General features: G+C 38.4%; 1 protein-coding gene across 1 annotated transcript; it reads right to left on the bottom strand.

The window, feature by feature from the left end:
* Window positions 1–27,682: 27,682 nt before the first annotated feature.
* LOC129357051 (cytochrome P450 26B1) lies at window positions 27,683–58,396 on the bottom strand. Its single transcript, XM_055026574.1, has 7 exons — window positions 57,695–58,396; window positions 40,201–40,425; window positions 33,121–33,239; window positions 32,462–32,618; window positions 32,032–32,187; window positions 29,221–29,505; window positions 27,683–28,797 (listed from the first exon to the last, which is right to left on the bottom strand). Exons 1-7 carry the CDS (start codon window positions 57,896–57,898, stop codon window positions 28,405–28,407), a joined length of 1,539 nt encoding a protein of 512 aa, XP_054882549.1. The 5' UTR covers window positions 57,899–58,396; the 3' UTR covers window positions 27,683–28,404.
* Window positions 58,397–72,089: the final 13,693 nt, after the last annotated feature.

Below are 72,089 nucleotides of genomic sequence, written 5' to 3'. Positions count from 1 at the left end.
AATCCACTTCTTCTTTCTTTGGTCTGTTTTGTCACAACTGTAGATTTATGTAATGTGGCTCTGATAGAAATCTACATTTTTTATTAAGTTTCACAAAAAGTTTTCTTCTGTTGTGATCATGTGATCGTGGTATTTCAACTTCTCTATTTTGTTAAATTTTATACTATATACCACATCGGTAGGCACACTTCTGCTTATCCACCTTTAGCATTTTGCTAACTTTGCTAACCTTTAGCAAACTTAGCTTCCCCTAGGTCAGTGTCAAACCTAATCTCATTTCAGGCCAGAATCAAAGTTAAGAGGGCTTGTAAAGGGTCAATTGTGGCTGAATGTGTTGATAAAATTAACTGTTAATAAACTGTTAAAATATTAATAATTTCTGAGTTTGATGGGAACTTCCTGAAATTAAATAATGTTAAGCACCTTTTCACCTTGAGATACCTAGAGATAAAACTACTGATTTGACTAATGAAATAATATTTAAAATCACTACCATAGATGTGAAGATTTTATTTCCAGAGTCTAGAGGGCCACATAAAAACTTCTGGCGGGCCAGATTTGGCCCGAGGGCCTCGGGTTCCACATGTGCTCCAAATGAATTTTTCTGGAAAAATACTAACATGCTAATTCACTTGGCAGCTTAGTTAAATAAAGTTCAACATTTTTGTTGAACTTTTAATTATTGACTCCAGAAATTCTTCAAGTAGTTAGACGTTTATGCTTTTATTTTGAAATGGGTGCAGCAGTTCCTCTCCTCTCTTTTGTTGTCCAAGAAACTTTACTGAGCAAATGAACACATCCTGTCATGTTGGATGAACATGGTTGAATTTCCATCAAACTTACTGTTAGCATCTGCTTTAGCGTTAGCGGAACTAAAGTTTATGATTAGCTTTGTGGTTAGCACAGCTAGCTTTTTAGTTAGCAGTAAAAAAGTTTATTTTAATAAAGAATTTTAATGTCAATAATTTTGAAGTAGCTTGGTACTTTAGAAAATTTGCATAAAAATACTTTACATTTAGTTAAAAAAAATAATAAATTCTGAATTTCCATAACTTTTATATATTTATGTACTTCTGATTTGAGATAAAGTTGTTCCAGTTGTAGAGAGACATGCAATGAGCTACAATGTTTTGGTAACTGGACAAATCAGCCCATAAAAGAGTGAAATGCTTTCAGAAAACATAAAATCTAATGAATTCAAAGGATTATGTAGGAGTAGCTGTAGACTTGTGGAGCTTCAAACGAGAAAATCAAATGAAGTTTGAATCTTCCAATTTGTTTGGATGTGTTGGATAATATAAGCTGAGACCGGAGGTTTGTTAATTTATTTGACGATCTCAAAGGTTTTCTGGTTGGATTCCATAAAAATAAGCTCCAGTGTATTTTTCTGTTGTTAGGTCATGTTTTTCCGCGGCTCCGTTCCGCCTCGCAGGCCCTCCTACTGAATACTTGTAATTTTGTGGCAGGCTCTGGCACGAGAAGCATTGAAGTGGAAGTTTAAACAGAGAAAGACACAGTATTAGATATCTGCAGCAGAAGGCATCTGCCCAAAAACATCAGCGTCGGCCTTCAGGATCCCACAAGAGATGCGTCCAGACAGGCGGGGAACCGAGCTGCGTCCCTTTCCAGGTATTAGCCAAGCCAGAGGTCAAAGGGAATCCTCAGCCAGATGCTGCGGTTTTGAACGAAGCTACATCCTGGAATTGAATCCGGTGATTCTTACTATGACGAAGCTCAGATTTACATTGAGGGTAGAAAAAGTATTTCTTTTGTAAACCACCTGCGTTCAGCCACAAGTTTGACCAACATTTTGTGAATTTTATTTTTTTACTTCATCATCCCCCACAGGCGAAGTTTCACTGTGAGACGTTTGGTGGCCGGTGGTAATTTCCTCTGCCTGCTCATTCTGACCTGGAGACAGACATCTTTTGTTGTCTTCACTGGAAACCATGAAGGACAAAAATATCTGGAAAGGAAGCAGAAAAGAAGTGGTTTTTGGACCAGGCTATATCCTGGAACACTATATTGCTATATTAGCTGTGAAGGGACCCCAGAGAACCTCATATCTCCAGGTCAGAAAAAAAAAACTTTAATGCGTTGACTAGTGGTTGGACGCTGGTTCCTAACTGCCACTTTGATTTGTCCATAAGACAAGATTTTGATAATAATTACTGCTGGAGATAAGGCATCAAGATTTCACAGCTGATTGCCGATTGTGATTTCCTCCCCAGTGCTTTGCTTGGCCGCTTGCTTGTTGACAAAAGGAGAAACCTTGGAGGCCTGGTGAACCAATCTGCCTGAGTTGTGCCTTTCTTCCAGGAATTAATAAGCTTTAAAACTCCCACTGACCTGTTGACAAGTTCAGATCTTGACTGGGTTTATTCAGAAAACCGCTCCCATTACGGCATCTGTTCAAACCCCAAACTGCGCTGGAAGACAAAGACTGGGGATGTTCTAATCTGAATTAATGGACTGGACCATTTCAAATGATTGGTGTTGACGGAACTCGGCTCTCAATCAAAAGTCACATGGTTTTGAAATCTAAGCTTACACTCGTCGGCCATTTTGGAAGGTAAATCCTGTTTGGCTTGGGAAGATTTTCCCCTTCCAAAAATTTTAAGGATGCAGAGATTATCATGATGGCTCTAAATATAATCTTAGGAGATATTCCTGCCGTGTGTTAAGGGTGATCTGGTCCGACTGGAAGGGCGTCTGGACCGCTATGAGATAAAAATTGTGAATATTCAACATGTGTTTGGGACATGTGGGCCAAAGCCTGTTGAATCTGACAGAAACTTGGAGGACAGGAAGTTTTTTTCCTCAGTTAAAAATAGGCTACAAATTGTCACCACTGCATCAAAGCCGACAAGTATTTTACACATGTATTTTACGGGCTACGTATTCAACCGTTTTTATGAACAAGCGATGCTGTGAGAGCTCTGGTGGAACCTGCTGTGTGTATTGAGTTGACCCAGAATGGACAGAATGGATCAGTGACAGTCATGGACTGTGGTAAACGTGGTGACACACATATATAAAGTTGTATGTCATCAGCTTACACTTTGTGGTTCTCCATAATCTGAGTTTGTGGGATCATGTAGATTCAGAATAAACATGGCCCGAGGACACAGACTTGAGGTACCCCACATCTGACCTTTCTTGTTTATGTCAGAGATTAGAGGTTACTTGTGACAACAAAAACGGGCAGAACACATCAAACTGGATTGTAGAAGTATAAAACCAGATCAAGTGATACTTGATCTGGTTATAAACTGGAAACTGAGACAAAAATGTAACATATAAGTTGTTTATTGGGTCAATCTTTCAGCTCCAGTATTCAGAGAGAACGATCAAAATTTGGTGTAAAACAGCACAAAAGCAGGCATTATATAATCTAATAAAATCTTAATCAGATTACTGATTAGAATAATGGGATATGTAATTCCTATAGGATCTTTAAATGACGTTTCAGTAGCCGTGCGTTTTATCAGGGTCAACGATGTTCAGCAAAGATCATCTAAAGTCGAACCAATGAAAACTTCAAAGATGGATTTGTGGTCTGGTCCGCTCCGCCGTTACAGATCTGTGCTGGATTCCAGGTATTAGCCCTGCAGCACACCGGAGGGAGCAGTGCGGGTTTGGATCGGGTAAAATCAGAACACGATCCATCAACACCAGCCGCAAAGAAGCCCAGAGAGCTGCATGGTTGAAACAGAAGGTAATTTGAGGTGACCGCCGTTTCCACCATGAGGAAGCTGAATGGCCGCCAACATCTGTCATTTACTGAATTCATAAAATTCTGTATTAACAAAACATAATCCTCCCGAAAATCCCCAAAGCACAAAGCAGAACTCAAGCATTTGAGAGTAGATCTAGTAATAAAGCTGTTTACTACTGTAAAGCTGTGCAGTGACACACAAAAGAACACTGTGTATTTACAAATCTCCCAGATTTATTAATGTACAGTTGGTTAAATTGTTTTTATTTTTTGTTACAGAATCGCTGTCGCAAGTGAATTTCTGTCATGACGCAACTTTTAAAACTACAAGACAACTTTGAAGGGACTGAACGACACTGTTTAAATGGAGAAGATTATGGAGCCAAATTGGGGCCATAAATTTTGTTCAAAAAGGTTTTGACAATTTAAAACTGCAAAGCAATTTTATTGCTGGAAATAAAAAGATTTAAAACTGAAAAAAGTTCACTTTTTAGATTTGATGTTTTATTTGTTTCAAATTAGATTTTTTTTTTCCCTTTTAATTTCGATTTTTTTAAGCAAATCTGGGTATCATCAGCATACGGCAGTTATAAGACGACTGATTACGCCAAATGAAGCGTTAAGGAAAAACAAACACTGTTTATGTAAATTTCATGGGTTTTCTTAAAACAAAATTCAAAAGATTTTAATGGATCTTAATCATGACTGCTTAAGTTCTAAAATCTTTTTTATTATTCAACCAGTGATGCACCAATAAACTGGTCTCTGATCCTAATCAGACAATTTTTGAGGTTCATTATTGACACCTTGTGGCTTGTAGTTTACAAAACAAACCTGCAATTATCAAAAGGTCAATCCAACAGAAACTGTGTGGTTTATTTTACAGTTTTGTTTTTGCTGCTCCGACTCGTCGGCTTGGCTTGGTGTGAGCGTGAAATCTGCTGCCGCTCGTTGTTGTTCCTGTGTTTTATGATTTATGACCTGTATTTTTATCGTTGTGTCATTAAATCCAACAATGCTGGTGTCTACACACATCTGTTAATGAAATGACTGCATGTGTCAGCGGGGGGATGCGGGCCCTCCTTGTTATCACAGAGAGTAATATTTGTTCTATAGGATGACCTCAGTTTGTTTTGGACGCTGTTATGTCGGTAAACCCGGTGATTGTTGCTAACCATGTCTGCTTTGTCTGCCGGTTTGTCAATATGAACCAGACAGAGGTATGAAGAGGAGAGCACATGTGTTTGTTAAATTCTGCACATGAATCTGTTATTGTTCTGTATCAGGATGCACAACAATAACTTACACCCAACAGTGAAAGGTAAAGAATTTCCATTCGTGGTGGTATGCTAAGTTTCACTGGAGATTCTGTGGAAATCATTATGCAGTTTTAAAAGTATGTCTTGTCATTTTTTACATCAAATCATGTTTAATTGAACTCTGGTTCGTTTGCACAGAAAATTTGGTTTTTGGTAAGGTGTGAATCTGAAGTTGTTTTCACACCTGAAGCTCTGGTAGATTTGGTAGATTTGGGAACAAAATTTGTTACATTTTCAGCTGCTGTAATTTTCTTTCACGCTGCACTGTGAAATTATCAAAACCTTTTGAAAAACCTGTAACCCTCCTCACCTTTGGGGGCGCTGCACCAATAACCACTGAAGGAAACAACATGAAAACCTCCCAAGAGACACTTGTCGCCTTCCCACCACAATTGTGAAGTCTGGTTCGCCTACAAATCGCAGTTTCGATTCGCTTAAAGTGAAATCTGGTGTGGTTTCAATTTACATGTGAATGCCAAGTGATCTGGAGACTGTTCCAGAAGCAGGAAGAGGGCTATGGCGCATGGCATTCTGGGTAATACAACAAAGATAAATGCAGTATGCTCGTGCTAGCTTGAGAAATTACTTTTGTTTTTTCACAAACTACAAAACAGTGATTTTACAACTGCTAAAACCTGATGGAAGTTCCGTTCGTGTCTTCTCCAGAGGATTTTGTATCATTTCCTTCAGTGGTCCTTGGTGCAGCGCCCCCGCAGGCGAGGAGGGGAACAGGTTTTTCAAAGGGTTTGGATCATTTGACACAATGCAGTGCGAAAGCGAACCACACCAGCAGAACATGTAACAAATGTTGCAATTTTGGTCCCAAATAGAATCAAATCTACCAGAACTTCAGGGTGAAAACAACCTTAGATTTACTGAAATGAAATTATAATTACAAAGCAGATTTTCAGCCTATATCCAACTTGTTTATTACAATCTGAACGGTCCGATTACAATATTTTCATTTGTCCTTCATATATGGTGCTAAATCAGATATGTATCTGATAATTTTCTGATTGATAACGTCAGACTTTTGTCAATGACATGAGACATGCATCATAATTCTGCCAATTGCATCTCATACAAATTTGATTATTTAAGTCTGATTTTAATTAAATGTGTTAACAATATTCACACTATTTTTGTTTTCTTTTTTTTCATAACATTTTTGCAACATTTCTAGTTAGTTTGAAATTCATCTGTTAATTGCATGGAAACAAAGCTAAACGTTGTCACTGATTGTCTTACTTAAATAGAAAACTTTTGAAACTACTTAATGCACTGATTGGATTAATTGGAATGGATGTGCGATTGGACAGAAATTAGATTTTTTTGTAGAGACTCGAGTCGACATGTGAATTTGCGCTTTATGAACAAACTAAATTAAGAAGTAGTTGTTGGTTTTGCTGTCACATCTTTAAGTCTCAAATTCCTTGTTTTCACAAAGCCCAGCAGCTTTCGCGTCTTTTGTTCAGGGTCCAAAACGGATTGGAAGAAAAAAGTAAAAATGAAGTTAAAGGGCTTTTATCACCTCATAAACTCCTGATTTTCAAATCTGGCGCTGGTGTCCGTGTGTGTTGTGTCTGTATGGGATGTGGGTCGTCTTTGCTAAATATCATGGCAGAGTGTGAGTGTGATAAAAACATCTCTTAGCAGAGCTATGAGATTTTTAACACATACTCAACATCCTAATCCATCTGTTACACACAGATATCGACACACACAGACCCGGGTTTGACTTTCTCAAATTTCTTTTGCCCAAACGGTGGCACAAATGTATTCACACACACGGCCAGAGTCAGACGCACACACACACAGCTGGCCCTTCGTCACTTAAGCACAAATTGTATTATGCAGAATCCACTTCCAAAAATTAAATATTCACATGTGCACATGCGCCCACAAGCAAACCACAGAATGATAATTTGAAAAATACAAAACCAGAAAAATCTTCTCTGCAAGGGATTGATATTTTTTTCATCTTTAATCCTCTTTGTTTCATTTTTCTTTTTGTTTTCTTTTTTCCCTCAGCAGTGGTAATTAAAAGCACCTGAATCGACTTCTCTCCTCTCCTCTGCGTCTCCTAAATCACGTCGTCACAACAAGGCATAGGTCCGTACGCTCTGAAACAATGCTGCAGCTCTCTGCGCAGCAGCAGTTTTTCATTTGGAGAGGATGATGAGAAAAGTGTTTAATTCTGGGTTCTGTCCTTGGTTTCGGGCCTGTTTTGTGTAGCAGGCTTTGGGGCTCAGTGAGGTAACTTCAGGTTTAACTCTGGGTTTATATTAGCCTTTCATCAGCTCTTACTTGGAAATGTACAAAGTAAGTGTATTCGTATGCTAAACTACATAACTGTGTGCTGTGGTGGTGCAGGGTGAAACGCACCACCTCCCACATAGGGAGACCTTAGTCCTCGACGCGGCCGTCACAGGTTCGATTCCCGGCCTGCTGACCTTTGCCGCATATCTTCTCTCACTGTCATTTAACGATCAAATAAAGGCCACTACTGCCAATAAAACCTTTAAAAAAACTACAAATAGAAAAGTGTATTATGTTCTATAGTGTTTATTTTTCTTAAATTTGAAAGTTTTGTTTTATTTATGTCGCTTCCTGGAGTATTCTGACCAGTTGGTTGTTATTTGTTTGTTTTCATCCAGGAAATGCAGTGATTGGATGAAAACAATCCGCTGTCATTCGCTGGTGTTGTGGCTCATTTGCATATGCTGGAAGTTATGGTGCTCCGTACATAAACAAACAAATGCTCAACACCATCAATTATTGTTTACATAGATACATATTTATGCCCCATTGGCTGCTGCTCCATGGGGCATAACTGTAACCCAGTGTCACACTAACTACATCAACCTAACAGTCACTGAGAGCCAAGCTAACCACCACAAAAAGTAGCTAATTAGCTGAGAAAAGCTAACTGCTCAAAATAAAACTAATCTGTTACTCAATTTTATCAAATACAAACAGGTTTTTGTAATTAGTCGGCTTCCTACTTGCTTCATGTTTATGTTTGCTGTATACATAAACAAACAAATGTGTTGGAAGGATTTATTCAAATGGAATCTAAAGAACCAGATAAAAAGAAATCTTGTGTTTCAACATTTAGCTGAAACTCAATTTGGATAGAAATAAGCCGCCGTCAGAAACATGTGCAGCAAAACAAAGCTGCAGAATGTAAATAATCATATATATTCTCCCATGGCTTAATGAATACAATCTGCTGACTTCTTTCCCAATATAAATTCATACTATGTTGATATTTGCTGACTCAAATTTCATAAAGGGTTATATAACTGCATATTGTGTTGTTTAGCATCTGCAAACCTTTGGCTGTCCTTCTGAGTCACGCTGGGGAATCCAAGTCACCGGAGGCAGTGATGGAAAGAGTGTTATATCACAACTACAGCAGAAACAACCTTGTTTATTCTGCGTCTCCTTGAAAAGTTGACGTTTCAGCTCTGTGACGAAGGGTTTTCTCAGGACGCACCAAAATGATGCCGGGGCCCGCTTTTGGCACGCGTTGCGGCTCTGGATGCTTTGACCCCCAGAGAGCTCCAGTCAGGCAGTGACAAACGAGGTTTTGATTGAATTCATCAACAATGTGGGATCTGGATGAAAGATGGCGAGATGGAAGTATGAGAACAGCGGAGGGGAAAGTGAAAAGTGAACGGGGGGAGCGCAACCTTTGAGGTAACTGGAAACCGAAAGTCGGTAAGCAGAACAGGAACATTAAATTCGCCACTAAAGGGGGAAAAATAAAAAAAAAACAAATTTTCCTACTTATCTAGTTCATGCTAATTTATGATCCCAGCATGACTCACTGATGTCTTATCCCTTAATGATTCACATCTGTGGTGTGATCATGTCTCTGACCTCGTCGTGACCGTTCCCGTGTGTTGGTGATGCCTTTTGTTTCCAACTGTTCCTGCTTTCATTTCACCATGTTGCGACTGTTCTCCAGCCAACGTCGGGATTGATTCCGTTCAGGAAAGTTTTACTCTGTCATATGGACATGAGTCCAGTGTTTTCGTCAGTGATTTAGTGCCGGGTTTCATTTGGATTGGTGTCATCAGCTGCCTAAATAAGAAGCAGTTTTTACAGCCCAGAAAATTTGGGTCAAACAAAACTGAAGTTATCATTGGACCCAATGCAGGGATGAACTCTGACCTGAACCTTCAGAGTCACATGAAGGCAATTACCAAGTCAGAACATTTCCAGGATTAAAGGACTGATGTTCCAACAAGATCTAGTGAAACTCATCCAAGCATTCATCTTTAGCCACCAGATTACTAACCAGACTAGTAATCTGCTTTGTCACAACACTGTGAAATGTGTTGACTGGAATCAATGCCTACTTTTTCTCCGTCTTGAGAAGGAAGCTTATTTTAGCTGATTTTATCTATAATCTTGCTGTTTCAGTTTTGACCCAGACCATAAAGGTCAAGGTTGGAACATAGACAAGCTGATAATCCAAGATCTTTTCTTTCTGACAATTTTTAGTTCCTCCATTGATCTGCTCTCGTGAGGATTCATGAAAAATGATCAGATTCATGCATTTGTTCAAGTTAATGTGGAATTATGAGTTTAATGCAATTTTTTATTTATTTTTATTTTCTTTTGCAAAAATGGTGAAAAACGTTGGGTTTAAGAGACTGATTGAATAACGTCATTGGTGTTTGTGGGGACCAACTTTTCACGACCGCGGTTTGAAAAAACAGACATCGTAATAATTCGGCTCATAAAACCAAAATATCAAAAGAGACTCACCTGCGGGGGCATGTTGCCGCTAACAGTTGGTTTTTTTTGCCTTACACTGCCCCTACAGTCTAGAAGGATATAGACTACAGCAGGGACGAGCCACAGAGTGAAAATGCTTCTAAGTTGTTAGTCTGATTGTGTCCATCTATTTACATGCACCAAGCCAAGTTCAACTCCCACCTGCAGGGTTAGAGATTAGGGTTAACCACAAAATCTGTCTTAAAGTAACGCAAGACATCCTCCTCTTCCTGGCTGCACTTTTAGACACCATCTAAGAAGATCACCTTATTGGAAACAAGCTTGACTTTGTGTGGAGGATGTGTGGAGCTCTTGCTTTGGATACACAAGGACCAGATAGCCCTAAAAGCTTTCCTGGCAACCCCAACAAAACGCCACACGGGACACGAACGTAAGCCTTCTCCAGACCAACAAACACATGTGGACTAAACAATCTCACTCCTGTGACCCTGTCAGCAGTTCACAAATGTGTCGTTCCACAGTCGAAATGAAAGCCTTTTTGCACCTGATCATCTTGAAGTTTAGCAGTCGGGGCGTCCTTTCCAACAACTGAAGTGTGATCCTTCAACAGTCAGGAGAAACTTGAAGTCTATTTGTCAAATAAAACCCTGAGTTCATTTGGTTGGCTCCACCTCTTCTCTGACAGTTACAAACGGAGTACCACAGGGCTCAGTTCTCTGTCCACTTTTATTTTTTATTTACATAACTTGTGTGATGTTTTGTCAAATACTTAGTAATTTACTCCTTTTCTTCTTCTTCTCTTTACAGTTTGCTTTGAATGTATGTCAAACTCGTTTGCATTCTCTGAAGTTGGCTCTGAATAACAGAACCAATGGATTTCTTGGACCCTTGAAGACTATCAGAGATATTGCTTATCACTTCTCTTGGTGCACAAATTGAGTTTGTCAGTAATTTTCAATATCTTGATTTTATTTTGGATAAAGACCTTTCTTTCAAAAAGCACATAGTAAATTTGTTATGAACACTGAGAATGAAGTTTGGGTTTTATCAATGGATCCTAGAAGAACGTTGGTAGCTGCTGGACTATGGAGATGTTATATAAATGCTTCATCCAGACGTCTTCAATCCTTGGATGCTGTCTATCCTTATGCCTTAAGGTTTGTAACAGCCACATCTGTCTGCCACTCCACAGGTGTTGCCCCAACCCTCCATGCACCATTAAGGAAACATGTCAACCACAAACACATGCTGCCTCCCCTACCACGAGATCCAACTCATTACCAGGTGCTGATCCATTGGTAGCTCTGGCCGTCTCTTCAGCAAAACGCCGCAGGCTTCATTCAGGTCATTGACCCGTTAGTCCAAGGTGGCCTGATACACTAATGAGCCACCTTGTGCCTGAACATGATGTCCGTCGTAAAAAAAAGTCAAACCTGCTGGAACAAGATAGTTGTTTAAGCTCCTATATGAGCTTTTTTATGTAAAGAAAAAGTATTTTAGTTTGTATTTCCCTCATAGCAGATTCGTTTTACTTATCCATCGTGTCTCATTTCCTGCCTCACTTATGACATTCCCATCAGATTGCTGCATGGATCCAATCGAGCCAGAGGAGTGATCCAGACTCAATGCACAGGTTCAGTTAATACAGCTAGAAACCAGCGATCAGGTCTGAAATCTGGGCCATGAACTCTTTAAATCATCGGTCAAGATTTCCCAACGCCATGTGTTTCAGACTCTGTTATTCCTACATGGAATCCATATTTTCTGGATTAGTTTCTATTGTTTACTCTAACGCTGTTAGCTAGCATGACAAATCTCGGTTGTTTATTTCTCCAATCCAGTGTCCCATCACCGATCTGTTTCATTTCCAGGGCAACCAGACGTTTGAAGTTTTTCTCCCAACATCCTCTTCTAGCTGTTCAGCTACACGCGTGCAAATAAAGAGGCTTTGTTAGAAAATAAAAGTTTCCTGCAGCTAAAATGGAAACCTTTATGGGATTATACATGTTGGCTGGAAGTCCTGCTTTCATCTACACATGAAAGCAAAGAAATGAGGATCTGGCACTTGTGGGAGGTAGCTGAAACCATGTTTTACTGATCTTTTGAACATTTCCAAATCCTAGTACAATTTGTCTCGCAGTAGACCATTTGATGAGTCAATCATAGATTAACCACAAATGGATTTCCATCTCTTTTAAGGGTGTAATTTCTTCCCCATTCCTTAGAAAGCATCGACGAAGATGTCAAGAACGTCCATCCCTGTTAGAACCACTGACCACAAGAGGTTAGTTTCTGGATGGCAAGCAGGACTTATTTTGGGGTTTTTTGCTTCTTATTAAGAGAAGAGAATTAAAAATTCAGTTTGAAGAATGACTTTTTCTAATCTGACATTTCTTTGTGAGATTTTGAGACATTAGAAGATTGGTTTGCTGGAGTTTGGTCTGATGACAGAAAGACGACTATTATAAAAATAACATTTCAGACTCAAAGCTTTCATCGTCGTCTTTCTGTCTTCAGTAGAGCTACATGCTTTCTAATGTAGGCAAGTGTTTCAGGATGATCCTCAATCCTGGAAATACAACTTCGCTGATGTAGGCCAAAAATGTTGGGGTTTTTGCTCATTTTTGGCTTCTTCTTCACAAGAAAAGTTCCTATAAATAAGTTGGCCAGTGGTACAAGTATGACTTTTTTTGGGGATAGCCCATGAACTTTCATTAAAGCTGTAATATTACCCTGCTATAATCCATCACAGAACCAGTTTTGATGTGTTTGGAATCATTGTCTTGCTGGAACACCCAACGGTAATGAAGTTTGACTCAAAGATGATGGCGTCCCAAAGACCTTGCACCAACATTTTTTTTTTGGATGAAATGAATAGAGAGAACACAAAGAAATAATTTTAGAAACTCAAGAAAAGAACAATGACAATACTGGGAAACAATGAGCGGAAATAATGAATAACTTAAACTGGAAATAATTAAGAAACAAACACAAAACAACTTCACCACAGGCTGATTCAGCTATGACTTTGGGAACCATCAACTCTTCCTCTGTAATAGTTTATATTCTGCCTTGGCCACTTATGCTTTAATGGAGCGAATCGCTTTAAGAGAGTTCTATGAGCTACACAAAACATGCTCACATTGTTTGCACAAAATCATTCTTAGCTGATTAAATATTAAACTACCTATTCTGAGCTCTTTTCAATATTAGCTGTTTTTAGACACCTTGTCACTTTAAATCTGAACAAGCTGCTGGCCACGCCCCCCAACTCAATGTTTACACTCTAACAAGAAAACAGATGCACAACTCTATAGCTGTACATCTTTGAAAAGCAGAAGTGGAGCCTCCTGCAAAACTTAATAAAACTGCTTCATCCATCCAAATACCAAATAGCAGTAAGTGGTTTCTGGATGAGAAGTCAACAACAAAACAGTTGCTGATCCAACGTGATGAAGCTCAGCATGGGATGCTGGGTAATGGGGTTGGTCTTCACTGATGTTTGCTAGGTTACGCTGCAGTGCCTGGCAAGTGTGACTCAACAACAGCTGGTTGTTTTTTTTTAAGCAGTTGAGACTTAAATCTAAAAATGTTAAAAAATAAAACAAAAAAAAACTGCTAGATTTCGAATGGTTGCTAGGTGACGGGCGGAACTCTGCTAGGGTTGCTAGGTGACGGGCAGAACTCTGCTGGGGTTGCTCGGTAACGAATAATAATTCGACTATTGGGAGGTTTTTGAAACGACTCACTTTCCAGATAACAAAAAGTACTGAATTATAGCCAAACAACACACTGCAGGTTTTATTAAGCCCTTTGGTATTTTTAGAAGCAGCTGAGACTAATGACAGAATTAAAACAATTTACAACCAAAATGGAAATTAAAATTTTGCAACTAGAAAACAAACGTTTCTCCCCACAAAGTTTTGGCCTTTTGGATTCATTTTTGTTTCAGAAAGTAAAAGAGCAATTTCTATCTTGTCCTGTTTCCAAACTCTTCAAAATAAATATGATTTAACTTTTTTAAATTATTGCATAAATATGAGAATAAAAATGGAACAGAAAAGGTTCCCAGACTCCGGTGATACTCGATGCCGTTCGTCCTGCTCAGCCGTGTCTGTTTTCTTGTTTTCTCAGCTTCTTGTTGGTGGGACTCTTGGCAAGCTTTCCTGCGCATCAGATTTGTTTCAGGTCGTCTCCAAACTCTCCGCATTATGTCACATCATTCACAGGGATGCGCGGAGGCTCAAAGGAAACTGGAAACGGGCCACTGGATCTGGTCGGCAACGAGTTGGCGCCTGTTAAAAGCAGCACGTCTGAAGGCACCTTAAGAGTGACGAATCATGCTGGCGTCTTGTCTCTGCAGCGCTGCCGCTACAGAGACATTGGGTTTGAACTCTGGGGCTACAATGATGAAACACTGAGACGTTTCAAGACTAAAACAGGACACATACAAGAAAACCATCTTTAATGATCTCTCCAGTCGGTCTTAAAAGTGTATCTTCTGCTGATAAAAAGCCTGATGTTTCTAATGCAGAAAATAGAGCAGGAAGTTATTTCCATCTTTAATGTAGCATATTTCCTGCACAACTCAACTGAAAAACACTGGATGGCACATTTTCTCTAATGCGATAATAGTGGAGCATAATTGATACAGCAATAAATGTCTGGAGAGGAAACTTCTTGACTGACAGAAGAATAAATAGATTTTGACAACCTCACATGTTTAATATTGTTAAAATCAAACGTTATCAGCTCTTTAGCTAACATATATTTTTATAACAATTAAAGGTGACATCATTGCTTGGTTTTGTGATAAAATGACTCTAAGTGTCTGGAAAACACACAATACTGTCCATTTAAAAGCCGAACCCCAGGAACCAAATAACAATTATAATACCAAATTAAAGTGTCAGATATAATTTGAACTTAAGTTAAAGCTTTAGCATGCTTTTGCTAAATAGTGTTGATGTTGCGCTAAACTATGATTCGTTCTCTGCTTGGTTTTTATATTATGTTCCTTTACATAGTTTGCTGGATGTTTACCTCGAAAAGGTTTCACTTCAGCTGCAGCCTGAACAAACAGCCCATCGTCCTCCGGATGCATCTTCTCCTCCTTCAGCCTTTAATTTCATCTCTGATTGCTGTGGAAAAACTCTGAGCAGCTCAAAGATGCTGCGACTCTTTGAAACGGACCGCAGTCATGTCTGTCTCTGTGCTGGGACTCAGAAACAAATGGAACGTACATTGTTTTCAAACCAGCCGCTTCCCACAAACATGGCCCCCTCTGAGCGCGCTGTGTGTGTGTGTGTGTGTGTGTGTGTGTGTGTGTGTGTGTGTGTGTGTGTGTGTGTGTGTGTGTGCGCGTGTGCGTGTGCGTGTGTGTGTGTGTTGTTGTTTCCCATCAAAATAGAGGCATGGCATGAAACTGGGATCGTTGGGAAGGCTGATTGGAATCTTCACTGTAAAAAAAACAAGACAACAATTGCTTAGTCAACTTGAGTTTCCTTGTTGCTTCAACTTAGTTAAGTTGCATCAACTTTAACTGTCAACTTCAAAACACTTAAAACTTGTTGGTTCAACTTCAGTTAAGTTGACTCAACTGTCTTTACCAAATACATTAAACTTAAAATGATTAGTGAAGAGAATTTTGTAGAATCAAGTTTTTAAATACATCAAGTTGACTTCAAATCAAATCATTTCTAAGTTAAGTAAACTTTAACTTTTAATATAAACTATTATTATTAAATTTTCAAAATTCTCCCAAACAAAAACAAAAATTTCTAAACTAAACATATTTTAGTTTTTCTGCAGGAAAAATAACAAAAAGAAGTGTAATTATATTAGGGCCTAGTTTTTTATTAGTTTAGTTTTATTTCATTGTGACTTTTTAAAATCTCTTCAGTCTTTTTTTAATTAGTCTTGCTAGTTTTTACTAGTTAAATATTGTTTAGTTTTATTTCAGTTTTTATGAATTATTGTAGCAGTTTTATTTTTTCTGTAATTATTTTTTATTGCAGAATTTAAAGTAATTAAACTTTCACACTGTGGTAAAAAAAATATACTCAACAATTGCTGCCATTTTGTGGACCAGAATAAATGGATTATTGCTTATTGACGTAAACAATAATATAAAATAAATAATGTTGTTCGGCTGCTGACCACAAGCCAAGATTGCTAGAAATGTGACCAACAAAATAGAAACAACTGTTGACCTAAAACTTTTGGAAAACGTCTGTTTTTCTTTCAGTAAGGCAACAGTCTTTTATGTTTTGGATCTTTAATGATAACAGATTTTATAAAAATGTTTATTTTTGGTTAATAAAACAATATATTTTTTTAATTTAGTGAATCTTCTGGCCTGTCAGGAGCTTAAATCGCCGTTTTTGCCCCTGGGGTAAAAATGTTCCCTCTTTAAGTTTTGATGTTTTTGTTTCTGCTTCAGTCAGAAGCAGCCGTTTCCCCCCGCCGGTTCACTGACAGCTGCAGCAGCAGTTTGATCGGTTTCTTTGGCTCATTTTGTGTTTTAAAACCTGGATCCAGACTCTCCCGTCCTGCATCCAATATGTTTATGTTATTATTGTTTATCTGCGTTGATAAGTCAAAGCTCAGAGTATTTATTTGTTGATTTGGCTCAGAGCGTGATGCTGATGTGGTTTTGGTTTCAGCGTGAGCCAACATCAACTGCAGCGCTGACATGCCAAAGGAAAGCGAGCGGCTCCGTTTCTGAACGGATACGAAAACTGAAATAATGAAGCAGCAGATGAGGATAAATGTTCCCGTTATCCTCTGCTGAGGGATTTCTGCCCGGTGGCGTGAAGTTGGTGTTCAGCACCCTGGACAGCGGCTCACACTGCCTGGAAGTTTCTCAGTTTTTACCTTCAGATTTAAACATCTGACCTGAAATCACAAAACCGATCAATTAACCATCTGGAAGCTTAAATTCTGCAGTCTGTCCAGTTCATGTTGAGTTTCCAAACGGTTTGGGCCAAAAAAGAATCGCAAGCCAAAACCTCAACTCAGAACCGCACAGCATTCTGGGAGATGTAGGCAGAAGAAACATTTTAGCCGCTTATCTAACGCTGTTGCAATTACTCAATTAATTGCATCATAAATTCTATCGTTTAATATTTTTTTGAAGGACAATTTTGTTCACAAAAACATCATAATCCATTTTATTCATGGCTTTGATTGTGTTTTATTGTGAATATTTAAAATGTCTTCCAGTTCCAGTTTAAAAATGATTGACCAAATATAGAAATGAACCACAACCATTAATGATATATTATTAATCTCTAAAAATTATTCCTTAACTTAATTGTTAAGTAATATTAGAGATTAATCATTTTTTTATAAATGGTTCATGGTTCATTTTTACTGAATAGTTATTACTGAAAAAAAAACAATATTATTGATTATCCCAAGAATTTATATGAATATTTATTGTCCAGCAATATTAGTTTTTCATGACAGGCTAAACCTCTCGCTGCTAGCTAAGCTACAGGTTGGTGGAATCGACTGACTCACTCACTCTTTGGTTGCTCAGCAACTCACACATTCTATGGTTGCCCAGCAACGCGCTCATTCCTGGTTGCCTAGCAACGCGCTCATTCTGGTTGCCCAGCAACGACCTGCTAAATAACTGCCACAGGTGCAGTTCAACGTTCCACCGCTGTCCCTCAAAACTGCTTCAGAATAATCAGTGATGAATTTTGTGACCTTTTACTGTGACCTTTTACTGTGACCTTTCACTGTGACCTTTTACTTGTAAACGTTAAACTTTTGTTTATGAAAGAAAACCTAAAAACCCCTTTTCGTGTTTTGGTATCACAAGGATTTGCTGACGATTATCTCCCAAAAATGATTGTTAAACTAAAATGTTGTTTATTGTAAAGCAGGGAGAAAAAAATACAAAAATGTTACGTGTTTCATAAAAGTAAAATAAAATAAAGACATGGCCCGCAAAACAGAATGTATCCTTTAATATATATATATATATATATATATATATATATATATATATATATATATATATATATGAGAGTTTACAATGATTTACATATAATTTTCCCTGAAAATATCTATTTGTTTAACTAAAATGCTGCATATATTCATAGTTGAGCATGTTAAAAAAATCCCCCTCATCTTTTACCATCAATATTTTTCTGCTTTTGTTGTTAAAAGTCCAAATGGCCTCAAAGCCAGAGTCTGCCTGTGTTTCTGCGTCGTGCTGGGTTGTGGCCCGTCGGCTCCCCGGCTCTTCAGAGCACATTGTGACTTTCGTCTTTCTTCTGGTAATAAACAACAGCCCCGCTCTTTGTTGTTGCTTCTTTACTTCGTTTCTCTCTCCCCCTATCACTTCTTCCCTCTCTTTTCCGTCGTAATTAGCTCCCCTCCAGTCCGACTTCAAACCCTGCGGTTGGAGCAGCGCATACCGCAGCGGGGAAGACGAGTGGAGAGGGAAAGAAAGAAGGCATTGTTTCTCCGTAAAGGCAGATAAGAGCCCAATAACCGGAGGGCAAGTGGAGTCAAAATAGTCCCTGTGAGTGCGTGATGGCGGCGATAAAGAAACAGTTTTCCCTCAACAATTTAGATGCTAATGGGTTGATAGGGGAGGCTGAATGGCAGAGCCAAGACTCAAACCTTTTGGATTTCTGTTGGTTTTCTTCCAGTTCTTTCTTCCCAGATATTTACCGTTGTTTTCAAACTGTTTTAACCCATTTGGGTTTCATTCTTTCGATCTAATCCATGTAGAAATTCACCCCAAAACCAGCTACGAACTTCCTCAACAAGCTTCTGGAAGGTGGATGGAAAGGCCTGGGCGAACATTTTCACGCCTGCTGGTCCGGTAGAGTCGGTTCAACTGGGAATTCAAGTTGTAATATTTTCATCTGGTGTGGTTTGTTTTCACACTGCACTGTGTCAAATAAACCAAAAGAATCTGAAAAATTTGTTGACCTCCTCACCTGTGGGGGCGCTGCTCCATAAAAACCTCTGAAGTTGACACTGAACGCAACTTCCTTCTTCACGGAAAATGGAGTAACCTCAGATTTTAATGGAAGTAAAAAAATTGTTTTGTCTTTGTTAAAAGAAACTGAACCATTTCTCCCGCTAGTGCTAGACAAGCATGTTTGCTTTGGTTGTATTTACCCAGAATACCCTGCACTGTAGTCCACTTCCTGCTTTTGTAGCAGTCTCTGGTCCACTTGCGTTCACATATGCATTTTAGTTCACAGATCAAGAAACTAAAATGAAAAGATTGATATCCTGCACCTACTTCCTGAGCTAATATTGCCATCTGAAAAAATGCACCAAAAACAACCAATCAGAGCCAGGAGGCGGGTTTTAGGGCTGTCAATCATCCTCATGAATTAAAAATTATTAGCTAAATTAGAACAACCTTTTATCTACAGGCATTATCGGCCATGCTTAGCGCAACAGGCTATGCTAGCTACAGCATAGCAAAGAACAAATGGATGGAAGGATGATTGGCAGCGCTAAGACCCGCCTCCTGGCTCTGATTTGTTGTTTCTAACCGCACTAGAAAACGGCAGAGGAGTTAAATTTTCACAGATTTCTGTCTCATAACAAACTGTCACAACATGGTGACAGTTTCATCAAATATGTCACAAATATTTTTTGCGTACTGCGATTTTAAGGCCAGAATTTTAACATGTTAATTTTGATTAACTAAAGTAACGGCATTAATTTCATTTCTTTCTTTTCACACACGGTTTACAAAGTCCTCACTTCTCAGAAGAAAACAGCCAATGCTGCAGAAATTATGGATGTCAGAAACACATTATTAACATATTTTTTGGGAATATCATGTCCTCCAAAAATACTGGGATGATATAAACAACGCGGTTAACCATATCTTTTGCATCTAGATTTCAAAACGGGGCTTCAAACCCATAAAGTGTAGTAAATAGATGGTTATCTTTAGGATATAATTGTAGCGGCTGGAAAAAAGGCAATTAGAAAAAATGGATGGTACTGAAAGAACCTTATTTTTCAAACACTGGAATAAATGGAAAAATATGTCAAAATCTGCTGGAAATAATTTAGAAAGTTGATACAAATTGAACACAGATAAAACGTTTAATTCTAGTTTGTACTTTCTTACAAAGATTCATTGGCTCAGTCTGCTGTAATGTTGATTCCAACGTTACATAAATACCATTTATGTCTTTCTTTCTGGCGACCATTTTGTTTTTATACCATAATAATAATTTATAACCGCCTCTATCTTCTTTCAGCTTTAAGCTAACGACCTCCTAGGACATTTACTATCCACTTCCTGGTATTGATCAGCGTCTCTGAGCTCCCTGTTGATCAATACTTGGCTTCAGTTTCCACTAATCGATCAGCCTCATTGATTATTAACAAAGTTCCTGTGGATCAGATTCTCAGTGAGACACAAAACACACTGAAAAGTATTTGTGAGAAAGATTAAATTTCTTCTAATGGGATGAAATGAATCTGCTGCATCTGTCAAATGAAGCACGGAGTCCAAAGTGAGGCTCGGGCCATTTGTGGCCCCTGAACTCGTTTTCTGTGGCCCTCATAAAAGAACTTAAGACCTTTTTATTTCTTTATTTTTATTTCTTTACTGAAAATGTTAGGAACGAGACAAAATGTTTACACTTCAGTTACAATGGGGTTTTTTTTATTTATTTATTGTTTAAAGTTAATAGTAACCTTTAACGAAAACGTTACGTTTCTTTCAATAAAAACCTTTTTTTTTTGGTGTTGGTTCTTCATAATTTATGGATAATTTTCTCCCAAAAATGACTATATTTGTTTAGCTAATAAAATGCTGTATTTGTTTATTATTGAGCAAGTTGGTAAAGTGGCAATATTATTACTTTATTTTGATAATATTATGACTTTATTTTTGCATTATTTCAACATTATTCAGGTACAAATTTATTCTTGTAATATAACTTTATTTTTATGTAACATTATTACTTTCTTCTAGTAATTGTATTGTTTATATTTTCTTAATGTGGCCCTAATACTTTGAAAACCACTGATGAAAAGTATTTTTAGTCAGTATGTTTCAGAATATGCATTGATTAGTGCCAATAATTGTAATTTTGCCCCTTTTTTAAAATGAAAAAACAACAATTTGGTGCAGTTGTCACATCTTCAGAGTTAGATGGCGCTGTTGGACACTTGGAGGATAAAATACCTGCTGGATAACGACCTGTTGGCTTTCATGTTGGGTCGTGTCTGCTTCACATGAAAGCTGGATTTTCTTCAAAGAGCCAGTAGAAATATATTATTTATACGTTTCCCAGCTGCCATGTTGTACACCAGAGCGAGTTCTGCTGTTTCTGTGGCCCGGTTTGATTTCTAATGAGCGTTTTCTGCTGTCAGACACTCAGAGTCCAGGTTTGGGTTTGGGAACTTGGACTCAGTGAAGTTTGGCGACTCGGTTTTGAGGCGTTCAGGTCCTCATAAGAGTAGAAATCCAAGCTGAAATCTGTGTCTGTGCTTGTTCTCTGAACTCGGCGTGACTCCTGCACCTGCTGCGCCTAAACGCATCATCCAAGTTCACCTGAAGTTCATAAACTTGCACTATCGAACGCACACCTGCGGTGATTCCCACAGTTGATTCTTGATTCTTATCGCCGCTGCGTCGATCTTGTACGTTTCCTCTCTGCTCGTCTTCCTCCTCTCTGCTTCCTTCTTCTTCTCTAGTTTTTGTTTACTTTTGACAGTCGATTCCCCGTGAGTCACGCTGCGTTTCTTTTCTCGCTCTTGAATAAAATTCAAGTGAACAACAGTCATTTTTGTGAAATGAATCTTGAGTCAGAGTGAAAGTAGCAGATTAATGTGGTGATTTCTGTCCTAACGGACGGGTATTTCCTCCTCGAACTGCTCTTTCACCTCAAACTATTCATCATTCAGCACTCAAATATGCTTTTTTGGAGTTTAATGCAACTGTTTATGCAGTTGAAAGGTTTCCAGTATGAAACGGAAATCTATTTTTACCACAAATTTTATTGCAATTTATTAGAATTTGATGTCTCAGAGTGAATTATTTGTGAGCTGGAAGGAAAAATATTCATTGTTTCGTCACTTTGAACAAATAAAATGGTGAAAAATATCTGAAAAGTGTGGCATGCATTTGTCTTCAGCCGCCTCCATCAGCCAGGTTTTTGAATAACATTTCTGCTTTTATTCCACATTTTTCCTGAATTGTTTTTTAATTTTTATTAATCCACATTATGTCTCATCTGCACAACTCTTGGAACAATTACTGCACAATAGTTTTATATTAAAATCTTTAACAAAATATTAGTTAATCTTGTATTTTTTATTTATATGTGTATATATACACTTTTTGATGCCACAGATTTTTGCTTTCGGACCATTTTCTGTTCCGCTTGGTGTTCACATGTGCTCCCCTCCAATCAGCTCCTTCAGACTAGCCAGCAGAAATTAGCAAACACCTGGTGGAACATTTTCTGAGCTTGTTACATCAGATATGTCTCAGTGTTATGATGGTAAAAAGAGGAGCTTCAGAAAGAGCAGGAGTGTTTTAAAGAGGCAGAGGTCCAATTTCAAAGCGCTAAAGTACAAAGTCTAATTTCTTTTAAGTTATATTTTATAGAAATAACTTTTATGTAACAACTGAAAGTAATGTAGCTGATTGTTCTATGAAATGACACTGTGCCTGGAAAATACATAATACTACTACTTTTAAAAAAGTTTTTGAGTTACATGTGACTGCTCTGTAAGCAAAGTGCCAGCATGTTTGGTCAGCTGGTTTTACAGCTATATGTGTTATATAATGGCTGCTGGAAAATACAAGTGTTTTTTGTGTTGATTTACCTTCGAGAAATCACTTGCTGAACTCTTTTTGGTTGTGCAGCAGGGTTAGGGGTTTTCAAAGTTCTAAAATAGACTGACCAGACTAAAATCTTATTATATAGGAATTATTTTGTGCAATAAAAGTAGACAACATGTTTTGTGTAGACCACAGACCTATCCTATCCCAGCCTGTTCAAGGAAGTACAATAGTTCACGGTTAAGGAGAATCTTCACTAGAAACAGAAAATCTCAGAAGTGGGAGAAATGACCGATCAACCGGTTGCAGTTTTCATTCTTGGGAATTTCCTCAGCAAAAAGGAATAAAATTGAAACTGCAAATCAGGATGACTGGAAACAGTTTGACGGGACTGAGAGGGCAGCGATCCAAGCGATCTCACTTCACTTCCTCATCAGTTCTGCCACTGCATCAGCAGGTAAATGTTTACTTTGGACGTTTGTTCGCCTGCAGGGTTTGTAGATGTTTGCTGCCAGTCAGAGCTGCTGGCTCGCCGTTTGACAGCTCGTCTTTGAGGGGAAATCCCATGGAAATGCCACGCCTCGCGCATACCACAATACCTGCCAGTATACTAACAGCCTCAGCGGCCGAGCCTAGAAATATTTCTACAAGCTCGAGCATGCAGAGGCAGAAGCACAGGGGGAGATCACAAATTAATATTTAATCTATTTCTGCAGGATATTATCCTACTGATTGTATGTCAATCGTTCACACTTTTCCTTCGACAGAATCGTGAGTCAAACCAGTCTTTAAGGCGACAAAGAAAAAAGGCTTTCTCTTCTTTAAATCAACAATTTTCAGCTGCTTCCTGTCGAAGCTACGCAGAAAGTGAAACTTATTGATTTCACCTTCCTTTGGTGTCACTCCTTCAGCCCTTACAGGCGGTTTCCCCGAGGCTTTTTGTTCGCTGGTGAAACTGCATTTCAGCAATTCCACGTCTTCCAAGGCAATGAGCTTAAAGCTAAAGTACCTAAACCTACTAACTGTCTGCAGGGTCAAAACCAGGTTTTGACCCTGCAGCACTCTGCCATTTTCACACCCATCAATCATTCGGGTTGCTTAATATGCCCAATAACTCTGAACAAACAACTTTTAAGCCAACAAATCGGCATGATGACAGGAGAGCTCATAAATCCTGGGACGTGTTTATTAAACCACAACTATGTTTTATTCATTTAATTTAAATTCTTATTGCCATCACATTTCCTTTTAAGATCCAGTAAAAATGGCTGATTTTACATTCATTAATGATAAGGATCTTTTTATATATTTTACATTAAAAAATAAGTTGTTTTACATATTTTTTAAAATTGTATAAGACAGAAAATAAATCAAGCTCATCTGCTTTTTCCCATCGCTAACTAGAAACAACCAATCAGAGCAAGGAGGAGGGTCTTAGCGCTGTCAATCACTCTTGTGTTATTTCCTTGCCAATTGCTACTCTACACCACAACATAGCATGCTGCGAATGCTAATGTTAGTAACAATCGTTGACGGCAGATAAATGGTTTTCCTGGAACAGTAAGTTGTGCCATTAGCACATTTAGCAGCACGTTCATGAGGTTGACTGACAACGCTAAACCCTTCTCCTCGCTCTGACTGGTTGTTTTCAGATGGGAGTGATGCATTACTTCGATTTCACAGATTGTGTCTCATACCATCATGACATAGTGACAATTTTAATAAATATGAAAAAATATATTTCTTTTCTAAAAGTTACATATTGCAGATTTATAAAATAAAACTTTAAATTACTTTAAAGTAATTTTGTGAACGGCTACTTATGGCTGACTATTCTGACAATCCACCTTGTTTTGATTGTATGTAAAAAATACATTAACTATTAAAGTAACGCATCAATATAATGTAATTAATAAATTAAAATGAACACATTAACGTTCCTGGCCTTGTAAGGCGTCCAGACAATCGTGATTATTGTGGGAAGAAATATTTGTTTTGTACGTTAATAGAGTCTTTTATGTGACAAAACTATTTCTTTTATCACTGACTTTATTGGTTTTGATTGTTTTGCTTTTTTATTTGTCTTTAGATTTACTAAAACAAGGAATATTAGGGGAAAAAACACTACTTAAGGATATTTTAATTTGCCTTTGTTGCCTTTTCGTTTGTTGTCTTTACTTAACTAATTGAGTAATTTGTAGATTAATACTTGCTCATCTGCGATCTTCTTTTTGTTGCACTAATTGGTGAATACACAAATAAACCCAAATAAGAAACTTTTCATCAGACAGATATTTTTTCTTTGTGGTTTATTACAGGAGTACACATAGCAGTCTTGGTAACAAAAAAGAAAATGGAAAAACTATCACGAGACATTCATAATTAAGCTAAATGAACATTTCTTCCTGTAAAAAGAATTGCAAATTATGTACAGAAGGACATAAACAGACTCAGAAACCAACAGGTTGAAAGGAAGATTGAACTGTAGTCGCATGGCACTTAAAAAATAAACATATCTGGCAAGTGCTTTCTGTTTCCATAATTAATGTAAAATAAAATGCAGTGATAATAAGTCTGGATAACAAAAATAATAATTATTACAGTAATCAAATCAACAATATCAACATTTTAAACACTGTTTACAATATAAACTGAAATTCATAACATTCTAAATACATCCAATATTTACCAAAGACATTCTCATGTAGGCTAAAAACTAAATCTGCAATAGAATAAAAAATAGCATTTCAAATATCTTATACCAACAATATTATTCATACAATAACATTAATAATAGGTTATTAGTTGATGTAAATAGCTATTTCCCCATAGTCTGATAAGGAATAATGTACAAATTAATACACACCTATTAATAACCCTATTAATGCTCCTTATGCTTAAAAAAGTTTTTTAAAAAAAGAATTGACATAACACAAATCTCACTCAGAACAAACTATTGCAATCTATAACTTTCAACTTGAAACCGTGTACAAGAAAAAGCAGCAAAACAAACCATTTCAGTTTTTTATATTTCTCTGTTGTGAAAACAAAAAAAGAAAAAAATCAGTGGTGTGGTTGGGAGAAATGAAAAGGGCGTGGCACAGACAGAGTTCATCCAGACCGTCCAACAGGTGAAAGCCTTGCAGGCGTAAGTCCCGCCCCCTGCCTGATGTCTCATTGGTCCTTCTCTTTAGAACTCTCCGGAAAGTTCTGCTAGCAAGTTCCAGAACTGCATGGAGGAAGCCCCGCCCTCTATCCGATACCCCATTGGTCTATTTCTCCTTAGGATGTCGAAAATTCCGGAATTGTAGCAAGTTCCGGAACGCCTCTACAGAAGCTCCGCCCCCCAAACATTCTACGGGGTAACCGAACATGCAAATTCCCAAGGTTCTGATTGTGCAATCACCTCAAGCATTCTGGGACTGAATTTGCTTTGCAGTCTTTTTGTTGAACGGAGGAGCAACGAGAGAATAAACGCCGTTGACCTCCATGATGGTGGAACAATAAAAGAAGTGCAAAAAAAGACAAAGATAAGGCAGCACTTAAGCAGCATGTATGTAGGTCTCTTCCTATATACTTTCACCATATCCCCTGATCTTTTAACCCGGTTCCAGCCTCAGAAGGTGCACTGCTTTATGAGAACAAGCGTACTATCAAATACGTTCATCATCCATTTTAATCTCTTAATGTAAGTTGGTAGCTTTGTTTATTTAGTAACTAGAAAACTGAAAATTGTGCCTTCTGAACTGTAAAAGATAGAGGAATACATTAGCTAAAAAATTAAATCTTAATTTGCCAGGTAGTTGTTTCACCTAAAAAGTTAAAGCTATTAGTAAGAGATTCTATTTCGCAGTCAGAAAAATATCAACAAGCAGATAATCTAAGTTTTACATTGTCTTCTTTGCACCTGAGTTTAACATCAGCATCACTAGGTTAAGCAAAATTTAGGAAGCGTTCAAGTTTGTGTTTCTTACTGTTGGGAATACTCAACCTGTGTTTTGCTGTTTTGTTTTGTGTGTTTTTTTGTTTTTTTTTGACTGGTTTTAATATCGTAGATTTTGTAGTGTTGGTTGTGTCATTGATGGCAAGCAGAACCTTTTTGGGAATAATTACTAAGCATAAACAAGTACATTTGGTTCAAAACTGAGTAAATTGGATATATAAGTAAAATAAGTTTGGTCAACATTTAGGCTTAACTTCTAAAGCTAATTTTAGTTTGTTCAGATAAACATGACCAAGTCAGTTTGGTCCCTAAAACTTGGTCAATGCGACCAAGTGGGATTGGTTCCTAAACCCAATGAAGTAGGCTTGGTTCTTCAACACCAACCAAAGAAGGATTTCTTTTCAAAAATCCTGTTGAGTAGAATTTTTTCCTGAGCCCAATCAAGTATAATTTCTTCCTAAACTCAATCAAGTAGGGTTGGTTTCTAAACCGGGCCAAGAAAGACTGGTTCCTAAACCCAATGAAGTTGGACTGCTCTCTAAACACGACCAAAAAGAAACCAAGTAGAACTGGTACATAAACCAATCCCACCAAGTAGGATTGCTTCCCAATTGTGACCAGAATGTTTGGTTCCTAAATCCAATGACATTGGATTGGTTTCTAAAAACATCCAAGTAGGATTGACAATGAGGAAGAATTTGTTTCCAAAATCTGATAAAGTAGAATTGGTTCTTAAACTCAATAGAGGGCTGGCTCTTAAACCTGACCAAGTGGGGATGGTTTCTAAACCTAATCAAGTTAGTGTCGTCCCTAAACCAGTCAAGTAGGATTTGTCCTTAACCAAGTTTCTGTTTCAACATGAAGAAGTTGGTTTGTTTCCTGAATCTTATGTAGATCTGGTTCCGAAACCTAATCAAGTAAGAAAATCTTGGTTACCTAACCAAGCAGAATTAGCTCTTGAGCCAAACTAAGTAGGGTTGGTTACCTAACCCTAACCAGGTTCCTAAATATTAACAATTGTATTTCCAATGAAGAAGACTTAGTTATTAAGGTTAATGAAGAAGGCTTTTCATAAACCTAAACAATATTTTGATTAAAATAACCAAACAGATATAAATAAAACAAAATCATTTTTTAAATCAAGCTTGTTATTAGAATGTCTTGTTATTCTTTAGTCACCTTCCTGTTTGCTTTTAGAGAACATCTTACTTATTTTTTTAGGTAATTCTAAAAAAAACTAAGTTGTTTCTATTTCAAATGTATTGTATGCCTAACATATCCATTCAAAAAAAGCAATTTTCTGTTTGATTTTTTTTTAAATGTTCATCCCTGTATTAGATATTAATTATTTTAGCACATGGGTGCGAGGTTAAATATTTGCCAATAAGAAAAACTCTGTTTTCATATAATCCATCTCTTTTACCCTGCAAGTCAACTGAGAATGATTTATTGAATTTAAGCACAAGCAAAATGGTTGAAAATTATATTCCTTCTCTCTATACCCTGTTTTATCTCTCGCCTCTCTCTAAAACACCCTTACTGTTCTCATCTCAACTCTTCATTTCACCAAAAGTCTGTTGTGCACCACTCCCATTCAAATTATATTAGATAGCTTTTTGTACATATTTTCTAAGTATACTTCTTCAGAAAATACACAGAATAGAGCATATTTAAAAAGTTTTTGGCAGTTTCCTCCTTTCTTAAAGAAGAGTCCTGATAACCATTTGTTAGAAGAGTCTGAAAGAACGCTCCAATCTGGCAGAACAAAGGTGAAGAAGGAAAAATCTTTCTGAAATTATTGTTTCCTTCCATCAATCTTCTCCCTAAAGACTTAAATCTCTGAACTTCTCCACCCAACCCTCATGAGCAGCTGCCCTCACTAAACCGTCGCTCCCAGCAGCTCGTCTGACTTCGCCAAGATCTCGTTCTGATTGGAGTCCAGGCCGTAGAACTTGACCTTTAGCCCGTCGACGGGGTGAACCACGGGGACCGTGACGACACGGGGGAACTGGTGAGTGGCCAGTTCAAAGCGGCTGGTGCTGGCCAGCTCGATGGCGAGAATGCGGAGGAAAAGCGTGGCGAGTTGCTTTCCCAGACAGGAGCGGACGCCGCCGCCAAACGGCAGGTAGTGGAAACGGCCCTCCTTGTCTTCGCTCCGCTCCTGACTGAAGCGGTCGGGGTCGAAGGCTTCTACGTCTTTGAAGACGGCAGCTGTGTCGTGAGTGTCCCGAATGCTGTACATCACACTCCAGCCTTTGGGAATCTGGACTCCCTGTGGAGAAAAATACAGGAGAATAAGATGATACAATTGGTTTTAAAAATTTAAGCAGACTCTTCTACAATTTTTAGAAATTATTACTAACTATGAAAAGTATTCATGTGACTATAGACTTGTTGCAACGTGTCGTCAGATCCACACTTTTCATATATTTTCACCGTTTTATTTGTTAATTGTTTAGCAATTTCTGGTCGACTGGAAGTTATCGTAACAAAGCCTGATGAACCCACAACACAATTATCTTCTTGTTATTGATACAGTAAGACACTGATTTGCAGCTGGGTTATCTTGTATCCAGCAAAACATTTAAAGTTAATGTAGGGTTAGGTTAGGGTTAGGGGTAGGGTTATGGGCCTAACACCTAACGCAGTGCCTTGAGGTACTCCACTAGTAATAAAATTGCACATAAAGACTTACATCTAGTTCGAAGGTCTGCATTGCCGTTCGGTAGGCCCCGGAGACCGGCGTGTACAGCCTCAGCACCTCCTTGATGACACAGTCCAGGTACTTGAGGCTGATGATGGTGTCCAGCCTCAGCTCCTGTTCGGGACAGAGGCAGCCGTTGTGGAGGAGGCCTCTGCCTCTCAGCTCCTCCCTGAGGCGTTCCAGGACCTGAGGGTGGCGGAGGAGCGCCATGATCAGGGAGGTGCTAGCGCTGGCGGTGGTGGCGAAGGCAGCGAAGATCAGCTCAATGGTTGATTCCTATGGAAGCGTGAGAAAAATTGATGAAGTTTTTATTTTAGCTTGCAGTCATCTTAATGATAAGAGAACTGTGATAGTTTAAAACAGAAATTTTAAAGATTGTATATATTGAATGTAATGGTTCTGGTGAACCATTAAGGTGTTTCACGCCTGATAGTCCTCAAGACTCAGTTTGATTGTGGACCAAAATTGTTACATTTTCAGCTGCCGCGGTTTTCTTTCACACTGCACTGAGTCAAATGGACCAAATTGAAAATACTCTCTTAAACTTCCAAAAGGCTCCATATGTTGGACACTAACTACTTTACTCTAGCAACAAAACCTTTGAGATTTAAAAAGCAGGTTCCCCTCCTCGCCTGTGGCGGCGCTGCACCAAAAACTACTGAAGAAATGACACAAAAACCTCTGATGGGTAGGAAGACACTGGAGTGGAGAGGTGTCAAATGTTAGTAGTTGTAGGATTTTATTATTGTGTTTGGTATAAACCCCCCCCAATGTTTGTTTGGTTTTATTTACCCAGAATGCCCACTGCTATAGTTGGATTCCTGCTTCTGGATCGCGCTCCGGTTCACTTGGTGTTCACATATGAATTCGAACTCCACCAGAATTCACTTCAACCGAACACAGATCTTGGTTTGTAGGTGAACCAAAGTTTGATTCGGTATTTAAACAAACCGAACTTTCTCGACAAAACCTGGATTAAAGTGGACTAAACATGGCTGGTGTGAATGCTCCATATGCCTCCAAAAGCCTCCATGTTGGACACTAGCTACCTTACTCTAGCAACAAAACCTTTGAGCTTTGCTGGAAAATTTATTATTGAAGAAAAGAAGTTGTCTCTCCTTGGATTCTTAGTTTTGCTTTGATTTTTTATTTTGCAAATGCAGTTGGTAAAAATTCAAACCAAGTAGGGAAACTTGCTTTGGCGACAAATCCTCTGTTTCACACCTTCAGTTTCTTATTGTTGGCAAAGTCGACTCCCTCTCCAGAAAAAAACCCTGACCAGTTAATGGAAATGTTTTTGATTCCTGAAAAGTGGCACGTTTGTAAGAAAGTAAAAGATGTTTTCCAATAACAGAATGTGCCATGCCGGTTCTGGAATAAATAACACAGACTGGGCCGGGTGCCTCAGATTGTAAACCTCTCTTCTCTGCCATCACCTGTGACTGCGCTTCGCGCAGCACGTGTGTTTTAAATGCGTCACAGCAGCGAAGGGGAGCGCCGGGCCTCCCCAGCTCACTTTCGGAGCACCGTTGAGTGTGTACGTACAGGAGGCCTCATTCAGACCCCTAGCGGGGGCAGTGTTGACTTATTTTTGGGTCTGGACTTCACCCAGAAACCACAAACAGTGAAGCAGAGAGAAAAAAGCCTCCACAGAATTCCTCAAATAGGTAAACAGAGGCTGTGCCGATGTTTCTTTACCGCCTGTTGACATCAGAGTTAATGCAGCTCATTCTTTCAATTCCTAATTTTATTCATTCCTTTCTATGGTTTGTAGCGACTTCCTGTGTGTCCGGCTTTATTTAGCGCAATTTGAGGTGAAGTCGAACATTTGAGTCGGTGATGACTTGAATTACAAGGTGATGTTTCTGGCAGGATATTTGACCAAACTACATTTTCAAAATCAGGAATGAAAGTGAAACTGATATCCAAAGAGACAAAATCTGTTAATGATGCTGCAATTTTGAGGCACAACAAGCTGCTGTTTTTTAGGAATATTAGATTTATAGATATTTTTTAAAAGAAAGAGAATATTATTATATTACCGGAGAAAAAACTCTTAAGTAAAACCAGAAATCATTTTATCACCGGAGTAGGAGCCATATTATGAGAACAGTCGTAATAATATGAGAAAAAAGTGACAATAATTCCTGGATAAAGTCCTAATATTACCAAAACAGTTGTAATATCAGAATAAAGTAGGAAGAAGTCATAATAACACAAAAAGTTATTTTATCAGAGTTGTTTTAATATTACGAGAAGTCGCAATAATAAAAGAATAAAGTCATTATATTAGAAAATAGTCGTGATATCTGAAAAATTTTGTGATAATACCAGAGTAAAGTTGCATGGCAATAAAGTCAAAATAATAATACAGACATAATATATATTACCTGGATAAAACTAGTATTACAAGAATAGTTGTAACATGACAGATAAGTTGTAAAAATACCAGAATAGAGGAAACAATAAGGGAAATAAGCCAAGACTCAGCTGGTTGCGTTACAACTATTCAACCTTTGCTCTCAATAAAACAACTTTTCTTCACGTAATTCTGACTTTGTTTCTGCTAATTTTATGACTATATTTTCATTATTTCATTCATGTAACTAAAATAAAAACGTAGCAAAAAATTGTCATAATAATAAAGGAATGGAGAAATATGCTTCTCTTTTGAAATTACACAATTTTAAAAAATGCCTTATTATTGTCCCATATTGTTAAAATAATATATTTAAATGCCAGATTCTGGCAGCAGGACGAAGGTTTTTCCGGGTTCAGGCCGGAGTCCAGGGCGTTTCGTACCTTGAGCTCCTGCATGCTGAGCTCGGTGCCGTTCTCCTTGGCGCTCTCCATCAGGACGTCCAGCGCGTCGCTGTAATCCTTCCCCTGGGAACACAGAGGCTTTTCTCTGATGGCTTTCTCTATACTTTTCTGAAGCGTGTCTCGCGCTCGGATTCCCTGCAGAAGAAACGCACGAAAACACGTTAAATACATTCAGATTCCATCTCAAATTGAGATGGAATGTAGGTAAATGTAGGTACATCTTTGTCTATGATGTCTGCTGATGTCAGAAAACTACACTACATAGTTGCTGTGTTTCCATTGGAAAAGAAATGAAATTAAAATCACAGAATAAGTTACTAAGACTTCTGGCAGCATGTTGGGGAGATTGTTGGCGATTTTACAGAAGAGCGACGGATTGAACAGAAACAAATCATAGGAATCGTCTTACCTTCCTGTAGCCGCTGAATGGCAGGTCGATTGGGAGGCTGAAGAGGTTGTTGACGAAGTCCTGGAAGGTGGAGAACTGGTGCCGCATTTCCTCCTCCGACACCCTGAATCCCAGCAGCACCCGGACCGCCATGGTGAACGACAGCCTCTGGCTCTCCCTGAGGAACAACACGGTTACGTCCAAACACGTCAAGCACAGCCTGAGACCTCTGCAGTTACAAATCAGAAAAGCTCAAGAGGAAAAATAGAATATTTTTATCTCTTCATTAGAGCAACTTTCTTTTTCACAGAATGTAAACAAAACTAGAGGCGTCGGAAATTAGCAGTTGTAGGATTTCTCTTTTCTCTTTGGTAAAACACAACAAACCATTTCTCAAGCATTTGTTTTGGTTTGTATTTACCCAGAATGCCCTGCTCTATAATCCATTTCCTGTTTTTAGAGCGTTTGCATTCACATATGCACCAAAGTTCACTTCAACCGAACAGAGACAGAGGTTTGTCGGCGGACCAGACTTTGCTGTTTTGGCTCGCATCAGAGTTTGATTGCGTGTTCATGTCTTCCCAAACTAAACAAACTCTCCAGACAAACTAGTTGGAACTGGAACTAGACAGACCGGGTGTGAATGGACTCGGTGCAACCTTCCTGGACCACCGGCCTACCTGTAGACGTTGATGGGCTCGGGGTTGGAGCTCCACACTCGGAGGCTCTCTTGGATGACCTGCTGGATTTTTGGGAGGTAGGACTCCAACGCTTCATGGCTGAACACTTTGGCGAACACCTGCAGACACAAAATCAAAGACCACTTCAATTAAATTGGACTTAAAATTACACAAAGCAGCTGCCGCAAGTCGCCAGTCAGTCACAGAATGACACGCACAATTAATGTGAAATTTAGTAGAAAGTTCAGCTGTGGATCAAGGGAGAGAGACTTTTCCTTTAGAGGTTTTTCTTCTGCAGTCAGCAAAACGTTTACTGACAGGCTGAAGAGGAAAAAGCGAGGAGGGGGGCCCACGTAAAGCCCGCTTCGAGCGTTTTTCTGGACGAATCAATCACCGGTCGTCAGCGCTGTTTGAACAAATAACATTCCATCAGATCCGACCTCCAAAACTGCCCCTTGAAACTGTCCTGGCTGTGATTTAGAAGTAGAAGAATAAGAAAGAAGCCTTTATAACTATTTTTAAACCGTCTCTAAAACGTATCTTTGTCTAAATAAATAATATTTTCATGCATCTGACAGTCAGAGCTGTTGGAGAGCAGAACATAAAGGAGCTGCTTGTTGGGAAATCCTTTTCCAAGACAAGGTTGGAGTGAATCGGGAATCGCGACGCGGCACATCCACGAGCGAAACGCACATGGTTTGCATTTTCTGCTCGATGAAACGAGGCTGGAGCGTCTGAACGAGCTTCTGTGTAACGACTGGTGGCCCGACATCGGGTTCACTCAAAAGCCACTCGGGTTTCTTTTCCTCGTGAAATGAAGATTTTCTTTATTTGTTGGACATGATAAGTGTTGATCGTCTCCTTACCTCTGTGGTTAGCAGTTTTATTATTTTCCAAGGGAAATATATTACGATTGTCACGCAACTCAGTCAGTCTTTGGTTACCTAGCAACTCACTCACTCTTTGGTTGCCTAGCAACAACTTGCAGAGTACCTGGCGCAGCAGCAGTTTCAGGTTTCGCCTCATAACTCCTTCAAAATAAAAAACAAGGGTGTGGAGAGAAATTTATGGAGAAAACAGGAAATATCAGGCCACCACATTGGCAATAAAGCAACATGTAATTAAAACAAACAAAAAAAGAAATACAAATCAACAATGATCGATCTAAATGCTATGAAACATTCACATCATGATTGGAAAACCTAAGAAGCCACTTTATCACGAAGGATCTGTCAAAACAGAAAAGTTTTTTAACTCCAGAAGTTAACTCCTTTTAGCACAATTTGAACATAATACTCTTTTCCAGCATCTAATCAGATCATTTTTAAGCAAAAATTAACCCGAAGTGAGTCAAGAGAAGCAACTTTGCCGTCCATCGCTGCTGTTGGCTCTGATAGACTCGGTTCGATCAGGGACCAAAACTGAAATATTTGTTTCATTTTCAGCTGCTGTGTTTTCTTTGACACTTCTTCACAAGCCATTTCTCCCGCCAGCGTTGAGACTCATTTGTTTTTGCTGTATTTACCCAGAGTTCCCTGCTCATTTCCTGCTTTCGGCGCGATCTCCAGCCCACATACCCATTCAAAACGCAGCAGAGTTCATTTCAACCGAACCAAGCCGTAGCTTTCACCTCCCCAAACGAACTGGATTAAACTGTTACAGAAAAATGAACCAACGTCCAAAGAAAATCTTCTAAACAGCAGCAAAACCCCTGAAGAACCTTTTCGTATCGCACGTCCCGGTTATGTAAGGCTGTGAATTAACCCATTTAACCCGTCTGCGCTGAATTGTTTACAATTGCCCCGTCTGACTGAACCCTTTGGCTGTTCACACACACTCTGACATAAATAGGCCCGGAGCAGCAGGGCTGAGCTACCGTAGTTTAGTACGTCAGTGTGTTGCTCCCTGAAAGGTAACTACAGGTCATCCAAACACACACAGCATCTCTCTGTGGATCCTGGCTGCCAATCAAATTCTGTTTTTATGCAGCGTCACTCTGGTTCCAGTCGGGACGAGGCTGCCTGTGTGTGTGTGTGTGCGTGCGTGCATGTGTGCGTGTGTGTGTGTGTGTGTGTGTGTGCGTGCGTGCGTGTGTGTGTGTGTGTGAGCTGAAGGGGGATTGTTCTGTACAACAGTCATTCTCCTGCACCACAAAAACGTGACTGTCCTCTGTAGCCTGCAGCGCAAAGACAAAAACACACACTCACACACACAGTTGTCCTAATAACGTCCATATGTCTTAAATTATGTGAAAGTGCTGCGAGCTGCTGGTTCCACAGACATGTAAAGACTCCTTTATTCTTTTCTCTGCCCTCGCTGCTCCCTCCTCTTCCCGTCACCGCCTGCCCCCTCCATCCATCCATCCTCTTTTTAGAAAACACTCCTTCGCTCTCTTTCCTCTTTTGCTCCATGTCTTTCCACGTTCTGTCTTCAGTCCGGATCAGAGGAGGACAAGTTCCTGAGAACTTCAGGTACCGGCTCCCAACGCGGCTAAATCGGTTTGGTACGACAAAATATTAGGAAAAAATTAAATAAAGTCGTAATATTAGGAGAATAAATTTATAAACTACGAGAATAAAGTTGTTATATAGCAAAAATAAAGTCTCAATAACAAGAATAAGGTCATAATATTTTGAGAATAAAAACTGTCTTTATTCACATACAACTTTATTCTTGTACTATTAGGAGTTTATTGTCACAAGTTTATTTTTTTATCTTTTAGCGTCGTCGTTTGGTGAGGATGTGCTCATAGAACTGGTCATGTTCTGCTTTACTTTGGACCGGCCCGGGTCTGAACCTCCAACCAAAGTTACTATGAAATGGTTCGGATCAGTTCATGTGTTAAAATGGCCCAGTCAAAGTCCAGACAGTAGGCAAACTGATATATTTGAAACATTTATCCCGAAAGACTCACAATGACATCAGAGTATAAAAAAACAAAAATAATCTTCTTCACTTCACTGTTTTGAGCCACTGCTGGTGTTTGATCATAAAATACTAATAAGGTCATTTAAAGTGTCCGACGGCAACAACATGCTTCAAAATGTTGGGTTTAACTTTATTTACCAGTAAACTGACAACATTTCCACCAATTGCAGGATTTCAAACCGCACTAATGCTGATTAATCTTTAAAATTGTCCTCTATATACATAATTTATTGCTGTATAAATGTCTTAAAACAAAAAGTATGTAAATATTTTGTATTGAGGTCGTGTTGCAAATACTTTTGTTCCTCAGCTGCATCGTTTCTAATTTATTTCAGAGGCTATAACACCTAACATTTCAAAGATATTCTCATTTTAAAGCATAGATTTGTGCAAATACCCCTGATGTGTTATATTTAGGCACAGTTAAAAATGGCAGCGCCCTCTACTGGTGGTGAAGAAAACCTGAAAAAGATGCGGCACCCCTCTGCTGCATCTTTCTGCTTCACAGATTCAATATGAAGATTAAACACACCAGGCTGAAGTTGTTTTTGATAAAAACAAGGCTATATTTGTCGTTTTTGTTGCCTGTCTTGGTTGAAAATAAGGGGAAAATTTGAAATGATTGATTCTCATTCTTTCTGACCTGGTTCACAAGCTAATTTGCATTGCCAAGTGCAACAGAAATAGTCATGCTTCAGATTTGCTTGGGTTTGTTCCTCCTGAATGCTCGGCCCGGGCCGGTCAGTGCTGGAAACCATCTGTGGTTCTCTAGGCGACTCGGTTTCCCAGCTCAATACTGGGTTATATAGAAACTGGCCGGCTCTGCTGATCCACTAAAGCCTAATGTGCTGTGTGAAGATTGTTTTTCCATGTGAAAACCGCAGGGAGGGCAGACGAACACGCTCTGGGCCAGCAGGTCAAGCACCAAGCCGGTTGCTCACTCTTTCTCTGGGTCGCTGTTGTCCGGTTTCAGTCTGCTGATTTGGTTTTATTGTCCAGAAAACTGAACCTGCCAACACACATTGACACACAGAAGACATGGAAACCACCACACTGCACTCACACACTCCCAGAACCATTTTTCTGCTTGGTCAATGATTTTAAATAATGCTGAGAATAGGGGGAGTAGTTCTGAGTAGTCAGTGTGTTATCTGAAATATACAGTAATGAAAGAATCAGAGAGAAATTTTCATCTTGAAATCTACTGAAAGTCAAGCTAGCAATTCGTCAAACTAGAGCTAAGAGCTTTTCAAATAAGACGTCCTGTTTGTACACAGAAGTTTGATTTTCTGAGTTTCTGGTCAGAAGTGCAATCCAATATGGCTGCCACACACATTAACTGTTTTTCAACACTTCTCACTATTTGTGTTCAGTTAAAATAAAAACATGAACGATTATAGACATGTTCCTTTAGAGTTTAACCGATTAAAGTCAGATAAATGCCTTGTTATTAGCTTATGTTGCTATCAGTAGGTAACATTACGATATTGGAAAATCCCTCTGGTTTTATGACTTGCTGCTACATACCATGTTCAGTTGGCAAACCAAAAGCTGCTGACAGATAAAAAGTTCAGCTAACAAGAAAAATTTAAGCTAGCAAGCTAACAGTTGCTCAAAGTCAAGCTAAACAGCTAACAGACACCAAAAGCCAAGCTAACAGTGACTCAAATCGAAGCCCATATTTACTAATACTTTGTTTTATTTACTTAGACTCAGTTTATCTTTCACTTTATGAAATTCAAGTTAATAAATACTAAAATCTGCAGCTAGCAGCTACTTGGTTGAAAACTACAAACTAGACTCAAAGCTAAATGAGGATTTTCTGAAAGTTAAAGCTGAAAATCACTCAAAGACAAACAAATCCAGAAATATAAGTTAACACAACTACTAAAAGTAACTAAGACTACAAACATACAAAAGAAAATCCAAATAAATAAACCATATATAGGTTAGCAAGAGAAGTTAGCCTATTGGCTAAGATAAACATCGTCCATCTTGTTTAAAGTGCAATAAAGTTAAAATGCAATAAATTTGCATCATGATGGACATAAATAAGCTAGCTAGTATATTAGCAGCTAAATACCGACCCAAGGTTTTGTGTAACAGTAAAGTCTCATGAGAAAAAAAGAAGCTACATAAAATACAGGAGATGAAATACGTAATTTACATATTTAAGGCCAAATTCCTCTTTTTTAATGAGTTCAAGACATTTTAAGGACTATTTAAGGACAATCTGCATTAAATTTTCTTTCATATTCCCCAAAATAAAGACTTTCCTGCCAACTGCAGGTAAGAAAGTGAGTTTAAAAATATCCAGACAGAACATGAATCCCAGCCTACAAACACAAACATGTAGTTTGTGTTCATATTATATCACTGTGGATAAAATACAACTGTGTTGTAAACAAAAGGCTATTTCCTGAAAGGGATTTTATCTCTTCATCTGTGGATCTGTTTGCCTTGTTATCCAGGTGTAACAGACATAGCAGAAGAAGCAGGTGTGGAAAACTGGCTGTCATATCATTTCGCTCAGCAAGACAAGACACGAACTTATCTCCAAAATCAACTTTCCTGACCTCACATCCTTTTTCTCTGCGTGTCGCATTGTGTTAAGAGCCGGGCGATGTTCAGGTGTGTGCGCACACACTGCGGCGGCGTGTGTTTGTGTGTGTCGGGCCCCCACACAGAAAGCCCCTCTTTGTGCCATGTCGGAGGCAGCCTTCCTAATCAGGGGTCATTACATGAGGTTAGTCCCGGGGTCCCCGAGGAGAGGAGAAGGGATCAGAGCTCAGATTAGACCCAGCCGACCCCTCGCCGTCCCCAGGCACCGAAACCGAAGCCTCTCCCTCCCCCGCAAAATGAGAGAAAATGAGAGACTGATTTACAGGAAAACGAACTCCTTCGAGCTTCTTCCTGGTGAGTTTGTGCGTCAGGTGAGCAGGAGAGGAAAGGCGATTACCGGTAATGACCCGCGTACAGACAGCAGAGAGGAAGGGACGGCAGCGAAGGAAAACAGATAATCGAAGACGGTCTCCTGATGGAGGCGTCGTTCTCACGCTTCAGCGGCCAAAACGCCTCAGATAACAGAGGGTAGATTTACAACGAGACTCGTTCTGTGGCGTCTGAATCCACGACGGAGCACAAGGGAGAACAGCTCAGTTTGAAAAATGCAATAATATCAAAATAAAGTCAAAAATCTGAAAAATTACGTGATTTCATACTTCTATCATTTTCAAAATAAAGAGCAAAAGAAAGAATAAACTTGTATGAGAATGAAGTCAAAATAAAAGGAATGACATCAATATTCTGACAATAAATGTATAATACTGTGAGAATAAATTCACAATATTACCAGAATAAAGTAGAAAAAATACAAACAGTCAAAATGTCAAGTACAAATTAATATTATCAGAATAAACGTGTGAAAATAGTCTAATACCATAATGAAATCATAAAACTATAAATAAAATCAATATTTCAACAATAAATTGAGAAAAATGCAAGAATAAAGTCGTAAAAATATGAGAATAAAGTTACTATACTTTAACAATACAGTCACAATAACGTCGCGTTATTTCGACTGTGTTTTCGTACGACTATTCTCACGTTATGGCTTTTTTATTTTTACAAGAAAGCTGCAGTAATAAGAAAATAAAGTCATAATATTCCAACAGTCATGATAGTGTGAGAATACAGTCTACCTGTTGAGTGGACGGTTTAAAAATAAAAATATGACTTTTTGTAAAAACTATGGATAAAACAGAAAAGTTCACGCTGCCAGTTTGGCAGCATTGCAAATATTTAAGACAAAAAGAAACGAGTGGATGATTATCGATATTTACTGATATAATACACTCGTTTTGTGAAACTTTTCCAGCCATATTGTCCCGTTATAGTAGAAAACTTGTGATAATGTGATTCGATCTGGATTTGAAAAAGTGTCTTTCTTTGTGAAAGTAACTGGCAACACATTTCCCCACCTTGTTTATAAGACATCTATATTTTAAGTTTTACCTCCTTCAATTCACAAGTCAACTAACATCTTTGTAATATTTCACTCATTCACATGAATTGTCATCTGTGAACGAAGAGCTTTGAGCAACGTTTACACCCAACTGAGTTGGGTTAAATTCCCGTGAAGGTGTTTCTGACCTTCCTCCTCTTGCGGTGGATGTCTCCGATGCTGTTGGCCAGAGAGTTGGGGCCCAGCAGCGTCGACGTGCTCTGCGGCCAGTCGACCGTCACCAGCGTGTGCTCGCCCATCAGAACCTTCCGGACGTTTTCAGCCCCCGTCACTCGGATCAGAGGTCGGCCGAGCAGGTGGGTCTTGAACACGTTGCCGTATTTCTGCCTTCGCGATGCGTGGAAGCCTGAACCCTGAGAGAGCAGAACGGACACCAAAAACGTTTTTATTCCCAGGTAAGAAATTTAACAAAATCATTGTCATATATCATAGTAAAACTTTGTAGTTTAAAAACCCCTGAAATAACTTTTAAATAATAATCCATAAATGTTCAGGACCACTGTTCAAAATAGGAAAGATGAGAAAACTTCAGGAAAGCAGCTGGACATCAGAAGATAAATTGTCCCAGAAGTTATTGTGATAAACAATAATATTGTTGATTTGAGACTATTTTCATGAAATATACAGCTGACTGGCATGATAATAATAAGGCAATAACATATTTTCAAAGATCAATAAACTTTAAATCTGATGAACATTCAACACTGGAACTGGAGGACATTTTAATTATCCACAATAAATAAAACAACGGAAACAGCAAATAAAATGAATTAGTCTCTGTAAACAAAATTGTCTTCAAAATAAGAGCCTCTGTTCTTCATGTAATTTATTTTAAAAAAGTGGTTCTATAGAAATGTGGAAGCTGACATTAGCGTTTGTATCTGAGCTGCTGCAACACGTTTAGCATTGAGATGCTAGTTTAGCTTCGCTGAGGAGCTAGCTACTTTTAGCACAGTGACAGGCTTCTCCACCGTCCAATCAGATCGCATTTTGAAGCAGCAATCAGACCAGATTGGCCCAAAAAAAGCAAATTTGTTGTTGTTTGAGGATGTTGCTTGCGCATCAGATTTACTGCCGTACTGGAAACACGTGAACACAAAGGTTCCACTGAGGAGTTTTGTATGTAAAGCTAATTTTGTAAATGTGACGTGGTAAAATCTGTGCCGTTAGTTAATCTAAATAAAATACCTTTTCTATTTCGTTTTTACCCTCACTGTTTCGTCGGAGCGTCTTGGTTAATGGCTAACCCGCTCAGTCAGTTTTGGGGCTGACCCCGTTGACCTCCAAATGGTTGGGGTCGCGGCAGAGCGACTGGGAGCCTAACCCAGAACTGTAAACGGGCTGTTTGAGCGAGCAGGACATACATCAGGCTGAGAGCGGCTCGACGCGGCGCAGGACGCTCACGGCGTAGCTTAACGTTCACATGCAAGTTTTCACACGTAGCGTAGAAGCACGAACTTCCAGCGCCGCATGTTCGTTTCCACCAACACTCTGAATTCATAAATTAACAAAAAGGAAACAAACAAACGTACACAAGCTCTGCTGCAAATTGCAGTGACAAAACTAACTGGTTTGACCTACTGCTTGACTCAAGGGAATAAAAAGAGACACACAATTCATGTTCAAACAAGAAAGCTTCAAGTTTACATGAACATTTATGTTATTTTCTGTAGATTATTAATTTATCTTCAAACCCAGCAGAAGCTCAGTGTTTAATCTACAGTTTTGGCCTCTGCAACTTGAAAATGAATGCAGACATTGTTGTCTAACGTTAGCTGAGTTTATTTGCTGGTTGAGACAAACCTCTGGCAGCAGCGGCTTCGCTTTCAGTTTGTTTTTAAATGTGTGCACTCCTGCAGCTTCGCCTCGAAGCCATGACTCAGCTTTCTGAGTTGTAGCTCAGTTTTGCAGTAAAAGCTTCGTGGATCATGGTTTTCTGTTTTAAAAAATGTAACATGTCAGAAATCAGAAACATTCCAGACTGTACCTACAGTTTAAACTGGTTGTAGAGTCAAATTAAGACTTTTAAGGTTTTTTTGGAACATAGTTTGTTATTATTAACGTTTCAAGAGATGTATTAGATATAAATGCTAGTTTGTGTGTGAAGGTAAGAGGATCAGAAAATGTACATGTGTTTGTTATTTAAAGCTTAATAAAGGACTAAGAACTGAGCCCTGAGGTGCACCACATATAATTAGCCAATCTTGTCACAATTAACTACAGATCCAAACGTGAATATTTTGGATAGAATGAAACTGCAAATTTAGTAATGTTAATGTTCTTTAATGTTTCATTTTGTCGAAACAGCCAATGAGATCGGTATCCAAATATTTATAAATATCTGTGACGTTTTGTTGATGTTTCACGAGCAAAATATTAGAGTTTTCATTGGATTACAGTTACAGCTTTAGAGAGTTAGTTCAACAACACGTCGTAAAATCAACAAATAAAGTCGAAGGGTTGCTGTTGTCCTCACTGGGAAACGAACACTCTTCGGCTTTTGTTTGTTGTTCTTTGTGAAGCCGAGGTTAACGACGGGATAACGATGAATGGGCTTTGATTACACTCAGATAAACATCACCTTTTACACCTTTAGGCCTTTACAGCTTGGCGAACATAAAACTGACACCACTGGCTATCACCCAAGGACGACTGAGCAACTGCTTCTGGAGACGACACCAGATTTATGGTTTGACGTTTGCAGTTGTTGCGTAGAGTTCGTGTTACGACAAGTGAAGGTTTGTGGCTTTACAGGAACCCTGTTTGTTTACAAAAAGCTCAGAAATCATAATATTAAATGTTTTGTTGGAAATATATACATATTTTAAATACATGAAGTTTCTTTAACACAAAAAAATCCAATCTCTTTTTTAAATTTTTTTTGTCTAAATTTCTACATGATATCGTGAGACATAATTTCCTCAGTCCGATATTAATAATAATCGATCCAGAACCACGCAGCATTTTCTCATGGATCGCTAAGCAAGATCGGTGGCATCTACCCATTCAATCTTTGGTTACCTAGCAACTCACTCAGTCTTTAGTTACCTAGCAACAACCTGTTGAGTAACTGGCGCAGCAGCAGTTTCAGGTTCCACCACTTTGCTTCATAATTGATACAAAATGAAAAACAACGGCGTGGAGTGAAAACTGTGCATGAAACAAGTTGGCGATATAACTGATATTTAAAACAAAAGAAAAAAAAAACCGAATCAATATTTATTGACATGGACTGATATGAAACGTTTATATTGTGATGTTTTTCAGCCATGGTTAACAAGTAGCGGAAACAGAGACTAGAAATTTGAGTTTTCTGGCCTCATTTTTGTAAATTAAATACTAAACACTTTATGAAACGTTGTTCCCAATATACAACGTATATTAAACGAATTATTCCTCTAAGATGTCTTTAATTCCTGGTTTTTGGTCAAAATTAAGATTATTAAATGACAGCATGTAAATTTATGAAGGTGGTTTTATGCATCTTGTTGGGTTTTTGCCGTATTTACAGTAAAGCGTTTTGTGGCTCAGTTGCGCTTTATGTGTCAGAAAAAACGCAGAAGCACCGATCAGCCTTCCTGCCCTCCAGCTCTTTCTCACCTTCCTTCGACGCACCTCACATCTTTCTCCACGTTAAGCTAAATTGAGCACAGATGCCTCTCCGTTTCATGTTGCTTTAAAAAAACTCTGAACACCAGACCTGCTTTTATGGAAGAAAAATGCTGCTAATTAGCCTAGCCCCCCACCCCAGCGTAATGTCTGCGGGTGCGTTTGTTGTAATTGCGCTTAAGCTTCTTCAGATGTTAAGACCTCATTGTGAGGTGATGACAAAATGTTATTTACGCTGCGTGTTTACGCCAGGGTTTTTCTATAAAACTGTCTTGGATCTGAGTTTCACGCCAAATGGCAAATTTGTAAATTTTACGGTCCTTCATCCGTCGTAGATTTATGCTCTGAGTTTGATTTCCCTCCATCTTTCAGGGTACAAACTGTTGACCTGAGCTGTTTTCCCAGCTCCTGTACACTTCCTCCTTCTGTGGCAAACACACACACACACACATTTAGAGCAGCAGACACACACCAGGTTGCCGGCTGGCCTCTGGAGCCCTCAGGGTGTGTGTGAGTTGGAGTGGGGTTGTTTTCCAAGCTACATTTTGCTGCCACATGGATGTAGAGTGGTTTAGTATGTCTGCCTGGCAGACCGGCCGACACACACACGCACACACACGGTTTAATTCAAAGGGAGTTCCTCAGGCAGCCAGACAAGGCTCCCTTTCACACTGATACAGCGTTAGATTGGAGTGATTGTGGGTGTGCGTACGCGTGCATTATGTGCGTTTCTCCGCTCGGTTTGTCTTTCCACCGCCCTCGACCCGCATATTTTTGAAACCGAAGGTTTTCATCTCTCTTATTCTGCACTGGAAAGTGGGGGAAAAAAAAAAGCACCAAAAAGTTGCACAGAAAAGATCTGTGCCAGGGGTGTGGTCTGGATGACATTTAAGTCGAAGGTGAGACGTGTCACTTCGCCAAATTTTGGCAAAAAAGAAACACAACTCTTACATGTTCACACAAATAGAGAAACTCATGGAAAGTCATGACGTAACGACTCACAAAACGCGCAAACTGTCTTTTCATTTTTTTCTTGACGCTGATTGCGAAGGCAGCGACCCGGTTTTCCTCCAAACGTCGGCGAGGCGAGGGAAGCTCTCCACTGTAAACACTCGACCCGTTTTCAGAAAATAAACCAGAACTGCCACCGCAACATTACGGCCGATTCGAACCGGCAGAAAACTGATGTGAAAATCAGGCTTTTCCTAATGATGGCAGCAAAAAAGTGTCAAAGTTTTTTATTTATTTGTTTGTTTGTTTATTTATTTGTTTATTTTGGCTTTCTTTGTTGACATGTGGCTTAGCAACGCAGAGAAGTCCAGGGGATTTATTCGACCTTATTGTTTTTTTTTTTTTGTTCTGTGATTTTAAAATAATTCTTCAACATTTTTTGTTCTCTTTTCTTTGCGCTTCTGCCTTTTCAACAATGTAAAATAATAAAAGTAGTTTAAACGTTACAATCGTCTACGAGAGCGAAAACAAGCCGCGATTTTAATAAATATCAAAACCTCCGAACACAAATAAAAACACATTGTTAAATTTCAATTATGTTCATGTAAACATCGTAATCTTTGTCTTTTTTTAAAACATGAATTTAAAGGAATAGGTTTCACTTTTCTTAGCCAAAAGCAAAAACTGAGATTTTTGTCATTTATTGCAATTTTAAAAATATAAAATATTACAAATAAACAAACCCATCCACATAACAAAACAACACTGATTATTAGTTGTATTTATATGTGCATATGGTAAAAAAGTAGACATGAATTGTCTTTGTATAATTCACTTAAAATTCTTTGGTCAAACATTTTTAATTGTTGCATCATTTCTTCTATTATCTCCAAAATATTATTCAAAAAAATAAAACTATATTATTGGGCCTGGCAGCCGTTTTGTGTCAGGAATCCAGGTACTATTAAAATAAATAACGTAACATTAAATAACGTTTATTTCACTTTCATTAACAGAAAATGTATTAAGTTTGATGAATTCATGATTTCAACGTAAAGATTCACTTTTAGAAAAAAACGCTGCTAAAATAAAATCAGGTTAAAATAAGTATTTTGAATGTGTTTCATAAAAAATTTAATTTATTGACTATTGTAACTTTATGGATACAATATTTAATGGATATTCCAAAGTTTACCATACGACTAACTTGACATATTTGGGTAACATTTCTGGAGAAAATGTTTCAAGCTTTTTCTCAGGTTTTGATCTTTGAATATTCAAATGTCTGTTGCCTGAAGAAAATCTGCAATATAATTGATATATAAATTAAAAGAAAGCGCGTTTAGTGTTGCACTTCTGCATGAAAAAATCAAATATGGTCGCCACTAATTGTGTTTTTAAAGAGTGCAAAATAAAAGCACGTCCTCCTTTGACGTATTTTCCACGCAGCAATAAAAAGAAATCCAGTTTTTCTTTGTAAAATGAAACACTTTCCCTGCGTTTCCCCTGAGCTCCCGGCTAACTTTAAAGTGAGAATAAACCCGGCGCCGGTGGACTGAAACTGCACCCCGAGGCGCGGTTAAAGCCAGGTTACATCAGGGTTTTGTCCAGGTTCAAGCTTTCCTTCTCCCACTAAAAGCCTTTTTATCTCTAAATGCCTTCGCTGACTTCCTTTTATTATTATTTCTTCAATCTGATTTATCTGGGTATTTTATAAAAACCTCAACCAACCCGAGACAGAGGAGCGTCTCTCTGTTGAATCTCCACACAAATAAAACGCTTTCTTCCACCTTTGGGTTCTGAAATCAGCAGAAACTTCCTGACCAGCTCCATCCCAGATATTCCCATCAAATATCCGAGTTTTCCTTGCTGCACAGCAACAGAGTGGCTCACGCTGTCCCGGCTCGCTAACCCGCCGGCCGGGCTAAAAATACCCCCGTCTGTACTGTTGGGGTTGGCCTGGGGGCGAACCTGGGCCGGGGCTTATAAATGTGCTCTTTGTAGCGCAGTGGAAATGTCCAACAAATGACTCTTTTATTAGGGCAAGACAAAAAAACACAGCTAATTATGTTTACTCAGATCTCACACACACTCGTGTGCGAGGAGAGAGGGAGGAAAAGTTCACATTTGAGGTAGAGACTCAAGCTGATAACAGAGTTAAAAACCTTCTGCTCGTCCTTTAAAACCTGAAATAAGGTGATAAATTACTAAATTAGCATCAAAATGCAGCTTTATGGTCCACTGTTGTTATTACCTATGCCATTTGCATTCACTGAAATCATAAAATTACAATCTAATGTTGAATCCTAAAATTTCACAGGATCAATTGGTTCTTTTAATGAACTTCCTGGGATCCATCATCCACAAAAATCAACAAATTTAACACACACAGCAATAAAAATTAATCATGTTTCAGACAAAAAGTTGATCGATTCATAAAATATACAATAATTAAAGTTTTCCGGGACTTTTTTCTGCTTTGATTACAGTTAATGGCAAAAAGTTCTGATTTTATGGAGACATTATTTAAAATAAATGAATCAAACGTTTTTTTTGTGACCTCATCCTCTGTCGTCCTTCTGATTGGTCGTCCTTCATCGCCTGTTAAATCTGCGGTTAGCCGATTGGCCGGCCAGTTGGCGTTGGATTGAAACCGTCCAATCAGAGGGGACGAACGCCTACGAGGTTCGGTCTCTTCTCAAACTAATCCAACCGCAGGCAGCGTCGCTCCGCTCACCTTCTGATGAAAATATTTGATTTTCACCACAAAACATATCGACGTTCTTAAAGTTTAAAGTTCTGAGCGTCTTGGTTTCCTTCAAAGAACCAAAGAAAGTTTATTTATCAAGACTTATTGCCAGGAACATGTGGAAAAATCAAAATAAATAACTTTATGACATCAACAGAAAACATCTGAAAGATGTTAAACTATTCAGCACATATTCTGTCAAATTCAGCAAATTAAATATCAATGTTAACTTTCTGTTTTACTGTTGTCTATAAATATTTACTCTGCTTCACATTCACATCAACCAGATTCTGGTGAATTTACAACAAAAGTGACGACAATTAAAGGCCATTTTCCAAATCAGCTGAACGACGAGTCGCCAAACATCACGACTTCCCCAAACGCCGCCAAACAAACAACTGATAACGGGAAAAACGTTTATTCATAAACAAGCATTGATATGAAAAGCTGCTTCTTGTCAGTTTTATCAAATTTCAAGTGAACTAAGAGAGAAATTAGACAAAGATACTTGATAAAATTTGGTGTTTTCTAACTGTTTTACTGTGTTGGTGTGAAATCCTGTCTAAAAAATAAAATAAGATCCGACTTTATTTTACTTTTTGTTTGAGAGAACTATTAAATTTAATTTCTAGGAATTTCCCGTACAGCATTTGAAGCTTTTTGCAATAGTTGTAAACACAAAGAGCCAAAACCAACTAAATAGGGAAAATAACTTGTAGTTTTTTAACCTATATTCAAGAATTTACTGAAGATAAGTTGTAATATCTTACTGATAATTTAATTTTAAGTTATTTTTGCCTAATTTCAAGTGCACAAAGTTAGACACTAAACAAATACACTTGGTAAAATGTTGTGTTTTTACATTACATTGTTACTGATCGAGTGTGAAACTCCGAAACCAAGACGGGACCAGACCTGATTTGATTTTATGTTTTTGCAGTTTATTTCTCTTCTGGTATGAAAATCCACCTGGAAGTTACAGAAGAACACTATCTTTTTAAATAAATGTGTCACATTTATGCATCTTGTTGCTATAAAATCAGATTGCTGTCAGAGGTTCGGCATTGGCCATCGGTGAACCGTTAAGGTCGAGATGCTTGTCGGCGGCGACCAGAGCAGGTGAGCGAAACGCACCGAGCCGGAAAAACGTTTTCCCAGAAATCGCAGGAGCCGAACGCTTTCCGAAGCCGTGAGGCTCGACTGGCAGGTGGATCCAAAGCCGGCGATCTCCACGGAAACATCTCGAATAAAGGTTAAAAATGAAAAAGTGAAACAGCAGCGAGAGCGGAGGAGAACAAGAGAGAGGAAACGAGGTCAAAGGCACCGAGGGAATTCCTGGTCTCTTTTCAGCCGTCAATCATTCAGCCGGTGCCGGAGATACCGAGGATCCAGTGTGAGGCCTTTTATGTGTGAGTGATTGTGTGTTTGAATGGTGCGATAGGTCCTCGACTTGACAATGAACCCCGTCCCTTTGCGGTCACGCCACCGCATCAGGGAGACCGGAGGGAGGAGGAGGAACAAGATGAGAGAAAGCGAAGAGGGAAGGAAACCGAAGAGGAGGGGGGGAGCGAAGAGCCAAAAACGGAGGCAGAGAAAGCAGGCGCAGAGCGTGGCGGAGCAGGCAGAGAGATGGGACGGGTTTTTTTAAACAGGACGGATTAAACGGGGGGGAGCGGGAGGTTTCAGATGGTTCAGCCAGAAAACACGAAGAATGGCGAAGGAGCAGGAGAGACACGGAGGGGGAGGCAGGGCTGGCCCCTGACCCGGGGACATTATAGAAAGGGAGATTATGGTTGTTCAAAACTCTCTAAGCGCTAACCCCAGGACCCCAGCTAATACCCCGACACACACACACACACACACACACACACACAGACGGATCCCTGCCTCAATACAAACAGAGCAGATCTGATGCACACACTGCAAAAACTCACCAAGTACCTGATCTGGTTCCTGGTCCAAATACCTCAGTATGTTTGAAATGAGACAAAACTAACCAATAATGACCTTTAATCAGGATATAGGAACTTCATTGATGTCAATAATTCCTTAATATTGATTAAAATGTTCTAGTTCCGCTGGCAAATGATTTCACTTATAAATGGGAAAAATGTCTCATTATAATGGAACTGGAACTTTTTCATCACCATTAAGGAATTATTATTGATCTAAAACAAGATCCTATTTATTGGAGGAAAGTTACTTGTAAATTAGTTTTGCCTCATTTCAATTGTACCCAAATATTAGCATTAGAAGCTAAATCAGAATACTTGGTAACATTTTGGTTTTTTTACAGTGCAGTAGCTTTACGGCTAAATAAAATCAGCTGTTATTAATCTTGTTTCATTCATGTTTTTCTCAAAAACGGCCAATGAAAAATAAACATTTTAGGAATTAAAAATGTTATATTTTTCCAGACATATATTGCCATTTTATAGCACAATCAAATAAATATGTTAACTTCTGTTATTATAAAATGGCACGTAGATCAAATAGGACTTAAAATAAATGTTACTGTATAATTTAATACCTTGAAATTGGGCCTTTGTCTCTTTAAAACCTTGTGCTGGCTTCAGGAAGTCATCACAAAATCGCTCATCTGTTGACACTTAAGCAACGTTTTTACCAACGTTTCACTGAGAAGAGCTGCTATAACGAGCTCAGCAGACGCAGTTCAACCAGCTGTTTGCTAATTGCTGCTGGCTAGTCTGAAGGAGCTGCTCTGAGGAGGAGCTGTGCCTTGAGGGAGGGGCTACGTCCACCTGCATTTTGCCCAGCTGCAATGGGGATTAAAAGATTTCACATAGAACCAAGGGAAAAACCCTCCAGGTACATTTATAACGTGACGTGAAACTCCAAACTCTTCATCCAATTTGTATCAATTAATCAGATTGAATCAATTGTTGAAATATTCTTCTACTAACTTAGTTGTCGATTAATCGTTAACTAGGGTCTGCAGACTCAAAAAAGGCCAAACATTGGAAAAAAACAACATATTGAGAGCAGAAATGAATGGCTAAAGATGCAAAGCGGCAGGAAGACACTTTGATTGTCGTCTTTCACCAACATTTGTGAAAATGAAAGAGAATAAAGACACCATCAAATATACGACCCGTCCTGTTTGGGCCACTTTAATCCACCTCTAGTTTGAGATCCGAATCAAACATGCAAACTCTGGTGACTATATGAACACCAACCAGACTGCGGAATGCTCCAAAACCAGGTATTGGACTATAGTGCAGTGCATTCTGGGTAAATACGACCAAAACAAACGTGAGAGTTTCGATCTAGAAGGAGGAATAGTGTGTGGAAACAACAAAACCAGCTAAAATCTGATGTTTTAGTTCACATTGTGTGAGGAAGGAAGTTGCTCATGTTTTCTTCAGAGGTTTATGTGTCGTTTCCTAGAGTGATTCTTATCGCAGCGCCACCACAGGCGAGGAGGGGAACTGCTTTGTTCACCACATCAGCTGAAAATGTAGCAAACGTTGCAATTTCAGTCCCAGATCGAACCAAGTCCCTCCAAATATCAGAATAAGTAAATATCTAATTGAGCAGCATAAACCCCAAGCAGCTAAAGTCAAAGTGATGAGAAAACTTCACCATGACTCGTATTTGTGGTCGTTTTGTTGACCGAATCACCGAAAGACTCCCGCTTTATCCTTTAAGCTTTTCACACACAAAGTTTGTAAGCGATAAAAGTGCAGCCACCTCTCTTTCACACACCTACACACTCGATGAGGGGAGGGGGATTAACACTGGCCTCTATAGTCGGCCCCGGACAAGAGTGTTGAAGGAGGGAGCAGTGTGTTCTCGGGGTGAAAGAAGGGGCAGCGGAGACCGCTGCCAGAACCTCACGCTAATCTACTAGAGGAGGACAGCGAGGTCGCATGGACCGAGAGACGGGCAGAAAGTGGCTTCCACGTATAGATTTAACACTTTCTGTCACAAACCAGCGATCCCGTTTGGCTTTAGGGAAACTGATAACGTGGGAAAATGAGGACAGAAACATAAGACGACCGGCGCAAAAAGTCAAATTTAGACAACCGGATTGTGAGGCGACAGGAAAATCTTAAAAAAAACGCTCACATGTTGGAGAAACTGACAAATTCGTAACGAACGAAACAACGCAAAACCAATCGAGCGACGGAAGTAAAGCGTTGAGAATACGACAGAATTTTAACGTTTACGCACAAGTGTTACTTTCTGGATGTGTGTTTTGACAAAAACTACAGGAAAAGTTGGACTGGACACTTTGAAGTTTACGTGACGGCAGACGGAGAGTCCTTGGAGGTTCGGGGATCCTGCCCTGAATGTTAACAGGCGAAGGGACGCCCCGCCGTTTCACCAGCTACGTATCTCTCCAAAACACTAACCAGTTCCCTGACCCCTGATTTAACTGTCATATAGCTCCACACCCAAATGCTTTTCAAATCTTTTAACTGGTCCATTTTTGGTCCAGTTTTGAATAAATATGTAACATATTTATAGCAGAGATTTGCGAAATGTCAGACTTTGAATAATTCAGTTCCAAAAAGAACCGAAAACTAAAGGAAAATGTCTAAAATGCTGTTTCAATGAGTCAGTGGTTCACAAATAACCTCCTGATGAATTTACTGTAAAAAACATGGGAAGTTTAGATGATAAACCCTGAACCCAAAGCTTCTTCGTTTTTATAAAAACAGTATAAAACATAAACATTTTGGGGTCAATTCAGATGTTCCTCATATCAGCAACAGGACAAGAAATAAACTCTGACCAGCATTTTTCTAACAAGATTATTGCCAAAATGATAAAAACCTTGAATAAAAAACTGTTTGACTGTTTCTACTTTAACAGAAATATACATTAATAGAGCTACAAAATAATAAATGTTGATTATTAGTTGTTTTTACAGGACTTGTACGCTTTTTTTTTAAACATAAAATATAGAACAAATTTCCACTAATGTGAGTTTCTTCAGATATTTATTAGCCGTAATATTTTATCATTTTGTTCTTTGTTTTATGGAGTAATATGAGTATAATACTGATATTGTCTGGTTACCTAGTCAGGCTGTCTGCTCTGGTAGCTGACTAACTTTACGTTTTAAATTGTAATAAGTAGTTTGAAATATTTCCAAACAGACAAATTTCTCCTCTTTTGCAAATAAGGAATACATTTATTTCAGGTAGTTTTGTCTCTAATTAAAATTATTCTAAGGGTATAATGTGCATTTTTTTACTTTTTTGTTTGTTTTATCTGGAGTTTTGCTCAACATTTAATACCAACACAAACTCCGTATCAGACCTGGAAGACAGAAACAAATTCTAACTTTTGCAGACTGTGGAAGTAAATGTGGATTCTGCATCATCATGCATTATGTTTTGGGGATGTTTTATGGCTTTATGTGATTCCTGCCTTGGGTTTTTGTGTGTATAACCGCAGTCATACAGCACACAGCGAGCTGCACCGCAGTAATGGAAAATACTATAGATGAAGCCACCGGGCCTCACAATGCTCGCTCTGTCTGAGCCGCTTAAAGGCACAACCCTCCGAAAACCTCTGAAGAAGTCAGCTCTGGGTTTTTGTCATGACTGTCGGTACAGTAGAGACTTTGTGGTTTTTCTGAAGAACAGAAAATATGTTTTAACAGTTTGTTATTTCATGTATTCACTGTTGAACAAAGCTGATTTTCATTTCCACCAGATGAGAGAATATTTGGGTTCAAATGTCTTAAAATCCTATAAAAATGCTTCAATGTTAACCTGATGTTACGTTCTTAATCCAGTAAGACAATATAATGCTATAATAAATTAAAGCAGGTTCAGCACTAATAATTAGAACTGAAATTAAACGTCATTGTGGGACTGAGAAATCTTAATCCTCTCCTCTTTATTGCTGTAAACCAGAAAACAAATAAAACTTCTGACATCAACTATTGGTGTAACTTTTACTAATAAGTCAACTATGAAGAAGAATTAACATATACTTGTTAATAGTTTGTCATTTCTTTTAAAATTCATGCCATATTTTAATTTGTTGACCATTTCTGTCTCTTCAGAAACTTTTAAATCCGCCGTTAGTTAAAACAGTAACCGTGCAAACACGATGTTTAGATACGACTTTGAACTGTAGCTTGGACTCAATTTAGCTTTAATAAGATTTAAACAGCAAGAAAGTAGACATAAAAAAATTAAAAGCCAAGATGTTTGATTTTTAAGACTGTTTTTCTGATATTGAGCTGATAGATCAGGTGCAGGAAGAGCGTGTTTGTTATCCTGCACACTATAGTTTACGTTTCATCGCCGTAAACCAGACGGGATTAGAGGCTGGCAGAAAGAGGGATGATAGATTAAAAGCTGTCGCTGTTACAGTGTCTGCATAAAAAATAAGCTATGCAAAAATATAAACATGAACATGTAGTCAATCGCGTGTTTCAAAAGATCAATAAGCGGGATTTTGTAAAACGAAAAAAAAACTAAACAGGAATTGTTCCTGATTCGACAAGAACTTTGTTTTTTTTTTTAACTTAATTCGGAGTTATTATTTTAAAAAATGGCAAAAATGCATTTTTGCACAACAGTGACACCTTGTGGAAGCAGAAAGTATTTACTGTAAAGTTTATTTGAACTGATGAATCAGAAACTGTTTCAGGAAATTATTATGCTCTTTAAATGTTTTTATATTACCTTTAGATTCTAAGTGCGCCCCCTACTGGTGAGAAAATCAATTGATCAAAATCAGGAATTTTGAAAATCAAAAACATTTTTCAATCAATAAAACATGAATGTTAAATATTTATTGGTACTTTCATTGAACAAACAGTAGAAAAAAATAGTGAAACTAGCAATACGGATATTTTAGGGGTTAAACAATGTTAATTGAAATTTATTGTAACGATAAATCACAATTGTTTTCATGACAATAAATGTAAAATCCCTCCTCTGGCCCTAATGCACTTATTTGTATTTTTATATATAACTGCAACAACTGTTGTATTTTTCTGCTACATAAACTGAACACATATTATTTGTTTTATTTTTCACTCTTGCTTTATTTTCCCAGGTTTATTAAATGCCAACACTGCCTGTCAGTTAAAGTCACTGGATGCTTTATTTCCCTGTTATGAATAAATAAAATTGAATTAAAAGCAAAAATCTAGATGAATAGTTAATGTTGCACCTTACATTTTCTATTGTTGAAAATAAAAGTAAAAATTTCCCCCTAACATTGTCCGTAAATCTAATGCTAGCCAAACTTAGGCTAGTCTTGGCCACCCAAAATCACTCCGAGGGCCGTAAATGGCCCCCGGACCGCACTTTGTATTTGAAGTAACCGCATCTGGACTGGTCTAAACAGTTGTTATTTCTTCTTGCTGTTTTGTGTGCATAAATCTGCCGGTGTAGGTAAGTGATTCTCTACTCTGTGTGTGTCCTCCCTCAGTAGCTCTCCTAGCTTGGCACCGTCCATTCAGAAAGCTCCGGCTCCTAATGAGAGCAGACAGATCCTTGGCAGAGCCGCCGCGCCGCTATTTCTAACTGCAGATCGCTTTAAAATGGATCAGCCACAGAAATATGTAGCTGTGTGTGTGTGTCGAGGTAAAAATATATACACTGTACACACACGTTTAGACACTTAAGTGTTTATGTTGGAGTCCTGAATGAGGTGCCAGGGGACGCCGGGCGAGAGCGCGGCAGAACAAAAGAGGATGTGAGTGGAGAAAGGAAAATAATCTCGAACCGGTCGATTCGTATCGAGAGAAATTTAAAGCCCTCGCTGTTACAGAGCCGCCACTTGTTCATTGACGTAAACAAACACCCCGCTGTAATTCTTCACAGCGAGTTTCAGCTCAATGTTTTGCACAAATGAGCTATTTTGGTTCTCCGTTAACCCGCTAGCAGAGCTGGTTTTGGCTACAGCAGAAACCAAACAAATACGGATAGAAAATAACTGCTGCAACACAGAGTTCGCAAAGAGCAAAACCTGGACCAAAACATGAAAATTCTGGGCCAAAGTGACCCAATCGGACCAAAGAATATCACTCTAACGCAAAAATATGCAATTACTACTTTAAAAACTTGTATCTGCTGCCCCCATGTGGCCAAAACTAATAGTAGCAACAAAAAACTCAATCATTGCTAAAATCAAGCATTTATACATTTTATTCTCAAAAATACAGTTGTAATCTTTGGAGAAGCACTTACTGTGAACTTGATGGAAGTCTAGCGCCCCCCGCAGGCAGAAACAGACCGAACAACTTTACTTATTTAACGTAGGAAAGTATAAAAGCTTTTGTTGTAACAGCAAAACCTTGGGATGTACTAGAATCACTGCACTTCCTGTTTTAAACAGGAGGTGTCACTACTGAGTTATTACCGCTTTTAGATATATTTCCAAAGATTCTTCAGATTTGTTCTGATTTTTTGGCTGATCTTGTTCTTACTAATGTTTATAAGCTGCTGCAGTCAAGTTCTACAATCTTACAAACAAAAAATCCAGATTTTATACATAATATTTAGATTAAAAGCTTCTGCGTTATTTCACGTTTTTCTTACTCTGCTTGTATTTCTGCTCTGACTTGGGTAGTTGTTTCTACAGCACCACCTGCTGCCCAACAAGGAAACTGCAGCAACTGTTGCCTCTAAATTTTAGATTTCCACCAGGATCCAATGTAGCAAAACTATCTTTTGGGACCAAATTTTAGTATGTGGAGCTTTATTTGACACTGTGATGGATGAAAATGCATGTATTTTGTATTTTCCCAAAGCCAAATCTAAACTTTCAACAACAAATGACTCACAGAACCACATGTCCTGCGGTTGGACTCTGGTCCATCCACACTTAAAAGTCTTTATCCAGATTGGTTGTTTTTAGATGCTAACGACTACAGCAGGTCTCTAATAACTCCAATCTCAACAAACAGCCTCACAATTTCAGAAAACTATTTCAAGATCCTCTAAGCCTTCGTTAAATTAGCTTTTGTCAGTTGTTTATTATTCACACAGGGAATGAAGGTTGGAGGCGATGCGACACCAATTGTGCTCTTGAATCAAGTAGAGATATTTAGCTTTTTTACACAACTTTGCTCTTTTATTTTACATGATCTGTTGTCAGGACATAATGTCTCCGACCTGAATAAATTCTCATCAGGTTCTGTGTAAATAATGACTGAAAGGTTCCCACAAACCACTTTTGATGTTAGAGTTTTAATAGGCTTTGGTTTCAGCCTCCAGCTTCATCTGATCTGGATTTAAACAAGGTGCCAATAATCTGACCTTCCCGTGTTAGAGGAAACTCTAAGCTTCACTTCAGGACAACAACGCGCCACTGAACCGCTCTAAAAAAACACTTTGAAGCAGAATCCTCTCTTCCAACCATCTGTAGGTGAAAACAAAAATCGGTATTTTGCAGGAACTCAAGGCTGATCGGTGCAACTCCGATTTCACCTCAAGAAGGAAAAAAGCAAAGTCTCCTGCAGAAGCAGCGCCGCAGCCAACAATCTGGACTTTTCCACAGTTTTCCAGCGCGTTTCGGAGACATTTGGACCTCATAAGCGCAGACACTCTCAGCCTCCTCCATCAGACTGACATCAAGCCCCCTCTCCCCTCCCGTCGCCGCTCCATAAACTTGGCCGTGGTCCTCGGCTGCATTCCGGGAACGCGTCTCCCCTCTCTCTCCTTCTCTCTCTCTCTCTCTTCTGTCTCTTTCGTTTCAGATGTTGCACCGACGGGAGCACCGCGAGTTCAAACCCCGCACGCTGCCGACGTGCCTCCGCGCGTCCCGGCGAACTTCGCTCATCATTATACCTCCGATTGCTATGATTATGATATGATTGTATCTCCTCCTCCTGCTGCGGCTGTGCGTCTCTTTCTGTTCGCTCTGCTCGGCTTTGCGGCTGGAGGCAGAGGATGCTCCAGCTGGAGCTGCAGAAACTCATCATCTGCATTTCAACTCATTCCTTTGAATCTAATGCATCTTCCAACATGACTGCAGCTCCAAACTTCACACACTGGAGGAATCTCCCACAAAAAAACATAATTTTTTTTAAGTCAAACTTTGCAACTGAAGTAATTATCAGCATGAGTCCCGCTCCAAACTTCGCCAACAAATATCAACCTTTAAAGAGAAACTCGGGATAATTTCAGACTTTCAGAGTAGTTTGGACTTTCCTGGTTCGGGTTAGAGTGAAAAGCTTAAGGGGGAAAATCAGACTAACTCATTAGTAACGTGATAACTTCACTAATTCTGACTAAATGGAAAAGTGTGAAACGCGAAGTTCCCTCTGACCGGGTCGGACAGTGACTCAAATGGTCCCAGCGGGTCCAGCTTACCTGCAGCAGCCAGTGGCAGGTCTCTCCGATGAAGGGGAAGCCCATGGAGCCTTTGGGCATCGGCAGCTTGCAGTTCTTGTCCCGGGTGGCCGTCCACCGGAGCTGCCAGAGCTGCTGGGAGACGGCGACCAGCAGCGCCATGGACACCAGGCAGGCGGCCAGCGTGGCCAGAGCCGAGATCAAGTCGAAGCTGTCGAACAGCATGATGAGGAGGATGACGAAGATGCTCAAAAAATATATTTAAAAAATACAAATAAATAAAAAAATAAAAGTCTGGGTCACAAGTTTTTGTTGATTTGCTGATTATGTTCTTGTGCGTAAAAAGCGCAGCGCCGATTTACGCACTCCAAACGCTCCTGGCGCGGCTTGGTTTTCTTTTTTTTTTTCTTTTTGCTTTGGAAATGAATGAACTGCGGAGGTGTGATATGGATTATGTTCTCGTTTTCTGTTTGTTTTTAGGCGTCTCCAGAGCGCAAACCGCGGCTGGCTGAGTGGAGGAGACGCAGCAACAGGTGACGCTTTAATCTCAAACCTTCAGAGGAAAAAACAAAAATGAAATCACCGAAAGTCAGTTTTGCTTTAATGATTTAAACATCTGGGGCTGCAGGCACACCTGGCTGGGGACGCTCCTGCTGTTTGAAAGTTCATTTTTGTGAGTTAAAAAATTGGAGGTATAAAGTTAAAAAATTTTTTAAAATGTCTGGAAATTTAAGACAAATGTTAATAATAATAATATAAAAAAAAAAAACACGTGGAAAAAGTGAAGCCAAGCTGGAGCCAAGAAAAGTTTAAACTTTTTTCTTTTTAAAACTTCTGGACTGGGATGGAAAAAGTTGCTTTAAATGGGGGGAAACTCTTCCAGGAACCGCGTGATTCAGATCCAAAACTCTCTTTTTGAAAAAAGAAAAATCTGTCTATTTTAAAAAGTTTACGCGCCTCTGCGTTGCAGTTGGAGACGTTTAAGATCCTTGACGCTGCAGTGATGCGCAGGAGATGCTCCGTCCTGCTGCTGCTCTCTGTCTGCCGTCCTCTCTCCTTTCTGCGCACCTTTCTGTCTCTCCGAGCGCGTCTCTCTCTCTCTGCTGGCTGCACACACAAGTCACCCTCAGTGCGTGAGTGTGTGTGCGCAAAGAGTGTGTGTGCGTCCAGCCAGAGGCACCAATGAGTGTTTATATAGTGTGGAGGCAACTGGAAGGCGAATAGGCGGCCAAGGGCTCCCGTCGCCCCCCTCCAGCCCCAGACTCCCTCCCATCTTCCCTCCTCCACCTCTGCTCCACCTCTCTCAGCTCCCGGAGAACCCCCACCCCTCCCCTCAGAAACAGGAGGAGGAGGGGGGCGCTGTAAAGTGAGCAGCAAGCTGCGTAAGAGGAGAGGAGGAGAGGCTCGTGCTGCAGCTGGCGCAGCGCCAGCGGCTGAGGCGGGAGGAGAAGCTGGGCTCCGTGCGGGACGTGCGCACTCCTCATCCCTCTTGTGCTCCAGAGTGGGTCACCTGCGGCCGAAAACACGCGGCGCGATCCGTGGAGACTGAAGCACAAAGTGGGTTTGCGCAGTGGGCGCCGTGCTGGAGGGGGCGCCACAAGTTGGTTTGCTCAATCAGTTCACATGATAAATTGAAATGAACTCAATAATTTCTGGGACAATTTATCAACCAGCAAAAGTCATTATCATGACAGACTACAGGGGGCGCCAAAACGATGCATTTAACAGCAGTTTGGGCATCGAAAACCCCGTTTATGATGATCTGACTGTAAAAACCCTCAGAAAGTATTTAGACGCCATTAATTTTCCTTTTTGCCATGAAGGCGCATCCAGTGAATGTATTAGACGACATGGTTTAATAAACAGTTCAATAGAGAATAAAGTGGAGCCGTTTGTTACTCAGTAATCAGAGATAATGAAAATTAGACTTTAATTTTGTTAATTTAAAATAGATACAGCCTTTTTATTCTGGTGGAACAGCAGCAGCAGGTATGAAAAAGTTATCAGTGTTAGAATAATATATTAAAAAAAAAAAAATTAACAATAACAAAAAGGCTTAATTTAGTTTTTTCAAACATATTCACTATTCAAACAGCATATATTTATATTTGAAAAGGAGATAGACAAAAGTATGAATTTATTGACAAACTTTTGTCTTTGTTTAGAGTTAGCATTACTTAAAAAATGCGACAAACGGAGGGATTGATTGATGTAACTTGGCATCTGGAGTCTGGAGGACCCCATAAAAACCTTTGGTGGGCCGGATTTGGCCCCGGGGCCTCCAGTTTGACATGAGTGGTTTTAAAAAAGACCAAATTATTACATTTTGTTATTTCCTTAAGGAAATGACTAAATAACTTGGGCTCAAGGCGCCACTCTAGCAAGAACCGCCAACGTCAACCCACACGACTTTCCAGTGTCAAACTCGAAGTCCACGGGCCAAATCCAGCCCACCACAGCAAGTTATGCGGTCACAGTTAATTATTATTGTATCAAAACTATTGAACATAATATTAAGAATTACCTGATATTAGAGAAACTAATTAATCGAACTGTTCAATTAAGAACCCAAAGAGAATCAGAGAGAACTCAAAGCATCTATTAAAAGAACTTGTATGCACAGGAGAACATGCAGGAAACATTCTTAGTGCAGAAACTGGTGCTAAAACTGGTACAAAAATCAAACAATTAATTCCAATGTTTTGCATCATAATCAATATATTTGGTGTTTATCTGCTACATTTCCCCAACCTAATGATTTGGATTTAGGCCTTAGAAAAAAAAATCCACCAACAATAAACCGAATCTTAATCCACTACTCCTAAAGTATCATAATTGATATATTTTCACCTCAATTTTTCTAGAGAACATTACAATTTACGGTGAGCGTTTTGGTAAGCTGTCTGTGATCATAACTTTATTAAAGAAATATGTTGGGACTTTGCTAAAATAAATAAATAAATAAAAGTCTGTCCCAGTTGGGCCACTGGTAGTCTTGGGATGGCACACCAAAACCAAAACCAATAAAACAACTTCTACTTTTCTTTAAATATGCTTCAAAAGTTAAATATAAAATTTTGATTAAAAAAAAACATTTGTAACAATAAATTCACGTTTTGAAGTGTCAAGGATCAGTTGATATGTATTGAAAATAAAAACTGTTGCTGTTAATTTTTGACCTAAAATACTCGATCTACGTATCTTTTGAGCAACGTAAATAAATAACTAAATAGATAAATTACCATTTTAGCTTTTCTTGAAATTATGCAGAAAATATTTTGTGGTTATAAAAATTATAGGATTTATGGGAGTGGGCAATGGGCCCCAGGTTCCCCCCACGTGGAGACACCACTGAACTTCGGTAAAACTGACTTTTTATTAATAAAAGGTCATAATTAACACTTAAACACCAACAGTAGTGAGTTTTAAACACTTCAAACATTTCTCGGGTTGTTCCTTTCTCTCTCTTCTTGACTTCATCACATCTGAAATCTGTCTGAATGATTTATACCTTCATTATTTCTGCTAAATAAAACAATTTTTATGCTCTCTTTTTAATTTCTATTTTAAAAAAGCTTAATGTTTCACCAGAAAGGTGAACTGGGTGTTTGGTCTTCTGTTCTGTGAATCTTTCTGTGATCTCTGAGTCACAGCCGTTTAAGATCTTTTCTTATAGAAATGTTTTTCCCCGCTTCATCTTTTTCCTTCCCAGCAGAGGAAGAATCTCACCGGGGTTTCCTCATTTCCTCGTTTCAAGTCTTTTCTTCATTTCGGCGCTCAGTCAGCAGCTCAGAGCTGCCGCCTAGCGGACACTAAGCTCACTGCAGTCACTCTGAAGACATTCTTATTTTGTTGAGGGATGATTTCAAATTCTCCATCAGCTTCATAATTTATTCTCACTCGTCTCTCTCAGTCTTCAAACAGCTTTTTCTGCACTTTGGTTTCTTCATGAGATAAAACTCTTATTTCTGAAAGTAAATGAATGAAAGTAGGTCATGGACTCTGCTTTTATTGTGACAAGACACAACAAAGAGGAAGTACAACTTTTGTCAGGGATCACAGAAATGTCTGGTATTGTGCAAAAGTCCAGGGTCTTCCTTTATTTACCTATAATATCCACCCAGACGCCATTATGTTCTAACGATGTTGTTAATTCTCTTCCACAGGTTTTCCGTTATATTTCATATAATACACGTTATGATACGCGATATATGCAAGTATATAAATGATATATTTGTATGACTGCATCTATTAAAAGTATTTACCTCCTTGAATGTTTATTGTTTTTAAAAAGCCATAATGATCAACAAAATGTGGCTTTTTTGACAAGAAAATAATAATAAAAAACATTTTAAAGTCAAAGTGAAATATAAAATTCTGTCACCTAAAATAATGACATAAATATTTATCCCTTTTATCGGCATATGGTAAATTTTTCTGACAAAGTTGTTAAATTTCTGTCAGGATTAGATGTGAACAGCCAAGTTGTGCCAAGAGTTCACTATCAGATTGAGGTTTGGGCTTTGACTAGGCCACTCTAGAACTGTTCTCAAATGCTGCAAAAACACAAAATCTCACCAAATGTTTTTGGTCCGGTTCCTATTGCATCTTAGTTCAGATGAAATAAAGCAAAACTAAGTTACAAGTAACTTTTCCTCAAGATTTGGAGCTTATTTAAGCAAATAATGCCTTAATATTGATTATAGAACCTCTTAATCAATATTAAGGAATTATTGACTTAAAACAAGCTCCTATTGCTCACAGATTTTCTCAAGTTTCCACTGGCAAATTTAAAGTACTAATGGCCACAAAGTTAATTAAATTAAAAATGCAAAAGTTAATTTATTGTAATTTTCTTGGGCTTTTTCATGAAATACGTCTGTTATTAAAAATCTAAAACATAAAAATGGCTTTGAATCGTTGCCTTATTTAAGAAAAACAAACAATATGGCTTGTCCTCATTTATTTAATTGAGTCTAGAAAAATACAAAACACATCGGATGGACTGGAAATATGATTCCAACTCTACTTATGTTTCAGTTTAATGTATGAAGAAAACTAAACGGCCATGAAAGAAGCTTCATAACTTTTCACCAAGATCCCAAAACGATCAGGTTTAGTGAGACAGTTAGTATTTCAAATGCTTTGACCTGATGAGTCAAACAGCTCCACTTGTTGTTTATCCAGTTTGCTTCACGCAGATTTCACAAATCTGTGTGATTTATAAATACTTATAATATCTCAACTGGAATCAATGACCAACGACACGCCTAGAAATCCGAGTCTCTTCTGTTTTAACATCTGACTCAACATCTGTCATCGTTCTACAGACGTTTAGCTCAAGTTTAAGTTCCAGCATTTATTCACACCTGACATATTTAGGAGGTTTTAAACCGACCAGGGTTTGATTTGCAAATGTCTGTTTGGACTTGGTGAGCTTTGCTATTGCTAATACTGCATTTACTGACTCTAGAAAATCATCAGTTTTCTCTTTTCTTTTCTCTCTACTAATGAATAAAAACCACCTTAGCAAAAAAAAAAAAAAAAAACCTAATTAGAAATAAATTGGATTTCAATAATTTAGCTTTAATTGTTACAAAATAAATATATTTATGGGATTCAACCCAGGAAAAGATTCATGCAAACTTGTGTTTTTTGAAAATGTTTACACATGTTGGACAATAAATCAATAAGATTATATGTCCTGATAGATGCGTGATCAATATCATCCTGAATATGTAATATTCAGGATATAGAATATTTACTGAACCCAGATCCAGAAGCGCACAGCATTCTGGGAGATGCAGGCAGAGGGATAACTGTAGCCGCTCCACCTCTCCCAGCTAGCTAAGCTAGGTTGGTGGAATCAACTCACTCACGCCGCGGTTACCTAGCAACAAACCTGTTGAGTAAACTGGCGCAGCAGCAGTTTCAGGTTTCGCCTGAAAACAATAAAGTGGATTGAAAAGTGTGGATAAAACAGGAAAGGCCAGGCCACAGTTTGATAATATTCAGATATTTAAAACAAAAGAACTAATCAATAATTATTGATTACGATTGATATGAAATGCTTGTATTGTGATATGTTTTCAGCGATCTCTCTTTATTTTATTTTTTATCCAAAATGTGGGATTCCTCAAGGCGATGTTTTGGGGCTACTTCTTTTGTCGCAGAATAAAATTATACACCAATGGAAAGATCATTAATAAAAGATAAATGATCTTTTCATGCAACGCCTGAATCTAAGGGAATAAACTGAAGTGCAGAATTATGACGAGTCAGAAGCAGCTCTGATTCAAAGCTGATTCACGGCCTGCTGCCGGTTCGAGGATGAGATAATGGCAGCTGGTGCCAAACATCTGATTTAAACAGTTCCTGTAAAATCACACGACTGAACAAACCCTGCTCCTGCTCAGAGGTCGTGACCTGTAGCGGCCTGTTAACGCGGTTATGTGTGTAACTTAGATAATTACTGCTTTGTGTCGCATGTAAGCTGAAGGCTTATCTTTACATTCCACATCTATGTCCATCTAAGCTTTTAACACCTGCAGCGCATTCGCCACTTGGTGGACTGACTGGAGAAGGTGTGCGTGTGAAAGATGATGTGGCGCTGCTGCTGCTGCTGCTGCTGCTGCTGCTGCTGCTGCTGAACACATTTTCAATTTCCTCTGACCTGGGAGCAACCTTTCACAGCCAGGGTGTTTAGTTTGGGCTTTAGGGGCTTAGGGGGACACAGGAAGTGAACAGGGGGCACATCGACAGCAAGCAGGAAGGAGAACAACCCGGTTTGTTTCAACACTTCAAAATGACTCATTTAAATTTTCAGCATGAAATTTTTACATAAAGGGACAGTGAATCAATCTTTAATCATTTAATTTATTGTTTATTTAACATAATAGACATTTATTAACATTTTATTTAGGTTAATTCATTTCATTTTGTTGAAGCCTTTGTTCAATTAAAAAATACTTATTTATTTAAAGTTTTAAAAGAGTAATAAAGTGATATGTGAGGGCAAATAATTTATTTTGATACTTTTCAGATTTTTGCTTGTGGTAAAAAAACAAAAAACGTGAAGTTTATGCAGTGCAGGTTTTGGTCGGGCTGGATGATACGGCTGAAAAACGGATCATGATATGAGCGTTTCACATTTTTATTTATTAGCAGTTTTGAGCCAAAACCTGAAACTGCTGCTGCGCCTGTTACTCAACAGGTTGTTCCTGGTGACAAAAGAGCGAGAGAGTCAGTTTTTGGTTGTTTTTGTTTTTTTTAGTTTCAGTTTCCACCATGAGGGCGGTTTTGTTCTGAAAATAAATAAAGTGTTAAACAAACAACAACAACCAAATTCAGTGTGATCTCCAGGCTCTTCATATATTTTATGATTGTGGAAAACATACAACACACATGCAGTTTTACATAAAACTTTTACTCAAATGTTGCAGCAATGATTCCACATTATTTAATCTCCTGCTGCGCTATGCAGATACTCTGTTTGCACTGACGAAAATTCACTCACTTTTGAGCTTATTACTTGTACTTATTTAAATTCCAAAATACTTGATTGATCCCAAAGGAAAAATGAAGCACCTTTTCAACTCAACAGAGATTGGCTTCAGTTGTTGTATTATTATATTAATCAGCTGTTCCCTGTTGTAAACTACCCTGTTGCTATGGTTACGCACACAACAAAGCAGCAAAGTGTGAAAAATATTGACAAAAAAATTACAGCATCCAAAACGAGAAGGAAAGGTTGTCCAAAACAAAAAACCTCAATGAAAACAGAGATAAATAAACATTCCTCAGTTATGCAAAACCTTAAAACAAGATTGTGATATAGAAAACAATTTACTTTCCCCAAATAAATAGAAAATGTGCTTTCGTTCCGCACATTCAGACTTTTCAACACAGTTTTGATCTGCCAAAATACATGGTAAGGAGAAACCACAACGTTGGTGTTTTAAACAGTCAGATTTAATAGCTAAATTATTCAAACAGGTTCTGATTGAGTAAAATATAGACAATAAAAATGTAATGTAACCTCTATTGACAGAACTGGAGCCGCATGGCCCAGCAGGGCGGCTGGGTAAACTGTCAGATGGAGAGAAGAGGCGCAACAAAACAACAGGAAAGCCACCGTGACGAGGATCAGCTGTTACAGATGTGGCTGATGGCTCATTTTTAACTGCTAGACGGAGATTTTCAAAATTGTTTTGGATCTTTTATGATTTCATCTGGTTATGATCTGCGTCCCGGGTCGTTCTCAACAACAGAATGGCTTGAAAAAGCAGAATATCGAGCGCCGGTGGGTTCAGCTAACCAAAAAGTTCACACGAGGGTCAAGCAGCAGTCTGGTTTTTACTATCACCATTAATTACATTTATCTCTTAATTGGTGCAATTTCTGAAGTCCTTTTCATCTGTGGAAGGTGGAGGCCGAACACGGGACGCATTTCGGGGTTAAATTTGGTGCGAAGAGGAAAACAGTGTGCGGTGTGTGTCGTGTCCTCAGGGGGACGGGTCAGTGACTAAATGTGGTTAAACAGCTCAAGATTTCATGCAGATTCCTTGAACTAATTAAGAACAAAGCTGCCAGCTCTCTGCCAAATTTTCTGGATAGGGACTTGTGGGAAGACTTCCGAATGAAACAAGGATGTGGGTTTTTATCCAATTCCTCAAGGTTACTGTGTGACAATTTAGCTGGTCCTCATCAGACTTTGTATGGTTTTATTTATGGAAGAGTCAGCATTACTTACATCTAAAACAGTTTGCTAGTGTAACTCTTTATTTTACTATGAGCTGTATAATCTTCAACAGCTGCTCTGCTTCCTCAGTGTTTGTGGTTCATACTGTAATCCTCACACTTTGAGGTAAAATAATACCTTCACAGGATATTCGGCAATACAACAGGAAAATGTAGAAACTGATCAAACTGCTTTTATTTCAAAACAAAATCAACAATCATCTATTTTGTCTAAAGATTCTGAGTCTATCTAAACAACATCGAAATGTATTACAGAGTCATGCTAATGTTTAGCCTCGCCATCGCCTCCGTACAGAATCCTGCTTGATTCTCATCGCCCTCACTTCTCCGGCGAGGATTTCTCCCATTGAGCTTGATTTCTAAAGAATGATGGCTTCGATTTTCTTCTGTTTTAGGAGGTGGAGGAAGTAAAAAGATGTTTCTGTTCAGCTTTAAGCAATAAAATGTTAATTTTCTTATTTAAAAAAAAATTAGTTGCATTTTGTCAGCATTTTTAATATTGTGTAAAATTTGGCTACAATTTAACAATTTAAATGGTCAAATAAAAATCTAACAAGTTTTCAAATCTGATCAATCGTCAGAATAATTGATTACTGAAATAATTGTTAGTTTCAGCCACGACAGAGTTTTAGGGCCAGCCTAAAAAAATTATTAAAAAAATAAAATTTTGAGAACAAAGACTTTCAAGAATAAAGTGGAAATTATATGTGAATAATGTTGTAGTATTTAAGAGAATAATGTCATAATATTATGACCTAATCTGGTAAAATTACATCTTTATTCTTATGAAATTGACTTTGTTCTTGCAATATTTTGACTTCAATCTCAAACAACTTTATGCAAAATCTATATACTATTATATTAACAATTGTTCTCACTGCGTAACCTAAGGGTTTTTAAATAAATATCTGGATAAGAAAGCGATTTAATTGCATTCAATTAGCCGTGTTTTATTCACTAATCAGAAAAAATAAAGGTAAGTGTGTATTTTTGAGGAGGTTGTGAAACCTTAAACTGTAACAGCTTATATAAGCTGTTTTAGTATAACAGCTAAAAACCACCTGTTACTTCAATTTTCAATAATTGTCACATTAATCATTACACAACAACAGCCAATGAAACCAGAACTTGAATCAAACTGAGAGACCATTAAAGAAACTTTATTTTCAAATTAATTGTTTTGCAGAGTTTTGAGCCATTAATATCAGTGCAGCAAATGTTTTTGGGAAACTTTTATTTTGTGATTTAGGATAGGGACAAAAAACTTAAATACTCGTTATTTATGAGCAACCACCGGCTCCATCCGATTCTGTCATTTAACAATTTTCCCCTGGTTTTGGACGGCGAGTGTCACTAAAAACTTCACAGCGAAGCGTCATGCTACTGCTGGGATGAAGGATGGTTCAGATTAGGAGAATATCGTTTTGGGAGACAGACTTAATCCCAACTGTCACACGTCTGATGACGCAACAAAACGGAGGGATTAAGGCAGCGTCTGACGAATAGATCCTCACATGGAAAAGGAGCCGAGGCAGAAGGGAAGTAAGGAGACAAAGAGCGAATCAATTTTTCACTGACAGCATAAATGATGAACGACAAAAACGAATGTGGAGGAAAATGTGACGCCATGGATGAGACAGAAACAGATCAGGGCTTTTAACGTTAATTATATGAAAAACAAGACTGAAATTAGGATAAATAAAAAATCAGTTTTCCTTTAGAAGAATACATTTTTAAACAATATATTTCTGTATCTTTTTTAACTTTTGTGCCACACTTTTTTAAACCCAAAGAATTGCACTCAAGTCTAATAAGGTACTGAGAAACTGATCAAATTAATCCCTTAATGTTTAAAAATGACGTCATAAGATAAACTAAAATTTAAAGTTAAATGAAAATTGGGTATTTTAAAGATTGAAATTATAATAACTCATATGAGAAACAAAAAATAACAAATAGGGCAAAAGAAAATTTTTCCAAATCAGTTTATTTTAATAAAAAATCTGCAGGTGTGTGTCTGATTAAAACATGTTGTTTTTCGTTCAGTGGACAGAAAATACAGAAATTTACTCAAGTAAGAGTAGAAATACTTTATAATAAAACGATTCAAGTAAAAGTAAAAAGTGAAGGCCAGTAAAAATACTCCTAAAAGTACATTTTTCTAAAAAATGTACTCAAGTAAAAGTAATTGAGTAAATGTAAGTAGTTACTTTCCAACTCTGCTTCTTTAGTTTTAATCATTAGTTATACCTAAATATTTATATATTTCATATCTAATTTGTCACTATCATTCCAAACAAAAAAACCCAAAGTTTAAGACTTTGAATGAAAGACAATATTTTTGAGAGTAAAAAGCAAAACATAACATATAAAACACTTAGATAATATTTTAAAACCTTATAAATTTAAAAGCTGACAGAAATTGACTCAATAAAAATGATTTACAGCCACAGAGAGATTAATGCTATTAGCTAACAGTTAGCCGCTAACATTAGCGACCATTCGCATCTTCCTGTAAACAAAACAGAAAATATACTTTTTGGAATTTTTCAAAACTCTGAACTACATTCTGTCCTCTCTAGTTAAATATTATAAATATTTTGGGATCATTTTTTTGCTTCCTGGCTGTCAGAGACTGAAGAAACCAAGCCAGAGAGCGAGTAGTGCTATTAGCTAACAGTTAGCCGCTAAAACTGCTAATATTAGCATCCAGTAGCAGCTCTTATCTTCACAAAAATAAATTACCTTGTGAATCTAAGAATGCTGTACTAGTTCAGATGTGATCATATTTATTCTATCTATATGCTGAACAAATAATTAAATCAATGCATTTGTGTAATATTATTAAAAACACAGTTCTAACCCAGTGTCTATAATTCTTAAAGAAACGTTTGTTTTATAAGAGGTGTAGAAAAGGCAGTTTTTAGTTTTGTTCTTGTCAGCGTGTTCTTTTTATCTCTATTTATTTATGGTCTTATTTTGGGACTTTGCGGATTTTGGGGGCTTGTTTTGTAACTGCTGGAGCTCGATTTGATTACGTCCCAATCAGTTGGCAAACCTGCTGCTCATCAGTGACATCGTTTAAAAAATCCCTGTTTTCGAGGCGTCCGCTCTCCCGCTGGCGTTCACACAGCTCGGTGCCGTCGAGACGAAACGCACATCACAAAGCTATTAGTCTGCGCTGCAGGAGAGAGAGGGGAGGGCGGCTGCAGCGCGAAGTGTGTCTGTTTGTCAAACAACGCGTTTCTCACAACCATCATGAGTTACACATGTACGGCGCTCCTCTGCACAGACACACTGTTGTTAATCAGGGCTTTATAGCTAACACATGTAGCACCAGTTGGTCATGATGACATACAGCCTCTGGCCTGAAAACATGGTTCATTAGGTCAGGGTGTGTGTGTGTGTGTGTGTGTGTGTGTGTGTGTGTGTGTGTGTGTTCACACTGTGCATGCCAAAGTGTTTGTGTTTATCTGAATGAATCATCTGTATCTAACTGCAACCTTTTTCTACCTTCGTAAGTAGAGAAGTGAACCGGATTACTAATCTGTGTGAGATTTGTTTTTTCCCACATGTTGTAAGTCATCGCCACGTCCGTCTCTCTTTTTATTTATTCTCTGAATCTCGTCATTGGTGGTGGGAAAAGTTCAAGTTCAGAGATTTAGAGCTGTTGTTCTGACTAAGACAAGATGCTATTCTAGTATAAGATGGGATTAATCTGACTTTTTTCTTTCCAAACAATGTTTACAGCAGAAATTCAAATGGGTTTTATTGTGAAAATCCAACCTCCATGGAGCCGTAGATCAGAAATTATGTGAATGGTTTTGGTTTGCAGCCAGATGAGACGTTTGAGGTGGAAAATGGGAATAAATCTGTCTGGGTTTTTATTCTGGCATAGATCTGAAACTACCATGACAACAAGCTGTTGTTATGCTGTCCAAAGTGCGGCGCACAGGCCGTTTTTGGCACCTGAACTGATTTTTTTGTGGCCCCGAAAACAGGATTCAAGTCGGGTTCCTATCATTTTTCATGGAAAAACACATGGAGTTAACACATTTAAATATCTAAACATAAACTATATGAATTTCTTTTAATAAAACAAGAGTAAATAACTTTTTATATTTTGGTTCTACAATAATTTATAGATTATTTTGCCACAGAATAATTATTCTATTTACCTAAAATGTTGCATGTATTTATTTTTTAGCGGGTAAAAAATGCACACAGTATTTCAGACTATTTTATTTCACAAAAACACTAATATATTAAAACTATTACTTTATTCTCAAAATATGACTGTTTTCTTAAATTTTATAACTTTATTCTCATAATACTTTGATTTTATTTTCAAATTAATTCAACTTAAGTATTATTTTGACTTTATTCCCATAATTTTGTGACTTTCTCATATTTTTTAAATAATTTTATTCTTGTATTTTGATGTAATTCTCATTATTTGGACTTTTTCTCATTATTTTATGACTTTATTCTCATATTATTTCATATTTATTCCACTGTTATTTCTACTTCATCTATTAGTATGAATTTATTCTCATAATTAAATATTTAGATTTTCTTAGCGTGGCTGGTTCTCTGTTGTAATTCATAACTTTATGAAAACAAAAATCAAGAAAAATATTTTAAACAACTGGAAAATGAAACTCCTGCAGGTTTTATTCTTTACATTCTGCACTAGTTAAAAACTTTGAACTTTTAAAATGTTCCATTAAATCTCAACGCCGGGAACGTTTATAGTTACAAGACAATAACTGCAGAGGAATTCACCCACTGAGACATAATGGGTTTTACATTCAACGCTCCGCTGAGATGTTTCTAAACACAGCTGCTCTACCAACACTTCACCGCCAAAACAACCAGCAAAATAACCACAGAAAAAAAGAAAACTATTGCGTACACCATCACTACTCATTTCCCAGAAGTCACAGCAGCGATCTGTTAGTCAGTTTCCCTGCTGGACTTCTCGTACGTACACAAAAAAAAAAAATTCCAGAGGTCTGCATTGAATCAGATCTGAAAACGGGAATTACAATAACGCCATCCGACACTTTAATGTTTTCTCTGCTCACTGTGGAGAACTGTGACATAACGCATTCCTCGACCTTAATCCTGAAACCAAATCCTGACCACACAGTCCAGCCAAAACGGTCCCAAAAAATGTCCTCAAAGACAGACTAACGAGCAAAACGTCGCTGAAACGCGGCGCGATCAGACTCAAATGTGGGCCAAATAAAAAAAGGGACGGACGGCTGGCAGAGCTTCACTCGGGAATAAACGCACAGTAGTCGTCTTTGCTTTACGAATAAAAAAGCAAAACAATTCTGGTCGGGCCGCAGACATTTTTTGGGGAGTATTAGTAAAACACATTTTGGATGAAAAGCGAAAGAGATGAACAGAAAGAAGTCCAGATGACTGGAACCAGAGGCGTCCAGAGGGAAACAGACAGATAAATTACCCAGTGAGACGCAGGAGACGCTTCCAGCTTTAAATCAACTTAATAAATATTTTCTGCTGGATTTGTTTACTGGTTAGCCGCAATCCAAGTCAGAGAGAAAAGCGTCTGTCAGTAGCTCAGGATGTAATCTTAATTTACTGTAAACCGTTGGAATAAACGCCGACCCAGATCCATTAGGTCAAT

This window comes from Poeciliopsis prolifica, unplaced genomic scaffold (genome assembly GCF_027474105.1).
Source record: "Poeciliopsis prolifica strain line A6 unplaced genomic scaffold, Auburn_PproV2 SCAFFOLD224, whole genome shotgun sequence".
NCBI lineage: Eukaryota > Metazoa > Chordata > Actinopteri > Cyprinodontiformes > Poeciliidae > Poeciliopsis > Poeciliopsis prolifica.
The sequence above is the reverse complement of the archived record's forward strand: the minus strand, read 5'-3'. Positions and strand labels throughout refer to the sequence as shown.

Bases quoted from the DNA above. Each gene is read 5' to 3' on its own strand.
- LOC129357051 (XM_055026574.1), bottom strand. From the start codon at position 57,898: ATGCTGTTCGACAGCTTCGACTTGATCTCGGCTCTGGCCACGCTGGCC. The intron at 40,426-57,694 runs GTAAGCTGGACC...CTGCTCTCTCAG, and splicing joins CCTGCCACTGGCTGCTGCAG to GGTTCAGGCTTCCACGCATC. The intron at 32,188-32,461 runs GTAAGACGATTC...TTTCTTCTGCAG, and splicing joins CATTCAGCGGCTACAGGAAG to GGAATCCGAGCGCGAGACAC.